We start from the raw sequence: 72,089 nt of genomic DNA, 5'->3' as shown, positions 1-72,089 counted from the left end.
AAACCCACGTACACCACATCTTCTGCAAAGGGTATCAATGTGTGGACCTTTTGGCCAAGGAAGGATCTTCTTTCTAGTAGTTATAACTTTACTTTGTATTCACACCCTCCCCTTTTTCATTTTGTACCATTTACTTTCAGATGCTTACGGTACTTCATGCCCGAGACTTTGTAACCTGAAAAATGTTAAGGTCACAAACTATTATATGAAATGTTGATGTGATGAGTGATTATTGATAAGTAAAAAAAAAATGATTTTTATGGTTGACCTAGATGAAAACCAGTAAGAATTTGTCACATCAATAGTTCTTATATATTTTTATAAAAACATCAAAAAAATTCCTCTTTACCCAAAAAAAAAAATTTAAATTAAATGATGTTTTTATATATATTTCAAAAAATAAAATCAATTTATGCATAATAAATATATAAAATAAATAAAACACGTGTACATACAACCACAATGAATATACATGTGCAACCCATAAATTATCGACAAATATTTTTTTTTATTTGAAAAGTGTTAATTACTCTTATAATTGAATATATTTATTCATTCTTAATGAGTGTCTTTTACGTACTCGGTTGAGGGGATTGGTTGAAAATTTTATTCCAAATTTATGTTGAATTCAAGTAATCTTTTAGTGCTAAATCCAAACTTTTTTTTTTTTGTGTTACACTTAAGATGTTTTATTTACATCGATGAATATAATAGTTACTTGTCGTTTGATGAATATAATAGTTACCCTACTTGTGCGTTTGGTGTAGCTTGTCATGCGAAGATGATGGAGCTGTTATCGTTAATGGACTTTCCGTAAGTATTTGGCTTTCCTTAACACTCCCCTTAAAGTTGGAGTGTATGTTCAATATACTCAATTTTTTAAGGTGAAGGCAAGCTTATAATGCCAAACGTCAATATAGCTGATGCGAACGCAATAGAAATTAAACACCTAATGGAAAATGCTATAGTTACAAATTATTTTACAATTTTTCTTATAAACTGTTGATGTGGTGGGTGATTATTGGTAAGTAAAAATGTGATGTTAGTGGTAGACTCAGATGAGAACTATTAAGAATTGATGACATTTGTAAAAATATCGTAAAATAGTTTGTACCTATAGTATTACTCATTTATCATTATCTTTCTCAACACTATCGGTCAAGTCAAATAAATAAGGAAAAAATAAAAGTCAAGCGTGTGTTTGAATCTCAAATTAATAAGGCAAAAATATACTTTTGTTCTCTACATTACATTTTGGATCAATTCTAATTTTCGTCCCTACTTTTTTGGAGTGTCTATATTGGTCCCTGAAAATTGAAAATCGTTACCATTAATTAGCCGCTACCATCATTTCAATAACGGAAATTGCTTATGTAGCAAACGATTGTACTGTTGACATGTTAGATACTGACATGGCTAATAAAATAATAATAATAAAATTTATTTCGCATTTAAAAATGCCGCATCAGCATTTCATTTATAAAAAAAACCACATAAAAAACAATAAAAACAAACTTCTAAACTTTTGATTTAAAAATATTAAATTAAATAATTTTTTTTCTTTTTATTATTGTTTTTGAAGAACATGTGTAGACATCAAAATTTTATGATGTATTTACAACCGTCCGATTGTTCATGATAAAATATTTGTGATCAAATTAATCTCCAATTGATGAGGTGGACAATCAACAAATAAAATCAAGCCACATGATGACATCAATAAGAAAGCCATATGATAATGTCAGAAGAAAAGACCTATATGGAAAGTTCTTATTAAATGGAAGACCAAATTAAATTCATAATTAACTTTCAATAAATGCTGAGAGAAAATTTTAAATTAAATATAATTTAGTTACCTATAAATAGAGGCTTCTCATATGAGAAATGGGAGAAACTTAGAGAAAAAAACCCTACTGACACTCTGCCAAAATAGAGAGTCATCTCTAAGTCCAAAAAACCACCCTTGCTCCCTCAAAATCAAGGCTCATTTCTACTTCTTCAAATCAAAGTAGAGATTTTCCTTCAATTAAGTTCGAGATCAAGCCAACGGCCCTCAACTTCAAATCAAAACTCAAGTACATCCAATCACACATCCAACTTGGAGACATCAAAGTACGATTCAAGATCACGCTTCATAGCCATTCGGATCGTAAAGTTACTTAGAGATCGAATCAAAAGAGTTTTGTTGTATTCTTTCATTGTAAAGAGTCATACAGAGGAATGTACTCATATATATATAAATCAATACAATTGATAATTTGTTACACTATTTTGTGATCGTGTGATTCTTCTTTTACGAAAATTGTGTGTACAACATGTTCTTCATGTTAAGGGATGCTTTTACACATAGCCACATGTCATCTGCTAGAGGGGTGACCTTGCTAGACCTGAGTTTGTTTTGGGGAATTGAGCCTAAAACTTGACATTGGGCCCAAAAATACCAGTGACTTTTAGTGCATTTTTAAGCCTACAAAATAAATAAAGCTCAAAATCTAAGAATCATGATGATTGTTGAAATAAATAGATAATATGTTTAGTATAATAGCTTTGATTAAGTGGTGAGTTGAAGATCATAATAATGAATGTTGAGTGATATCCAATATTAGATAATAATTAATAAATTATTATTTGCACAACAATGGGATGGTCTGAAGTAGTTCATGTCCATTGTGGCATAGTTCATGTTCAATATAATAAGATATTTCCAACCAATGAGATGGGCTCAAAATAGTCCATGTCTAGCTATGGTATAATTCATGTTCAATATAATAAGATATTTCTAGCAATTGTTTATATCCAAATAATATATGTCCAGCAGTGATTTATGTCCAAATAATATATATCAAATAAATTACGTACATATGTGGTTTATGTTTAAATAATATATGTCTAGTAGTGGTTTATATCCAAAAAATATATATCAAATAGTTTATGTCCAGCTTTGATTTATGTTCAAATAATGAGAAATGATATGTCTACAATATTTTTACAACAAATTTTAAGTGGCAAGTTATTACTGGTTGTTATTGATGGGTTAAAAAAGTAATTTCAATACTAAATTCAAATTTGAACCAATAACAACTAACCACCCATGATTTGTTGTAAAAATGTTGTGGATGTAACACTTCTCTTAAATAATATATGTCCAGCAATGAGGGATCAATTAATTAATGTATATGCTCATTAGTGAAATTATGTTTATTAAATAGTAATATAATATTAAAGCAATTTGTATCTAGGGATATAGTAATAATGAGTTAATACATACTCAATAATGTAATTTCAGAGACAAAGAAATAAAGACTTATCTTGTATGTTTATGACTCTAGCCGTATAGCATCAATGGGATGATAACATTCTAGCAACATGATAAAAAAATGAGTCTAGAGGTGGAGTATGTTATGATGAGTCCTTTAATAATGACTTCAAGGTTTAAGGGGAAAAATGGGTGCAACTAGAGGGAGATAGAGAGAGAGTATATCTAGCCATATGCAGAGATTGGTTAAGTTTATACACTTAAATTCATAATGCTCTTTTAATTCTTTGTGAGATATGAGTGGTATTGCCTTCCATGAGTTTTTTGGTATGAGATATTTGTGCCTTCTAGGAGAAGGGTTTTTTGTATGATAAGTTTATGCATTCCATAAGAATGGCTTTTAGTATTAGAAATGTATGCCTTCCATGAGAAGAGCTTTAAAATGAAATATTTGTGCCTTTTAGGAGAAAGGTTCTTGCTGATATGGCGGTTTTGGATTTTTTTTTTTTTTTTTTTTTAACAAAATTTCTTGAAGAAATTTTTTTGTTTTCTATCCTTCTTGCCAAGTACTAGTAAATTCTAGCTTTTGTAGTTGGTTCTTTTTCAGATATTGATCCATATGGTTTTAATTTGTACATTTGAATAATACAACAAACATCTAAGAGTATAATTTTACTTCAATTAACATACAATTTGTATTTATTAAATAACATACCACTTTAATTCTTACAAGTTCTAACTCAAAGAATGGAGGTCGATGCATTTATTTCAATATTAAAGGATTGGGAGGAAGAGAAAGAGAATCAAGTCAATATGTAACAGCTCTGGTAAAAAGCCTAACTAAGATTTCAACATCAAGTGTCTGATAGTGAAAAAACTTTAAGATGCAAAAATACCATTATTCTTTTCAAGTGGAAAAGAAAATCCGATTTGAATCAAATAGTTTTTCTGTATTGTGATATGTAATGCAAACTTGTCTCTGAAAGAAAACTACACTATTTCTGCTAAGATCCTTCAAAAAAACTACTACTATCAATGGACTTCATTCGTCTCTTGAGAGCGTTTGGATGTTGCCCTCAAATGGGCTGTATATCCCACTGTCGCGGGCCTTAACGATCTCTGTCTTACCATCTGACTGTATTGAGGGTCATCTAATTGACCATCTTTACTTACCCACTGTATCATCTGATGATACATGGGGAAAAACCACAATTGGATGGATGTGTGAGTGAAATATGGGATTAGACAAGTGATTACCACAAACAGTGTGAGAAGCCAATAAGAAGGGGCTGGTGCACAGGCTTCAATGAAGACCTTATAGGCTGTTGTTGATATGTTGGGGTTCACTGCTCCATATGCCAAGAGGAATATGTACCATGCTATAATGCTACCCCAGATGAAGATATGATTTTTAAGAGTATAATAGTTGACGAATAGTGCAATTTGACAATTTACGACCCATACAATGCAAGTGTACATGAGTGTTCCAAGGACATCCAATCCTGCAACTTCACCACCTTTACGGAAGGCAGGCTGCTCTATTGCATGGGAGCAAAAGAAGAAGATCAAAGTAGCGCTCAATACGCCATTGAACGCCCAGCAAAGGAATCGAAACCAGCTAAATAGGAGGTTTTGTACACCTTCTTGGTACAACAGAGGGAACTGCAAAGATTAGAATTGAGAAGTTAGCCCAATGTCATTTACTATTAGGATTTGAATGTTGAAACTTCCATTATTTTTATTTTTTATTTTTTTTGAGCTTGGTAAAAGGAAAGAATAAACTTTTTATAAATTTGTAATGACAAAAGAAAAAGCATCCCTACTCAGGATTTACCTTGAGACAAAGATCTGCAGAGACATCCTGCTCAAGCACTCCTAAGGCTATCACAGGAAGTGACGTGAAGAAGACATTATAGAGTGACAAATACCAATCATTGTAGGGAGCTTGGCCTGAGAATGATGCATACGCCTCAAAGAAGAAGAGAGTGAAGCCAAAGGCAATGTTCTTGTAAAAGAAGTAGCATATCTGTCAAGCAGCAAAGGATTATGTCATTATATATAATCCTTGGCTTCAAAACATTGCCAGTCAAGCTGCCAAGTTTGTCTTTATTAAATATTGCCTCAAGGCTCATTGATTTATTATTATGCTGTTACGCCAAAGAACATCAGAAACACAAAAGAAAAAGAAAAAGAAAAGCAAGTGACAAAGAAGGTAGAAATTCACATGCTTTTTAATAAATCCATGCTTAACTTTTTTTTCTTTTATTCCTGTTTACACATTCTTTTGTGTGAGTGACATTAAATTAACATTTTTTGTCATGGCTATCTATGGTATAGAAAACCTTTTTTTTGCCCATTCTTGTGTTTGAGTATGCGTTTGTTCGTGGAATCTACTTTTGTGTGAGTAACATTAAATTAACAATCTTTGTCATGGCTCTCTGTGGTATAGAAAGAAAATAAAAAAAGAAAAGAAAAGAAAAAACAGTAGTTTTTACTTTTTAGGAGCAATATAGAGTAAGAAATAGAATATTATATATATATATATATATATAATGAGTAAAAATTCAAATTTGCAGGCCTCTTAATATTCAAAGTTTAGAAACATAATTTGATATAAACTTTTTTGGAGTGATGTTGGTGTTAGAGTTCACCATTAACAATTAATAATGATCATTATCCGGATTCTTGACATTCACTCCTCATTACCAATAATGAATAAATAGGAAAAAGACTCTTAGTTCTGACTCAAGGCATCTGCAAATTTTAAATAATTTCCAACAAAAATTGCTTGAGAACAAAATCTTCAATATTTTTGGCATTTATTTACGTTTTTAATTTAAAATAGGGTGTGAAATTCATATTGATCTCTGACATTTCCAGGGTGATATGTTACCATTCTTGAGATCCTTCTGTAACACCAATGTCCATGCACAAGAAGCAAGCGCTGCAAATATCGGAACTGAGCAATTGCAATGTCACTTGACATAACTGCCTGCAATTTGGAAACAGATATTTGTCAAAACGGACAACTGAAAATGCAAATTGAAATAAACTTCCAGATGGAATTTAAAATAGATGCAGAATATAATCTTTGAGCAATCCTTTCAGAAAATACCTGCATTCCCTCAACACCACTAATGCCAATTCCTATATCTGCTTCTTGTAGCATTCCAACATCATTTGCTCCATCACCAATTGCTAGAGTTGTCCTACCTGTTTTAATTTTGACCAGTCTTGTAACCTGCGTTATCAACTAACACCTATTTTCAGCCTAAATTTTCTTGAATTGCTATTAACCTAAAACGTTTGGAAGATTTTGCATATTATAAACTTCAATTAATTAAAATAGGGAACTCCAAAAAATTAAGCATGTTTGGCAGCCTATGACTGCCCTAAGGATATTATGGGAATAAAAATTATGACTAAGGATTAGATATAAAGCTTTGTGCTAAACATAAAAAGTTAAAAAGAAGTAAAATACATTGATTCACACACACACACCTGAACAGAAAAAGAAGGAAAAACTTACAAGGGCTTTTTGTTTGGGAGAACAACGACAGCAAATAACTGATGCACAGCCAAGGGCAAGCTCTAAAAACAGGCCCTTGACATCATCCTCCAAAGCACAAGTGAGTGACTTCCCATCAATGATCAAAGCCAATGCCTCTGAGCTTTTGCTTAATGTGGTAAGTGATTCTTTTGCCTCCCTAATCTGCTGGAGGACATTTTCCTTAAATGCCTAAAATAAGAAAGATCCCATCAAGCTCACAAATTACAAGTGTATTAAATTCACTTACAAATGAACATTAATTTTCTATGACTGTAAACTATAACAATTTATCAGGAAAAAGAAAAAGTTCAACTATTTAGGCAGAATCCTTTTTTATCATTGGTTGTGTAATACTCCATTTTCAGCATTACACAATTGGCATTGCATATTATGCATCACAACAGCTGTTTTTAAACATTCTGTATAATTTCATATAAGTACCAATTAAGGGGTGTCCAGTTACATACGTTGCAAATGGAAAAGTTGTTGGTGTCTCTACCACATAAATTAATTCAGCTCGGCACAATCTCTCTCATAAACTAGAAGACAAGTTTGAACATGAGTGGAAAGATTAAAAGGAGTGGCTGTGGGAGCTTCGGGTCATTGATTGCAAAATTTAGAAAATGTTTTAAATAGACCATATGGTTAAAATTGGTGAGCAATATGAGTACATACTATGAAATTCAACTGAATTGGCAGATGAACATGTATATAGAGCATCAAAAAAGATTATGAGTATCCTCTTATTCTTTTTCTTTTTCTTTTTTTTTTTCTTTTTTACAGTGCTAGGACATTAAGTAAGCTATTTGATTCTTCAGACTTGGTAAGAAAAGGAACTTAAGATCTTACAATAACCACTCAAATTTCAAATTATCATAATATTCCAAGTTTCATTGTGTTTCTTCAATGTTTTATTAGAATTCAAAAGGATATCAATCAAAAACTATCACTAAAATGTTGTCAAGTCGTTGGACCTACCTTTGTTTTATAATTTCTGTACATACTTAGCATCAGAAAACATTATGTTTCTGGAGAATTTATACAATAAGAACTACTCATAAGAAACAGGTATTCTTAGAAACAAGCACCGCACCTAGAATAGCAGAGTTTACCACACATCCTCCTCAAAACTAATCTGTAGGTTGTGACTATTCTTGTAGTTGAAAATGAAAAGCACTTACCTCTAATTAACACATAAAAGTAATAAAAAATAAAAAGAGATAACACTATAAAAAATTAGGGTTTACCACTGCTACAGCAGAATTGTCCCCTACTTTCTCCAGTGCTTTAATTATTGGGGTCTCTGAGCTGATTACAATTTGCTCCATTCCTTGTCTAAGCAAACAACAGGCAAAGCTGAAAGATAAAAGATAAATAACAATTAATTAAATTCAGAAATCTTTGTTTATTGGGGTCAATATCTAATGATTCCTGGAGCCAACCACTAATCATACCCAATATTGATTGCTGTCTCCAATTTATCTCCAGTCAAAACCCATATTTTGATTCCTGCCTGTGCAAGCTTGTCAATACATTCAGGAACCTATCCAGCACAAAGAAATGTATATTAGATCTAATTTCACAATCATTTGAACATGTCATTCAGACTAATTTTGTTCAGAATAGAAATATTGAAAAGTATTTGACACAATTATATGTTAAAGAATGAATTTGGTAACTTTTGGAGGGGGGAAAATGGTCCACCTCAAGCAAACCCAACTAAGCCTTAGTTTCAAGATTTTCCATAATTACATCACAAAGAATTTCCTAAAAAATGCCATAAATTTTGTAATTTCATTTTGATCAGTTATAAAAGTCTCTTTGCTTTACTGCATTAAACTTACCCCATTCTGAAGTTTGTCTTCTACTGCAGTAGCACCAAGAAGAATCAAATCATTCTCAATCTTTTCTGCCACTTCCTCCATCATTTCGTCACGATCTGCACTCACAGAGTTCTTGGCCATAGTAAATTCTTCATTAAACTTATTATATTCTTCCTCATCCAGTTCACGATATGCAAACAGCAAGGTCCTCAAACCAGCATTGGCATACTCATTAGCATGCTCCTGAGTCTGCTCTTCAAACTCCCTTCCATTCTTCGCAAGTCTTTCAAATATGACACTGCTCAGGAATAAATTAGAGTAATATTAATAATTAGAGTTCAAATAAATTTGTAAACAGGGAAACAAGTGAAAAAGGAAATCAGCCTCACACAATGTTCAGATTATTTAAGAGCAGGAATTATAGTACTCAACTGTGTATACATGTGAAGCAGAAATGTGATTGCATTCCCCTATTTATATCGGGAAATGCATGTCAGTCTTTGAATTCTTTTTGTTTTGAAAGGGAAAAGGGGTGGGGGGGGGGGGGGGGGGGGGTTGATTATAGTGAACCATCTATGCCATTATCAAAAAGATAAAAAGACATTCTGCAAGTTAGAATGGCACAACATGCATACAAGAAGCACTGTGTTGACCAACCTCTTGCAAACTAGTGCAGGATTAACATGTTATCTCGGAGTTTGTAAGAAATAATTACTTACTGAAGTAATCTAAATATTTTTCAAGTGATGTTTCTTTTTACAAACCTGTCAGCACCTTTACAAAGTAGCAGCAGCTTTCCCTCCATGTTTCTTACAATCACAGACATCCGTTTTCTTGAGTTACTGAACTCCAAGATATTCAAAAGTTTATAAGATCTGAAAAATGAAAATATGTCACTTAAGCCATATATCTCTCAAAAGTTACATTATTACCTTGAGAAGAAGGGCACAAAAAATTTCACCATGGTATGAGTGAACTAAAATGTTTTTTGTAGCAAGTACAAGATTTTTTACAGCAGAAAAAGTAAAAGCAAAGAGGGTCTATGTGCAAGACACAAACCTTTGAACTTTCCTGCCAGAAACGAGATCTAATTCATGTATTAAGATGCTTGTTTGAGTCCTCTCGTAAAATTCAAATCCCAGTTCTCTGGCTGCGATCACAAAAGCTGCCTCATCTGGTGATTCAGCTTCATAAGAAATTCTTCCTGTTTCTTCATCAACTTCAGGTACTGCAGTATGGCAAATGGCCAGTAACAGTAGAAATTTCTGGATTACATCTGCATGAGGTTCATTAACCCAATTACCATGTGTGATCCTTTCATCGAAAAAGTTAAACCCTTTAATGGCTGCTTTGGTGGAATACTCAACCTGACCCTCTCCATTTGTCACCTCTATAGCTGAAGGCAACTCTTCTCTCCTAGACAGAGCTCTCTCAACTACTGTCACTCCACGCCCATAAGCAGTCCCTGCCATTGAACACTTAATAAACTCCATCGAGTTGCAAGTCAAAGTTCCTGTCTTATCAGAAAGTATAGTGTCAACTTGACCCAGTTCTTCATTCAAATTTGAGGTACGGGCTTTTGCTGGCTTGTCGGCTTCTTCATAATACATGTGCAGATCTTGATTGATGAAAGTACATTGAATAACTTTAGCTATTTCTAGTGAAATATACAAGGAAATGGGAATCAAATAACTATACAGCATAAGGCCAGTCAGAAAGATCAAAATTGCTGCCACTGGTGCTCTTTTTGGATCGTAGTATATTGCAGTGTCATCTGGTCTAAGGTACCATCTTTTCATTGTTCCATTTTCCAAGTCCTCCCTAGTTGAACTTCCAAAGAAAATTGACCCAATAAAAGATATCAACACAAGGATAGAAAACAAGAAGTAAACAAGCTTATCCATTCTTCTCTCAATTTTGCTTCTCTTGGAAGGAGGAGCCGTTGAATTTTGCATAACCTTTGTATCATGACCTGTAAATATTACCACCCCATAAATAAAATCCGTGTTTTTTAGTTTTGACTCCCTAAGCAGAAGCTGCTGAGGTGTAAGTGGGTACTGTTGTTCTTCAAGCTGCAAACTGCCTATAAAAGAGTACAAATTTGCATTTGGGTCTTCACTTTTTATTACAGCCTTGAAATTTTGAAAGCCTGAGTCTTCGTGCAGCTTTGAAGTTGCATCCACTGCTTGTTTTAGTTTTAAATTGGTTTCCCCATCTAGGTTCATGGTCTCAACATAGCAAATTGCTTCCTCATAACTTGAAGAAAGTAGGATGAGATCAGCAGGAAAATATCCATCCTTTTCCACCTTCACTATATCTCCAACTTCCAAATTCATCCATTTAGCATTATCGAATACCCCTTCACCACGATGCACTTTTACCTTTCTGTTGTTCACCTCAATATCCTGATAACAACACAGACTAGATTATGGACCTAGGATACAGAGATCACTAAAAATAACATTATGAGTAATAGGATTAAGAAAGGTGAACAAGATAAACATGTATGTATTGTATCAACTTTAAATCCTTTAGTATAGATGAAGTTTTTAAGTTTTTACACCTAGCAAGATATGTGTGCACGTGAATATTTATGCTGCACTCTCTCCAATCCAATTGTTTCTGATAGCTTACTGTAAAAACAGGAATCAAGCCAAGGGTGGGAGAATAACATCTAGTAAAACGTGAGCTATTCTCACTTTAAAAGTCCACCTTGTTAAAAATATGAGGATCCAAAAATGAAACCAAGTACTTACATATTTGAACTGGCCAACTCTAAAGAATCAAAGTTTTTCTATTGAAGATACTGGTAGTAAATTTATTTTTAAAAAGGAATTAAATGCATTTCTCTATTACAGATCACGTCTCTGCATCTGAACACAGACAAGTTAATTGAACCTCCCTGGGCTCCAATTTTCCACTAAACCATCAAAACAACTGAACCATTACTGAAGTGACAACTAAGTTGGAGCTTCTTCTATGAAGTATATGCTATAGGGGAAGGGCAAAAAAAACATATTCCAACAATGCCTCTATTTGCCATAGTTAACTATGTAGATGATATCATATTTCCTATTTACTCAACATATTCTAAAATATATTTAATTGTTTCAGTGTCAAATTTGAGATAGGATTACAGAGCTCCCTTCACATTTGTTCATTAAAAGATATAACTTATTCTGTAAGTTAGGGAAAATATGAAACTTAAAAGCAAGAAGGTTAGACCAAAGCAATGTATATAATTACAAACTAACCTGCCCTTTTCGCCTCAAATCTTCTATAGCCTCTTTAATCATTGCAGCTAAAATCACCAGAGCAAGAGGAAGAACACTACTTACTGGTGAAGAAGGAGACAGCGGCGTGAAACTCAAAATTGCGGAAATAAGGAAAAAGACATTGGCAGCCCGCCTGAACTGCTCAAAAATTGATTTGGGGAAGAACGTTGCAAGTGTATATTTTGTACTTGTGACATAATTGTTGCCATAAGCTAGGACCCTTCGACTTTCGGTGGTGTTGCAATATACCACCCTTGAGAAGCCGGGTCCTCCAATCAGTGAGTGTTCAGATTGAAATGATTTTGTTCCACATCTGAAGGGAAGTAAGCTGCCTAAATGCAGCTTCTTTCTTACACCACGAGCCATTTTCTAAGCTATCACCTCTAATCCCACACCCTAGAACAACTGTGAATCTTTAGAGAAAATAACTTCTGGGAATTCACCTTCCTAAGGAAGCTTATCCACCAACAAAATTTCAAAACTCGATTCCCTAAGTACTAATAATAAATCCCGCACCCTCAAAATTTAGACTCAAAACAATGACAAAACTTTAAAAAATTTATATGGAAATAAGTGTATCTCAGTGTTTATAGACCTGACTACCATCCAAGTTTATGACTTCTATAGCTACAAACAACAGATACGGGTTTCCCCAGGTAAAAACTACGCAAACAACTACCTTTAAAAATCAAAGAAAAGTGAAATTCGAACTCTAAAAACTATTCCAATTTTGGAAACTGATCCAAGAAGAGTTTGGAGTCAACAAAAGCCATGAGGAATAACAGACAAGATAAAACGCATTATATTTGGCTTTCACATTCTGGGTCAGCTCCTATTTCTCATTCTATGAATCTACATGACAGAAACCGAGTAAACTAAAAAGTGATCCGTGAAAGTTTATACGACATTGATAGATATTGATGAATTTGCAAAATATATATAGCATTGACAGATTTTTGAAATGAGAAACAGGTAAAAAGGAAAACTAAACCTGTTTTGTGAATAAAATACTTAATAGTAGAAGTTGGGTTGTGCATGTTAAAATGGGTCCATTGATTTTGTTGAGAAATCGTTCAACATTCTATTTGTGACATTCTTCGAAACTTATGGTATTGGTGGAGACAGCGAGTGTTGTTCACACGAAGGGAAGGGGCGTGGTTGAGGCCGTTGTATAACAGTTAAGTAAACAGTTGTTCATGTGGCTAAAATGAAATCACAGTCAAATGTTTAAGGTAGAACTAGACCTGGCAAAACTCAACGCGACCCGTTAAACGTTCAGAACTCGAAATTATAAAGGGAAATGACTCTTACACACACGCTTGTTTTTAACAAATATCGGGTTTTTAACTTAAATAGATGTGCGTATGTGTACAGTGTGTATAATAACCATTGCTTAATTATAAGAACCAGTACGTTTTTGGTCATGTGAAAAATTACAAGCGGGGTTTTTTTTTTAGACGCTATTCTTGTGGCATAACTTTTGTCCCAATTAACCAAGATGTGACTGGATGTAAACAGCGGAAAAAAAAAATGATGGATCCACAACTTTTGCGGCATTACAATTATGGCAAAAATATAGTGCTTCTAGAAGAATGGGAAAAAATATATTTTTTCTAATACGGTTTTGACAGTTAGTATCTCCTAAGTGTTACTTCATGTGATCATGGGAGGGATTAATATTTAGGAAAAGTCGTGTCCTTAATTTTCAATAGGTGTATGACTCAGGTATGAGCAGCTGGACACTGGACACAAGCTATGTTCTTAATATTCAATAGGTGTATGACTCGGGTATGAGGTATCTACGTTATAGGTACTGTTTCCTTCAAGAACCCATATGTAATGTAATTCGTTGAGTCCCATTATCAAGAGGTATGAGTGTGACTTCCTTATAATGGATGGGCAAGGTTGGACTTGGTGGAGTCAGGGGAGGATATCCAAACAAATAATAATAATCATTATGAAATTCCAAATAAGAATCTATTTAGTATTATTAAACAGTCAACAAAGACAAAAACACAAAATCATTTCTTAAGAAATTACTATGCAATCATTTATAAATAAATAAATAAATAAAAAGACCTTGACTTATGTCTTTGATGCATGAGTCTATTGCTAAGTAATGGCAAAATTATTTCGTTTAAAGTTTTTTAAAGAGCAGGGTTGTTTATTTTGGGTAAACTTAGTTGATTGGGCTTAATTTTTTTTACCTTTGCTATTGAAATTCTTGTTGTTGGGCTAATTTTTGGGTTTGTTAATTTTGTTTTAGATTTTAGATTTTTATAAAAAAATTTATGACCTTCAAATGATCAATGATATTGTTATGAGGGAAATTGTCATTTTATTGAACCAAATTGCTAAAAGGATAAAATACAATTAACACCCCTAAGCTTTAGGCAAATGCCAACTAGGTCCAAAAATGTCAAAACTGACAAACTTGATCCCAAATCACTGTAAGAGTGAGAAGAAAAATAAGTAATGGTTTAGAGTCCAAGTTGGGTAGGCCCTTTTGGATATACACCACTGTCAGTTTCTTTAAGACCTTCTCCCCTCTTCTCGTGTGTGTGTATGTTAAAAATATTTAGTATTCTAAAAAAAAAAAGGTCCAAGTTGGGTTTTCCAATTTAGGGACCAAATTGGTCAGTTTTGAAAAGTCTTGAACCTAGTTGACATTAGCCCAAACTCAAGAAGTGTTAACTTTATTTTACCCCATTAGCACCTATATATACTATTTAAATATATATATATATATATATATATTAGGGGGCCACCCAAGAATTGCTCCATCCCTGTGGATGGATTAAGACGAATTAATGGGTTTAGATCATCCCTTGCCTCCCTTAATTGTATTTTGATTAATTTAGGGTGCATGTTACAACAATCAATAATTTATTTTTAGCCAAATTCCAATTTTGAAATAATAATAACTCACTTAAAGATAAAAAAGCTTATGAACATGCTAGCCTATGTGAATAGGTTAATAATTATCAAATAACTTATGTGTAATTAAATATATAAACGCTATGTTAGATTGTAAAACATGTTAGGTTCTATATTGTATAAGTTTATTGGCAAACACACGTGAACACAAACTTGTCTATATATAGCTCATAGAGTCTATAGTAATGATTAGACAATACTCAAGATACTGGTATTTAGTGTCTAAGAACAGGAAAGAAGTTGATTCAAGGATTTGGATTTTTAACAGTTTTGACCGATCAAAACTTAAATTCGATTAATCGAAAGTCGTATATTAGAATCAGTTCTTCAACCCATCAACCCATCAGTTTTCTAGGGTTTCAAACCTACTTCACTAAGTATTTAAGGAAGACTCTAGGGCATGTTTTTTAGGACTTTCAGCAACTCAATTTGAGATCTAAAGGTTTGTGCCTATTGCTCTTTCAAAGTCTCTACCGGTGATCACTCACATACTCATTAAATTGGTGGATTCAAGTTGTTATCTTCAAGCTATCAAGTGTACTAGATTCAAATCTTCAATGGGACATTGAACTACATAGGCTGGAGGTTCACGTTGTAGAAGTTCACTATCAGAGACGTATGTGGGATTCAAAGCTTAGTTCAATAACTGTAGTTAGATTTACTACAAATAAGGTTATTCTAACTGTAAACCTCTATCTTATAGTGAAACTGTTCACCATGGGATCGATAAGGTCAAGTCTCCCCAGGTTCTCCTTTGGAACGATTTGTTTCATTACGTTTCTAGGGTTATCATATCTTGTCTCTTTTATATTTCCACACTTGCATGATATTTATGATTATGTGTTTAACTTAAATCCTCCATAACTAATCTAATAATCAACTTGAATTTAAAATTGGTTAAATACTGTGTTTTGTTAGGGGTCTAAAACTAATAATTGGTATCAGAGTAGGTTAACTCTTTGTAGACACTCTATTTTGCACCCATAATTTAGTCAAGGAAGATGGTTAGAATGGCCATTCATATACCCAAAATTTAGAGTAGCATTACATGCATTAATTCATTCATTGCATATCGTAAAAATAATCTTGAGGTTCTAACGGTCACAACATTATGTTTGATTTTCAAATCGAACCGTCGGAATGAAAGATATCACATGATTAAGTTTGCACGGTCTGCATGCATTTTGTTTGGGTGGAACCAACCATGCATGATTAATTTAAATTAATTTTGATTAATTAGACAATTAAAATTAATTAAATAATTTTGTGATTGGTTGTTAGTTAGTGTTAAAAATAGACTTGCTTGCATGGGAATAAAGTGAATAATCAAATAACAAAGAAATTGTGGATAATCAAGACTTTTTTGGAGAAACACGAATATCCAGAAAAGGAGATTAAGTGCAATTCCTAGCTCAAAAAAGGAGTCCAAATTGGACCAAAATTCAAACGCAGGTTCGACACCCAAGAGGGCCATTTGGCACATGAAAAGTACCGATCGTCACTTCCCAAGTGCCAATCGGCACTTCTCAAGTGCTGATTGGCCCAAATCGTCGGCTCGGTTCGAGGACTCTTGGATTGAGATAAACCTTACCCTTTTCGATTTTTTAGAGATAAGGACGCGTTCCAATTTGTATCTGATCGTTCAGCTAATTTTTCGAATAAATAGGGAGATGTCTCTCAAAATTCAGCACACTTTCTGACCCCCCCCCCCCCCCTCTTTCTGGCGCTTCTTTTCTGATTTTTCAATTCTCCATACGTTAAAAACGTTCTAGAGGCTCTTGCCTTAGAAACTTCTTTTTTGTAAGTAAAGTATTTTAGGCTTCAAAGAGTAGAATAAATTTCTTTGAATCCTAAAATATTCTTTAAATAGAAGAGCACGCTTATGCAAGAGGTATTCTATTTTTTCTTTTCTTCTCCATTAAATTTTGTTAATGATGCATGAATATGTTTAACATGTTTTATTATTTCTTGTTCTTGATATATAATTACCATGTTCTACTTGAATTTTTCTTTAACATGTTCCTAGATGATTATTTATTGTGATTCTCTTATTTAAATTTCAAAATCTGCTAATATCTATCAAAGATTTCTTTAAAAACTCAAAAACTGATCTGAATCTTTCAGATCTGATTTTCTAAACTAAAAACTTATATGAACCTTTCAGATCTAATTTTCTAAACTAAAAACTAATTTGAAATTTTTAGATTTGATTTCTCTAAACTAAAAACTTATCTGAATTTTTTAGATTTGAATTTTTTCTAATTCAAAAACTGATCTGATTTTTCTAAAAAAACTTATCTGAATTTTTCAGAACTGATTTTCTAAACTCAAAACTGATCTGTATTTTCATTAAATATAGATCTAATTTTTTCTAAAAGCACAAAACTAATTTGTATTTTCATTAAATACAGATATGATTTTTTTTTTTTTTTTAAGTTTTCTTTGTTACAAAATTGCTGATATTGAAATTTAAAAGAAGGGATTGAAAGTTAGGTTGTAGTTTTTAATATGCGATGCATGCATAATGAATTTATCTTATGAATGTGGATCCTCTTTCAAAATGTTTTTTTTTTTTTTTTTTCATAAAAAACAGATCTAATCTTTCTTGACAAAATCACTTCTTTTAACTTTACACATAAACAGATCTAATCCTTTTCAACAAAAATCTTATTCTTTCTTTTACATAAAAACATATCTGATTTTTTCTTTACAAATCCAATTTTTTTTATTCACAAAAATCAATCTGAATTTTCTTGAAAAATAGGATACATCCATAAGGCAAATTTATTTGAATTAATTTTGGTCAAGTGTCTATCATGCGTGTTCAACATATCATGCAAAAAAGGGTATATTAGTCATTAGAGTCTAGAAGACCAAACTTTGTCTGGGCGGAATGGGTGCCTAACACCTTCCCATTCTATAACCTTGCCCCCGAGCTTAAGATTTTTGGATAGGTAGATTATTGTTTTGTCTTTTTAGTTTTTGGTAGATTGTAACTAGGACCAAAAGTTTTGTATTCTTTTGCATAGATTGTAACTAGGACCCAAAGCCTTGTAAGGTTTAATTTACCAAAATTGTACTTGTCTTTATTCAATAAATGACATTCAAAATATTTTGATCATGTAATTTGTATTTATTTTTCTTATTTTTTTTGTATAAAAAATAAGAGACGACTCCACACCACTACTCAAAAGAGAGGTACCCTTACAAGCACCCAAATCTCTTTTTTGAGAGCACCCCAATTACGGCAGTTTCTCACACTCTTGTTTAGGTAGTTTTACCTTGAGTTGATCCTTGGCCTCTGTTGTCATGGATTGTTGTCATTCTTCGGTTATCCCACTCCATTTTGATGGGAACAATTATGCCTATTGGAAGGTGAAAATGAAGGCTTTCTTAAAGTCTTTAGATGAGAAAGTGTGGGACTCTATAGAAACTAGTTGGACTAAACCCATTACTCCTATAGTTGAATGGATTGATGCTCAAAAGGAAGCTGCTAGTCACAATAGTAAAGCTATGAATGCGATATTCAATGCTGTTTATTTAGAGGAGTACAAGAAAATTTCAAATGTTAAAGTACCTCACACTGTATAGACCATCTCCCAAATAGTGCATGAAGGGACTAAGGCTGTTAAAATTAACAAACTCTAACAATTAACTACCAAATTTTAAAATGCTAGCTGATGAGTCTTTTGATGAATTTTATGCATAATTAAATGACATTGTTAATTCAACTTTTAATTTGGGTAAAGTCTATGATCATCCCAAGGTAGTTAGGAAGATTTTAAGATCCTTAACTTTGAATTTTAGACCCAAAGTTACAGCTATCACTGGGAGTAAAGATGTTGACTTTATACTAGTAGCGGAACTTGTAGGATCTCTCCAAAATTATGAGTCAAATCTCCCTAGGCTAATAAGAGTAAATCTATGGCCTTAAAACAATTGATGAGATTGATGAGGACCTTCTTGACAATGACATCTCAACCACTGAAATTGCTTACCTAGCCAAACAATTCAAAACTTTTTTAAAGAACAATAACAAAAGGGCAAAGGGTAAAAATTTTAGTGAAAACAAGAATGTTAAGAAAGTTGAACAACCAAAGAGAGAAGTAATGAAAATTTTAAACTAAGCAAAGAACTCAAACTTCTAACAATTCTTTGGGACAACAATGTTATGGTTTTCAAGGATATGGACACATCAAGATTGAGGGTCCTATCTACTTGAGGTCAAAGGGAAAAGTTATGACGGTTAACCTCAGTGATGATGATACTACTGATCAAGAATCAGATAATGATCATGAAGAGAATTTCATGGCTTTTATTGCCATTGCTGAAATTGATAATATTGTTGTTGAAGATGTTGCAAATTTGAAAGAAGCTCACAATTAGTTGTGCAAAATTGCTACAAAAGATGCCATGTCTATTGTTCTATCGTCAAAGAAAATTGACACTCTTGAATGTGAAAGAAGAATCTTTTGATTAAATTGTTTGACACCACTGAGTTGTTGAATGCTATAAAAACTAATAACTCTACCTTACTTGATCAAGTTAAAGAACTTGAAAATGAGTTGAGTTTTGTTAGGGAACAACTAGGAACGTCATCCAGTTCTAATTTTGAAGATATGTTGAGTGTTCAAAAATCTTTCTCTGATAAAAAACTAGTCTAGGATATGTTGAGGGTGGTTATTCTTCAAATAATACTTTCATCAAATTTGTTAACTCTTCTGTTGAGTTTATTCCTAAACATGAGAAAGAAAGTTTAAAATGAAGAAAAACCTATGACTAGAAAGATAAGAGTTTATTTGAAGGAATCCAAGCCTAAATGGTCTACCAATCTTCATCAAAGAAACTAAACAAACCTCACACTCCTTGGTTTTGCCACTACTATGGTGGTGTAGGGCATACTCGCCCTAACTATTTCAAGTTACATGCAAGCAAGCAAGCAACTAATCAAAAAGTGTCTGTGCCAAAAGCACAAGATCCTGTGACACTTATTCATGAGCTCGTAAAGGCTTTAAGCTTTTTTTGCTAATTCTGGAGTTGAACTTCTCTTTACTCATTTTGCTAAGAATCTATCTAAGAACTCCTCCTCTTCACCTACAGTTAAAAAGGTGTGGATGCAAAAAGCTCATCATATTTGAGCTTCTTCTTTTGGTCCTTGATCTTTTGTCCTTCTATCTTTTGAACCTTTTTCTTTGTTGCTTTAGGAGTGTGTTTGCATTTCATTCATGCATTTGTTTTTGCTGCTTTAGTTTGATTTTTTTTTTTTTTTTTTTTTTAAGGAAAAGCAAAATTCCAAAAAAAAAAAAAAAAATTGTGTTTGTATTGCATACCTTTGAATATGTAATTAAAGTTGGCCATTGAAACCGTACGTTCGTGACTGTGTACCTTTTTAGCTTTGATAAGCATTTTTGTGCACTTCACTGGTTTGTGATCTTTTATGCTAAATATGTGTGATATGCTCTTAGATTTGATCAAATGCTCTTGATTCTAAAATCAATATTTTGATCGTAATGACTAAAAAACCCTAGGAAAAATGCATAAATAACCATCTTATCACTAATGTAGAGCAATCTTTGTCATTTTATGTATGATATATTGTTCGTAGGGGTAGGAAGTAGCAAAGTGCAAGGCATTCTTTTTTGTTGTTATTCAAATGTTAATGTTTGGCGTTGATTCCTAGTAGGCAATTTTATTTTAACAAAATGTTAAAGATCACATTAGTGGTGCCTTATTGATGTCCTTTTTCTCTCTTTAAATTGGGAAAGCTTGGGCAGGTCAAGTTGGTGATGGGCTGGCTTGAAGGTATTTTGTTATCCCCAATAAGATGATTTAGAAATTGGAAAAAGGTGATGATAAATTAAGGAGTAATGGATGGGAGAGTTGTGAGATGGCTGTGTGAGATTTTGGATGGTAGTAGAATATGTTTAAAATAAATACCTTATAGAAATTATATATGTATCAAAAATTAAATTATATATAAATAATTTAAATATATATAAAATAAAAGCTATATATACAAATATCTGGGGAGATTGGGCAAAACCCTTTCCTTTACGTGTTTGGTTGGAGGACTTTCCTCCTTTTATTCTGAGTTTTGTATCCAAAGATTTGCATGATTGAATAAATTATCCCCGGATTGGGGGATTTCTCAAAAAAAAAAAAAAAAAAAACTCTTCCGGGCAAATAACACTTGTGTGGGACAGAGTGAGGTAGAGTGAGTTGGTGGGGACGGAAAATTTTAATCATCCCTAAATTTTACTAGTGTATCCACGTGGATTAAATAAATCATTATATAAATAAGAACTTTCATTAATATCATTAAAATTAATTAATAAATATCTTATGTTACTTGACAAAAAAAACGTATCATATAAAACTGAGTTTTTCGTTTTTTTTTTTTTTTTTAAAACGAAAATAAATAACAGAACTTCAAAAAATTTCTCAATAATTTAGATAATAAAATTTTAGTTTAAGTAATATTTTAAAATATCTGAAACTTTAATACGTGATAGAATTTCACAGAGGGTGAAGCATTAAATAGTTTTAAGATACTTATTGTGACTCACTTTAGAGGTTTTGGGGGTATTTTGCTCATTTTAGTGGTTTTTGAGCATAATTGATGATTTTAAAGATATTTGGGATATTTTGGTCATTTTATAGGTTTCATGGGTATTTTGCTCATTAGATATTTTAGTAATTTAAGTGGGTTTTTAGCATATTTGGTGATTTTAGAGATCTCAGGGGTATTTCGGTCATTTTAGAGGTTTCATGGGAATATTGCTAATTTTAGAAATTTTGAGGTTATTTTGGTCATTTTAGTGGTTTTTGAGCATATTTGGTGATTTTAGAGATATCAGAGATATTTTCGTCATTTTAGAGGTTTAATGGGTATTTTTCTTATTTTAGAGATTTTGGCGATATTTTGCTCATTTTAGTTGTTTTTTAGCATATTTGGTGATTTTAGAGATATTGGGGTATTTTTGTCATTTTAGAGGTTTCATGGGTATTTTGCTCATTTTAGAGATTTTAGGGATAATTTTGGATGTCCAAGGGTATATTGATAATTTTGAAAGTGTAGAGGTATTTGGGTATTTAAGGGTATTTTGGTAATTTTGGAGGTCAAGAGAGTATTCAAGTAATTTTAGAGGTATTTGGGTCATATTAGGTTAAATAGATGAGTTAATAATTAAATGGGTTTGGCGGGTAATGGGTAATTAATTTATATATAAATGGGTCATAAATGGATAAATGGGTAATTACACACCCAACTCATTTATGATCCAATCCGCCCATTTGTCACCCCTAATTGTGAGGTACATAGTAAAAAATTGTACAACAATTTTATGCTTAAAAAGATAAAGGAGCAAATTAACATATCATCTGCGTAGCATAAGGAGAAGGCATCTATTTTATGCAACCATAAAATAGAGGATATAACAATTATTATAAAGTATATAATGTATATTGACAGTTTAAATTTTTATATTTATTTTATAATGTGATAGTTATAATGTGGGAGGCGGGATTTGAATTATGGACTTCTATGTGAGAAACACTGAAACATGTTAGTTAAGCTACAAAGATCTTAATAGATAGATTAACTTTTTAGTTCTTGCCTTCCCTAAACTTCCATTCAAGTTTTTTTTTTTTTTTTTTTTTTTTCAAGCCAGATTAGTTTAATTTGAAATATTATATCTTTTGTAAGTTTTTGATTTTTACTTTTATAAACTAAGACATATTATAAATACAAAAGGAAAAAGTTGGGATAGCATTCTTTGACGGGATGGAAGCAAAGATCGGTACAACATACAGAAACATCATAAAAACATTCAGCAAAAAATGTTTGTCCTTTTGGCAATAAATCAATTCTTTTTATGTACTCCTAATTAAATTCAAATATATTATTATATTGATCAATGAAATGCATACATTGTTTTCTTTTCCAATGATAATTAAATTCAATGCATCCATGTGTTTGGATTTAATTGAAAAACCTAATAAAACACAAACATAATTAATTGATTACACTTGCAAATTGGGGGAGGTTTATGCATAAAAAATTATGAGATGATTATACTTTCCTTCTTTAGGGTTTAAAGAAAATAACACTCCCCAATTCCATTAATATTAGTAACAGAATATTCTAAAATTTTAAAATATTCTCTTTACCAAAGTTTAACTATGGTAAGTAAAAAAAATTATAAATTTAGATTAAAAATGCATAGTTTATCAAGCACCAAAAGAATTGCAATGGCAAATTTCTCCACAACCCATTGAAAAAAAAAAATGCAAAAGTCATACTAAATATTTTGAGGACAAAATTTGGCTACAAACTTAGTTGTATCCTAAAAATACAATTGCACTTAATATCTTTTTATTAGATGTGAGTTTTGACAAATTCACTATTTGATTATATTTTCTTCTTATATCCTCAATGCTTGCAAAATTTTCAAAAGATCAAAGATCAATAATTATGTTATCAGTCAAATATTTTAATTTCAAGTGTTTGTAATAAAAAATTATGCAGAAAAATTAAGCTTATTGTTGAATAGTTAATAATATCCGATTAGCACAAAATTTGATATGTGTGTTAAGAATATAAAAATATACAATCCAACTATTAAATTTTCAAAATATGTAGTCATGTAAAATGTTTTAGTGGGAGTTGTAGTTTTAGTTTTAAGTTTATAGTCAAACTTTGTCCTATATTTTAAAGTATTTTTTTTAATTAAAACAATAGATTTTAGAATTATGGAACAAGAAATAAAGAAAATTTAATTCATCTTCCTTAATAGGAATTCAGACAGTGAATTCCATTTTTATCACCTCACTTTAATACAATTTGATCAAACTAGTGTTAAGAGGGGAAAATATTTTTACCCTTTAAGTTTATGCTGGAGTATTATTCCTCCAAACCGGGAGAGGAATGTAATTCCCAAAATTTAAGAAGCAACTCAATAAATAAATATAAAATATTGGATTAAGATCCTGTGCACACTTTCAAGGTTTGACATTGAAATGCAATGTTAATCCTTGAATCAAACTTATTTTTTTTTAGTTTCAAAACCAAAAAAAAAAAAAAAAAAACTTATTTTTTTAAAACATTTTAGCTTTTTAGCTTTTCAATCTTACATTTAAGTGTAATTGATCCACATCCTAAAACCTTCTCTATTTCCAATAGTAAAAACTAAAAAATAAAAAAACAAAATAAAAATTCACCCAAAGCGAACAGCAACGGCTAGAACCCAAATTTAATCCAAACCCTTCTTTACATCACCACCCTTCCTCAACTTCAAATTTGCTATTCAGATTCCTATTCGAACTCCAATTCCTTGAGCCTGACGGAAACAACAACCGACCTTGGGTTTAAGGCAATACAAAGTCTTCTTTATAACATCACAACATAGTATATATAATCCTCGTTGAGTTTTGGTTTGCTTTCCTCAGAAAGTTGCTAAAAAAAAACGTACGTAGTACTTCAATTCGGAGAACAAAGGGTAATTACAAGTATTTGGTTGTGTTTTTGGGAGAGGAAGAAGGTACCACTTATCATCATCAACAATCTCAACTACACGTCGTCACAATGACAGAGACTCAGGTTCTCAAGTTTCGGCTTCCCAAGCAAGCCAGAAACAGATGTGGGTATGGCTTTTCTTGGTCATCAAGATTCCAAGGCACTCATCATCAACGACAGTAAAGTTGGTGTCTTTGGAAAAGATTCTGGGGTTCCAAACAGAAAGAGGCTGATAATCAAGTTTCGTATTCCAAATCCTACGGCAAAAACAGAAACAACCACGGTGCCTCTGAAGAACAATCATCAAGATTTCAAGCCCATCAACAAAAACTCCGGTTATCGTGAGAGGGTTAGGAAACTGCTGACAGAGGTCTTTTCGAGAGTTTCTTCTGAAACTGATGAGAGCATATCACCAGCAATAGACCCAGTTCAAGTGGCTGCTTCAGTAGAGTCTGCTATGTTTGAAAGGATTGGGTGGTCTAATACCATCAAGAAAGCTTATTATCAATCAATCTTGTTCAATCTCAAAGACCCAAAGAACCCAGATTTGAGAAGGAAGGTGCTTCTTGGAGAGATCAAGCCGGAGAGTCTTGTAACCATGAGTGCCGAGGAGATGGCCAGTCACAAGAGGCAGAGTGAGAACATTCAGATACAGTTGAAAAGGTTGAAAAGATGTGTGCATGATGCTGATGAGGAAGAAAAGGCCACCACTGACATGTTCCAGTGTAGCCAGTGTCGTGAGCGCAAGTGTACTTATTACCAAATGCAGACCCGGAGTGCTGATGAACCAATGACAACGTATGTAACTTGTGTCAAATGCAACAAACGTTGGAAGGTCTAACTGACTTAGGCCTCTGGAATTAATTGATTCTTAGGAACATTACTACTAGGAATTAGTTCTATAATTTGTCCACGTTCTTCATGATTCATGAGATGTAACTACCTTTTGTGAAATATATGATAAGATGTTCTTTCTCGTATATAAAGTTTTCTTTTTTATGTTCTCTTCTGATATGGTGTTCTAGTTAAACAGTTTGATTTTTTTTTTTTTTTTTCTTCTTCTTCTTCTAGTTGATTAGTTTCTCTCAAGTATTTCATAGCAGTATACGATTCATTAAATTTAAATTAGCACATTTGTTTGTGCTTTAGTAGTTAATGTTTCCTGTCAGAGTAATTTTAATTTGCTGAAACTTTGAAAGAATACTGTTTTAAATTTTTTTTTTTTTTTTTTTTGAAAGTTACAGTTCTTCAGCGATGGATATCTAAATAAGTGAGCAACTTTTATAAATATATATATATATATATATATATATACACACACACTAATTTTGATTTTTGAGTAGCTACTATATACTATGAATATATTGGATATTACGGAGACAAATTTATTAACATTTGGGTTTAAAGCAGTCATTAATTGATCATTAGTATAACTAAGAGAACTGTAAATATATATTAATCATAGTAAATATTTCCAGTTGTTTTAAATTTTTAAATATTTCCTGTAGCCTTGGCACCAAAAAAAAAAAAAAAAACATATTTCCTGTAGAATTGTTAAAGATGTACGGAAGAGTTAGAATCAATGTTGTTCAGGCTGATTTTAGCCTTCTTTGATTGTTTAATATAAGCACACGTCTATTTCTCAAAAAAGAAAAAGAAAAAAAGAATCAATTAATGCAAGTCTACCATAAATCCATAACTCTTTTTATAAGATCCATTATAGACTTACTTGATAGTCCTGCTGAGTATTGTTCAAGCTTACTTCTTAAAAAGCCCAAAGCCCAATAATTTCATGGATGATCACCTATATGCGTTGGACTTTTTTGTGCAGTCTCTTTACATGCAATGAACCTTTCATTAACCTCAACCACTTTAGGTCATGTACTAAGTTTTATCACTCCATGGATTGGGCTTCATGATCCATATAATTCTTCATTACTTTTCAAACCCAAAAAAAGAAAAAAAAAATCACTTAGAAAGGAAAATGACGTTTACCTTTATAAGATACGGTATAGATTTCTAGTTCATTAACCTATTTTTTCCCTTATAGTAAAATGGCTTGTTGTAAAAATTGACTAAATAATTAATTATTTAGTGAAAAGGAACAAGCATAATCATTGCAAAAGCTTTCAAATACTAAAATTTTTACAATTTGTTATTTGTTCTCACAGAGCCTATCCTGGAAGCAAAGATAAATACAATATACATAAATATCATAAAAAAAAATTTAGCAAAATTTGTTTATCCTTTTGCCAATAAATAAATCTTTTTAATGTACTCCTATTATTAGAGATAAATACAATGGTAATGCTTCATCTCCTCCAGACCATTTCTAAACTGAGACACCATTTATTGTTTGATGTGCTTTACTTATAGAAGCCATTAGCACATTCACCCCTAGTGGTTAACAAAAATTAATGTTTTGTTTGTTTTGGCCGAAAATGTTTTCCAGGAAAAATTCTATGTATTTTTTGGTGTTTGGTACAATGAAAGCATAAGTTACTCGAAACACTTCTGTGGCCAACTAAAATTAAGTTCAATATAACAGAAAATGTTTTCCAGAACGTTACATACTCAATAAACCATCACAATTATACTCCACACTAAAAAATTTTCCCATCTTCTGTGAGCAAAATGTGTGTCCTTTTGGAAATAAATAAATCTTTTAACGTACTTCTACTAGAGATGGATAGAATTGTAATACTTCGTCTTTTTCATCAAATGCAGAGCCAGACCATTTCCAAACTAAGACATCATCTATTGTTTGATGTGCTTTACTTATAGAAATCATTACCACGTTCATCCCTTTAAGACTAAAAAGACCAATAAGTGGTTAACGAAAATTAATGTTATGCTTGTTTTGGCGGAAAATGTTTTCCAAGAAAAATTCAATGTATGTTTTGGTGTTTGGTACAACGAAAGCATAAGTTACAAGAAAACATTTTTGTGATCAACTAAAAATAAGCTCAATATAACGTTTGAAAACATTTTTCAAACGTTACATACTCAACAAACCATCACAATTGTACTCCACACTAAAAATTTTTCCTTTCTCATTTTCAAAGTGACATCCAAACAAAGGGAAACCAGTATGTTTTCAACTACAATTATATATATCCAAAAATGAATCATTTCTATGAAAATTTATTTTTTTAATCAAAACAAACCAAGTGTAAATAACACAAAGGAAGAACATACATAAATTTGTGTCTTTAAGTTTAATTAAAAAAATCCTAATGAAACACAATTGCAGAGGGGTGGGCAGGTACCCATTAAAAATTTAAAAGAACTAGTAAATTAGTATTAAATCTTGGATTAAAATCTGGTGCAATACTTTTAGGCATAGAGATTAAAAGTCAATCTCAACTCTTGAATTAATTGATTTTTTTTTTTTACCTTTTTAATTTTTCCCCTTTTTTTTAATCTCAATTAAAAAAAAATTAAATGCAATTGTACTGTGTGATCCAAATCCTCAAAAGTTAAAAACATCTCTATTTCCAATATTAAAAAGTAAATAAACAAAAGAAAAATTCAATAAAATTAAAATTCACCTCCCAGCCCAAACCAAACAGCAAACATGCTTTAGTATTTATTCGGGAATTACTTCAAACTCGAAAACCAAATACCCAATAGCCCCAACGGCTATAACACATCACCGCCCTGCTTCCTCAACTTCAAATTTGCTAATCCGAATCCAAATCCAACTCGAATTCCTTGAATTTCAAGGCAATCTTTATTAAAAACATAGTCTCTTTTACAATCACAACATAATAATACTTCTTAGAGTTTCTGAAATTATAAAAAAGTTGCTAAAACGCACTACTTCTATCTGGAGAATTAAAGGTTGTGTTCTTGGAAGAGATCAAACCGGAGACTCTTGTAACCATTATCAACAATCTCACTACACGTTTTCTTGCGACAATGACAGAGACAAAGGTTTTAAGGTTTCGGCTTTCCAAGCCAGAAACAGAAACAGAAACAGAAACCACACCTATGGCTATGGGTATGACTTTTCTTGATCATCAATATTCCAAGGTACCCATTATCAATGACAGTAAAGTCGGTGTCTTTGGAAAAGATTCTGGGGTTCCAAACAGAAAGAGGCTGATAATCAAGTTTCGTATTCCTAATACTAAGGCTTTGAAGAACAATCATCAAGATTCCAAGCCCATCAACAAAAACTCTGGTTATCGTGAGAGGGTTAGGAAACTGCTGACAGAGTCTTTTTCCAGAGTTTCTTCTGAAACTGATGAGAGAATATCACCATCAATAGACCCAGTTCAACTGGCTGCTACAGTAGAGTCTGTTATGTTTGAAAGGATTGGGTGGTCTAATCCCATCAAGAAGACAAAGTATCAGTCAATATTGTTCAATCTGAAGGACCCAAAGAACCCAGATTTGAGGAGAAAGGTGCTTCTTGGAGAGATCAAGCCGGAGAGTCTTGTAACCATGAGTGCCGAGGAGATGGCCAGTCACAAGAGGCAGAGTGAGAACATTCAGATACAGTTGAAAAGGTTGAAAAGATGTGTGCATGATGCTGATGAGGAAGAAAAGGCCACCACTGACATGTTCCAGTGTAGCCGGTGTCGCGAGCGCAAGTGTACTTATTACCAAATGCAGACCCGGAGTGCCGATGAACCCATGACAACATATGTAACTTGTGTCAAATGCAACAAACGCTGGAAGGTCTAACTTTCTTAGGCCTCTGGAATTAATTGATTCTGAGGAACGCTACTGTTGGAAAAAGATTATTTGTCTAGGAATAGGAATTAGCTCCATTATTTGTTCACAATGATTGGTGATATGCTTATGTACCTACGTTTTTAGTCTTATATGTTAATATTTTCTTTCTCATATATAAAGTTTTCTTTTTTATTTTCTCTTCTGATATGGTGTTCTAAATTTCTAATTAAACTGTTCGGATTTTTATTTTTCTGGTTAATTAGTTTCTCTTTGGTATTTCATAGGGTTCAGCACTATGATTCATCATATTAGTATATCAATCAATATCACATTTTGTATCTGAACCTTACAAACATACATATGGTACTTTAAATTAACCAAAAATTTGTATTTATTAAATAAAATATAACATTAATGGAAGCCTACCCATTTGACTTCAATACCAAAGGGAGGCGCAAAAGTGAAACTAGTATTGACAACTCTGCCAAATAGCCTACCTAAGATTTTAGTTTTAAACATCTGATTGTCAAAGTACATCAAGGACAGAGGTAAAAGGCACTATTATTCTTATACATGGAAAAGAGAATCTGATTTGAATCAAATATATTTGTGTCATGATGCATTAATATTACAACAATGACCATAAAATTAAATATGGTCAAAATTTTAGTTATGGAGCTTACAGAAACAAAATCTCCTAACCAAAAACTGGGAGGACATGAGTGTATCAGTTAACTAGATATAATCATCTTTGACACATTTGTTGTCAAGCAGTGCAACTGAAAGACCCATCTCCACGTGATTTATATACATCGAAAAGAAACTCGTCTGTGAAACAAATTAATCTACACCAACTTATGCTAAGAATTTTCACAAAAATTAAAATAATTTCATCAATGACCCTCAGGCTTCTCTTCAAAGCGCTTAGATGTTGCCTCAAAACGGGCTGTAAATCCTACTGTTGTAGGCCTTAATGATCTCTGCCGCACCATATCACAGTATTCAGGATCGTTTGATTGACCATCATTTCTTATCCATTGTATCATCTGATGATACATGGGGAAAAACCGCAGTTGGATGGATGCATAAGTGAAATATGGGATGAGAGAAGAGGTTAGCACAAACAGAGTGAGGAGCCAAAAGAAGGGGGCTGGTGCACAGGCTTCTACAAAGACCTGATAGGCAGTTGTTGATATGGTGGGATCCATTGCTCCATATGCCAAAAGGAATATATACCAGAATATAATGCCACCCCAAATGAAGAGATGTTGTATATATGTGAAATAGTTGATGGATAGTGCCATTTGACAGTTCACCACCCACACAACACATGTGTACATAGTGGTTCCAAGGATTTCCAAACCAACAACTTCACCACCTTTCCGAAAGGCCTGATGCTCCATTGCACGGATGCAAAAGAAAAAGATCAAAGTAGCACTCAATACCCCATTAAATGACCAGCCAAGGATTCGAATCCAGCTAAATAGGGCATTTTGTACACCTTCTTGGTACAGCAGAGGGAACTGTAAGGATTAGCAACAAGATGTCATCCCAAGACCATTTACTATTAGGATTCAAAATTTGAAAAGCTTCAATAAAATTTTATCAATTTTAAATGGCAAAAGAAAAACCATATAGGATTTACCTTGAGACAAAGCTTTGCAGTGACATCCTGGTCAAACACTCCTAAGGCTATCACAGGAAGTGATGTGAAGAAGACGTTATATAGTGACAGATACCAATCATTGTATGCAACTTGGCCTGAGAATGATGCATATGCCTCAAAGAAAAAGAGGGTGAAGCCAAAAGCAATGTTCTTGTAAAAGAAATAGCATATCTGCCAAACAGCAAAAGGATTATGTCAATCATCAACCTTTTTGGATTATTAGTGCAACATTAATTCTAACATTTCCAAGATGATATGTTACCATTGTCGAAATCCTTCTGTAACACCAATGTCCATGCACAAGAAGCAAGCGCTCCAAATATCGGAACTGAGCAATCGCAATGTCACTTGACATGACTGCCTGGAATTTGTAAAGTATGTGTCAAAAAGTGCAACTGAAAATCCATGTTAGTGAAAATCCCAGATGAAGAATATAAGCTTTCAGTAGTCCGTTCTGCATTTACCTGCATTCCCTCAACACCACTGATACCAATTCCAATGTCTGCTTCTTGAAGCATTCCGACATCATTTGCTCCATCACCAATTGCTAGAGTTGTTGTACCTGTTTTAACTTTGACCAGTCTTGTAACCTGCATTATCAAGTAAAATATTAAATGGTTATCAGACTAAATTTTCCCTAGAAACCTATTCCTTCAAGAATGTTTGTGTGCTTTTACATTTATTCATATTTGTACATTTAACTTGTGGAATAATAAACAAGGTCAATCAATTGATATAAAATATTTTCATTATTATTGTCAGATAAATATAATTGGGAAATCCCTTTTTTTCCTTTTTTCTCTCAATGGGTGGGCAGAACCAATAAATCTAGTATTCTTGGCAGCCTTTGACTATCCTGTGCAATAGTAAGGGAATGAGCATTATGAGCCATGATTCTCAACTCAATTGGGTTAGCTGTGATTTTGATTATACTTTCTGTTTGTCGAACCATACCATAAAATATATGAAATTGACACCATACAACATTTTATAAACAAATGTTTGCTAAACATAAAAGAGAGAGAAGAAAAACTTACAAGTGCTTTTTGTTTGGGAGAAGAACGACAGCAAATAACAGATGCACAGCCAAGTGCAAGTTCTAGAAAAATGTCCTTGACATCATCCTCTAAAGCACAAAAGAGTGACTTCCCATCAATGATCAAAGCTAATGCTTCTGAGTTTTCACTTGATGTGGTAAGCAATTTTTTCCCCTCATTAATTTGGCGGAGGACATTTGCCTTAAAAGCCTAGGAAGCAAGATTCAGTCAACCTTATAAGTCACAACTCATAGCCCAAGAATTGGTAAGAAGTCCACCAAAAAATAAAACCAAACAAAAAAAATCTAGTAATATGGCTGATGATCTCTGATATAGAGCATTCAAGAAAGAAGTATTATCTTTTTCTTTTTTGGTGCTAGAATAGTAACCATGTCTAAGCTATTTAATTCCTGAGAATTGATAAGAAAATAACTCAATGTCTTATAATCACTCCTCAAACTTCAAATTTAATAAGATTTCATTTTGTTTCTTCCATGTTTTATCAAATATCAAAAGGAAATTAATGAAGAACTTGCACCAAAACATCATGAATTCATTGGATCTACTTTTCAGTAATTTTGAAAATGCGTTGCATAGGAAAACATCACGTTTTTGGAGTTTTTATACAACATGAATTGCTCATAATAAACAGGTTTTCCTTAAAATTATTAGAGTTATTACATTTATCATGCAAACAGGTTTTCTTGGAAACAAGCATCCCACCTAGAAAGACGGTTTAAGATACATGTTCTGCAGAACTATTCATAGGTTGCGATCATAATTGAACTTGAAAATGGCAAGTACTAGATAATATAGGAATTATGATCAGCTCATTATCATTACATTCTTATATAATTGTTACTACCATCCTGTCTCTATTAATTAATAAACTCTGAACAACACAAAAGGAAATAGTAACTATATAAAAATAAAAATAAAAGACACAATAAATATAAAGAAGAAAAATACAACTCTAGATATGCAAATAATTTTTTTACATTCTCCTATAGATCAAAGAAGGTAATAGAAGTCACATTCATATTATGTTATTAATGGACTCAATAAAATAAATAGAATAAAAATATATTGGTTTATATTAAAACAAATATATAATTTACAAAAATAAAATATAAATATACATAATAAAAATATAAATAGATATAACAGCATATAAAATCAGGTTTACCACAGCAATAGCAGACTTGTCCCCAACTTTCTCCAGCGCTTTGCTTTCTGGTGTCTCTGAGCTGATTACAATTTGCTTCATTCCTTGTCTTAGCAAACTACAAGCAAAGCTGCAAAAGTAAAAGATAAAAATTAAATGACTAATTTTTTTTTTTTTTTTTTTTTAAAGTCAGAAATGTTTGTTTATCTCAACATCCACTGATGCTCAAAGGCATTCACTAAACATACCCAATATTGATTGCAGTCTCCATTTTATCTCCAGTCAAAACCCATATCTTGATTCCAGCCTGTGCAAGCTTGTCAATGCACTCAGGAACCTATCCAACACCAACAAAGTAATATTTAATCTCAATTCAAGAACATTTAACATGCCATGAAAATGAACAATTTATTGTGTTAAGAATAGCAATCACATTGAGTTTAAGCATTTGAAATAAGTTTATTTCATAGCTCAATCTATCAACTTTTAGGATTAAAAAATTAGAAGAATATTTTGACTTCTCTGCACTAGTTTTTGCTGATGAACCAATTTTTTTTCCACTAAAAACACCAAAATTGAGTAAAATTTCCTACAAAATTATAGGTAGTGAGTTATTTTCCAGTGGGTTTTTAGTCTCTTCATTGCTTTAATGACTTAAACCTACCCCATTTTGAAGCTTGTCTTCAACTGCAGTTGCACCAAGAAGAATCAAATCCCTCTCAATCTTTTCAGCCACTTCCTCAATCATTTCCTCACGATCTGCGCTCAACGAGTTCTTGGCCTCAGTAAATTCCACATTGAATTCATTGTATTCTTCCTCATCCAGTTCACGATATGCAAGTAACAATGTCCTCAAACCAGCATCAGCATACTCATTAACGTGCTCCTTAGTCTGCTCTTCAAATTCCCTTCCATTCTTCTCAAGTCTTTCAAACATGACACTGCATGGGAAACAAACTAAAATTATATAATGTGTTGAAGTTCAAATAAAAAAAGGAGCACTAAGTAAAATGAAATTAGCCTCACAATATTTTTTTCAGACTTATTTAGGAATTGAAAATTGTGGGGTACAACTGCGCAGCATCATGTAATCAAATTGAGCTAGCCATCCCTTAGTTATGATGGGAATTGCATCCCTTTTTCATTTTGGTGGGGTTTTTTGGGGAGGGGGGCTACTTTACCATCTATTGCCATTGTCTACTGCCAATTAGCTTTGGCTCAAATGACACTCCCTCCCCCACAAAAATAGAGTGGAGGATAAGGTTGTAGGTTTAAGAGTCACTGAGTACCGGTAACTTCAAAAAAGGATTCTGCAAGTAATACTGTATTGACACAACATATATACAAGATTCACTTTGTTGACCAATCTCTTGCAGGATTAATAGCTCTTTATAAAAGAGTTGAAAGATCATATAACTTCAAATAATATCATAAACTTTCAAGTGATGTTACGAACCTGTCAGCGCCTTTACAAAGTAGTAGTAGCTTTCCCTCCTCACTTCTCAGAATCACAGACATCCGCTTTCTTGAGCTGCTAAACTCCAAGATGTTCAAAAGTTTATATGATCTGTGAGAATAAAATATGCCCTTTAAGCCATATACCTCTGACAAGTTGTAGTACTATCTTAGCATAAGATATCAGAGATATCATCATGCTAATAACAGCTAAAATTGAATTGCTGGACCAAAATGTGCGTCATAGGAGGACAGGATTGCCTACCAAAATAAAATTCAAACTATAGAGGACATCTAAATGCAAGAGACTGACCTTTCAACTTTCCTGCCAGATATGGGATCCAATTCGTGCAGTGAAATGCTCGTTTGAGTCCTCTCGTAAAATTCAAACCCCAGCTCTCTTGCAGCAATCACAAAAGCAGCCTCGTCTGGTGATTCAGCTTCATAAGAAATTCTTCCTGTTTCTTCATCAACTTCAGGTAATGCCGTATGGCAGATGGCCAGTAACCGTAGGAATTTCTGGATTACATCAGCGCGAGGTTCATTAACCCAATTACCATTAGTGATCCTTTCATCTATAAAGTTAAACCCCTTAATGGATGGCCTTGCTTTAGTCCAATCCTCAACCTGATGCTCTTCATCTGCCACCTCTTGTGAAAAAGCTGACCCTTTTCTCCAAGACAGAGCTCTCTCAACTTCTGTAATTCCACGCCCATAACTAGTCCCACCAATAGAACACTTAATAAATTCCATTGAGTTTGAAGTCAAAGTTCCTGTCTTATCAGAAAGTATAGTGTCAACTTGGCCAAGCTCTTCATTCAAATTTGAGGTACGGGCATTTGCTGGCTTGTCACCTTCTTCATAGTACATTTGCAGATCATGATTGATAAAAGTACTTTGAAGAACTTTGACTATTTCTATTGAAACATATAAGGAAATGGGAATCAGGTAACTATACAACATAAGGGCAGTCAAGAAGTGCAAAATTGCTGCTGCTGGTGCTTTCTTTGGATTATAGTATATTGTAGTGTCATCTGGTCTAAGGTACCATCTTGTCATCCTTCCATCTTCCAGGTCCTCACTAGTTGAAATCCCAAAAAAAATTGACCCAATAAAAGACATCAACACTAGGATAAAAAACAAAAAGTAGACAATCTTATCCATCCTTTTCTCAATTTTGCTTCTCTTGGACCGAGGAGCAGTAGAATTTTGCATAACCTTTGTATCATGACCAGTAAAGATTACCGCCCCATAAATAAAATCTGTGTTTCGAAGTTTTGAACCCCTAAGCAGTAGCTGCTGAGGTGAAAGAGGGGATTGTTGTTCCTCAAGCTCGAAACCACCTACAAAAGAGTACAAATTTGCATTTGGGTCTTCACATTTTATTATAGCCTTGAAATTTTGGAAGCTTGAGTCTTCATGCAAGTTTGAAGTAGCATCCAATGCTTGTTTCAGTTTCAAATTGGTTTCTCCATCTAGGTTCATGGTCTCAACATAGCAAACTGCTTCCTCATAACTTGAAGAAAATAAGATGAGATCAGCAGGAAAAAATTCATCCTTTTCCACCTTCACTATATCTCCAACTTTCAAATCCGTCCATTTAGCATTATCGAATTCACCATCACCACGATGCACTTTAACCTTTCTGTTGTTCACCTCAATATCCTGACAACATTATTGTAGACCAGATTATGAACCCAGAAAGGAAATATCATAAAATAGCATAGAAAAATCAGAATATCAGAAATTAAAAGAAGCAAGAGAATGAAAGGGATTTCTAACACCAACTTCTATTTTTGAAATGAAGACAAAATACTAATCTTATAATTTATTGGAAAAAGAAAATTTAATAAAGATCTGATTTGGCACTGCAGGTATCAGTTTTCCATAGCAAAGTAGAGACAAACAAGAATAAATCCACTGATTCCAAAAACCCATTTTGTTGAAGTAAAGTTACCAAAATAAACAGTCACAAAGCAATGAATTTTCCATCAAGAAAAAGGCTGTACAGCCAAATAATCCAAATCAAACCTTGACTATGGATCTTCTTTCAAGATATATCCTTTAAAAGAACAAATATAACATTCCCAGCAACTTCTTTTCAACTTTTCAGGACCAAATATTTAAAACTTTTCCAAAAATAATTCAATGAATCAGGTTGTGATTAAAATCTGAGGAACACAAATGACCAGAAAGTTGCATCCAAGATAGCATTGATGTTTTAAGGTTACCTGCTTTTTTCGCCTCCAATCTTCCAGAACCTCTTTCCCCATTGTAAATCCAATCACCACAACAAGAGGAAGAACGTTACTAACAGCCGAGTATGGAGAGAGTGGTGTGAATGACATTATGGCACAGAGGAGGAAATATAAATTTGCAACCCGCCTGAATTGCTCAAACAATGCTTTGGGAAAGAATGTGATGAGGGTATATTTGCTAGTTCTGACATAATTGCTGCCATAATTGAGGACACTGGCCTCCAAGCAGTCAGGTTCATTGCAATAGACAACCCTTGAGAAGCCAGGACCTCCAATCAGTGAGTGTTCACCTTTAAATGATGCTTTTCCACATGAAAAGGCATGGATTCTGCTAAAGTGCTGCTTCTTTCTTCTACCACCAGCCATTTTCTGCAACTATCACCTCTAACTTAAATGCTTCAAACACAATAAATGGATCTACTTTGACACACCAACTGAAATTATTGCTGAGAATCTTTTCAGAAATAAGCTCCTATACCCAACAGCCTTTAGAGTCAGATTCACAAAGACCAGCTTTGAAAAGAACAAATCTAGAAAGGCACCCCTGCAGAACTCAATCCCCCAGAAGACAAAATTATAAAAAGAAGCACAGAAATTTCAGCTACCAAATTCAGAAAGACCAAGGTGAACCAACCCAAAAATTTTAACTAACTTTCAAAAAAAAAAATATATTGAAGCCAAAATGTATATGTGTTGAAGTAAAATTCCCAGACTTAAGAAACTTAAATCTCAAACTGCTAATGAAATATCAGAACCAATCCCAGTTTATATTTGGTGATTCTATTTTTTGGTAACTATATCTGGAGATAAAATGAAACAGGACTAGGACAGAGCAATCTGTTTTGCACTCATTTTGGTCTTTCTGAGGGTTAAAAGCTAAGTCAAGACTACTACCCAACTTTGACTTTTAGGTAGCGGCAAGCCGGCAACAGACTTTAAACGTGTTATGGCTCTCCTTCATCTGATCCTAGTGTACAGTACTCAACTACTTCGTCAATAACTATTTTTTCTTTAAAAAAGAAAAACAAAAACAAAATAGAAAGACAAAAACTAAACCAACCCAATTCAAAATAAACTTGGAAACTTCCAACAAGCTTTTCATCAACTGGTAAAAACTTATATGGTAATAAATAATATACGTGTGGACTGCTATATTAATCAAATACTAAAAAGGAATTTGGAGTGCTGGCCAAGTCTTTCTAGAAGGTCAATGAAAAAGCTGTATGAAGAAGCAAGGAATAATAGAATGATTACCCAGATAGAAAGTGCAATCTTGCATGAACAAGAACAAGTCAGAAAAATACTACATAGCTAGCTGGCATTCTGGGACTGATTTTCTGTGTCTATAACTCCTGAATATTCACATGAATAATAATTGAACTGAATATAGGTGGTGCTAATTGTGAAACAAAGTTATGTCAGAGAAAGACATTGACGTGTAGTAGATTTAAATGACAGTTATGAGAGAGTTTATTCCAAAGAGAATAAAAAAATTACTCTCTGATTAATTAAGTAAAGGTAGAGATCGAGTGCGTGGAAGAAGGGTCAAACAAGACTCTTCACATGCTTTAATTGTTTGTTTAATGGCTTAATTGTTAATAGGGTATCTTTAACAACAAGGGTGCTTCTGCTATTTTAATTTTATAGATAAAAATAAGTTCTTGGATATTTTTTCCCATGATGAGAGCTCTGCTGATGCTACAATTTTGGCCATATCTGATAATTTTCTTGCATTTGAGAAGTATGGTATTCCACTTGCAGTCACTATCTGACAAAAAGTCAAGCAATAGTAGTATCTCTTTTTTTTTCTTTTTCTTTTTATCTAGTTATCTATATTATATGTTTAGCAAAAAAAATGTTATCTACATATTATATGTAATAAGATACTGAAATTTGGATAGATCGTAGTATCGTACTGCATTTGCATGTACATAGCTTATGTAAGCATTTTATATATATATATATATATATATATATTATCTTTTTTAGATGAAACACACTTTGGTTTTTTTTTTTTTTTTTTTAAATGAAAACAACATTTTATTATTATAAGACTTTCATTACTAGGAAATATAGAAAATTAGGAGAAGAAAATGTTAAGAGGGTATAAAATAAAAGGGTAAATTATGTTTTTAAATATCGTAATTTAGGAGGTGTATCAAATTGAACTTGTCAAAATTTGTGTTGGATCTCCAAATCTTGACTTTGATTTTTATGGGTTCAAAATATTTACCAAATTTGCTAGCTTAACTCATTTCGCAAAAAGTGATCTTTCCCTTTTTTAGTCAAAGAATGAAACATCCGAGTTGCATTGTAAGAATTTACTCATGAAATGTTGATAAACTCAACCATGTTTGTGAAAACTCCGGACAAATCAAAGATTGGTGTCAAATTTTGGGTACGCCGAACTTTGTTTAACTTTGAAGTTTCAGTTTGAAATATGGACCAACAGATAGGAAATTACTTTTCTAGTTGTTCGTTAAAATTAATCTGATTTAGCTTCAGACATGTATATTTTAGTTCATCTAGATTTCATCTATTGGGGGATACAAAGCCAAGTTTTTTTATGAGAAGAATACAAGGCCAAGTTTGAACCAGGATCTTATTATTATTATTTCACATTGTATGATATTAAAGCATTTACTTTATATTGATTCAGATTCCAGAGCCGGTGGAATACAATTTGAGGACTGAGGTGATAACTTTAATGGGCCTTTTTATATTTAAATAACTCTTATATAATATTTCAGCAAAAAAAAAAAAAAACTCTTATATAATATTTAGTTTATTTACCCTCTTCTCAAAAAATAAAGTTTACTATCCATAATTTAGGTAATGTTTATCTAATAATTATTTTATTTATATCTATAATTCTTACGTTTTAATCTGACTAATTCTCTCAAGCAATGAAAGGGTTACTACAAATTTCATTATATAAGTCTTACAACTAATGTGTTACCAACCAGGAAAAAAATATTACAACATTCATTTAATATATTGTTTATTCTCAAAAAAATAAAAAATAAAAATAGCATTATTATGGATTAATAGCAATCCAACCAAATCACCAAAAATGAATGAAAAATGCTAAAATTACTACAAAAATGTTACACATTGTAACGAATCTATATATATATATATATATATATATTTCAATTGGATTTTCAATTTTGCGTCATATGTCCCATCTAATTTTTAATTTTTGTAACAAGTGAATTATTGGGTGCAAAAATCAAAGAATCTAAATTCAATTAAATTTTAAACCATCCATATATATATATATATATATATATATATAGACAGAGAGAGAGAGAGAGATAGGTTCAAGTTACACTTGGTGGTAACTTTTGTAAAGTTACACCTTGTGTAACTCTTATAAAGTTACACATTTTTTACACCGTAGATTCATGGTGGTCCTATATCAAATCTATATCACATCCTCCAAATCCAATATAAGGATATAAAGCTTGGTGGTCCTAAGTATATTTTATTTTGTGTTTGTGTTAACTGTTATGATCCCACTTGTATGTGCATATTGCGTGGATGTAACTCTTTGTGTCTACAAGAGAGGGAGAGATTTTTCTTGATCCAGCAATTATTACTTTGAAGAAGAAGAAGACACTTTAAAGAAAACAGTGCTGCTTCCCCATTTTTAACCCCACGTTTGAAATTGGTTCAAATTAATACAAGGAGAGAGAGAAAATGTTAGTATTAATTATGAATGAGATGAAAACCAATAGCATTTAATGATAATTTTTTTAGCTGTTAGATCTCTTATGAATTTATGGAGTAAAAAATGTGTAACTTTACAAGAGTTATACCAGGTATAACTTGAACCCATCTCATATATATATATAAGACAAAACTTATATACAGTACCTTAGGTTCTGTTCCTTAGGTTCCTCTCTTAAAATTCTATCATATAGCTACTTAACTTAAAAAATACACTTCCATCTATTAGAAAAAAGCCACGTAGCAGAATTTTAAGAAAGAAACCTAAAAAACAATATCTAAGTACTATACATAAATCTTGCTCATATATATATAAAATGAGAAATCATTACGTATTTTAAAAATGTATAGTTTAAAAAAAGTGTAAGTTAATACCATGTATAATTTGAATCTCTTCTTAAAAAAAGTTATAATTTGAATCATATAATTGTAATTGTTTTTACTCATGCATATGCACAGAGCTACAACTAGTGATTAGTGGCACTTCAATAATATAATAAATGATTTTTTGAATTACTTCTTTTAATTGGCGACAGATTAATTTATAAGATCTATATAATCAAATTTGTAGTATTTTTAACTTCAGAAAATACTAAAACTACAAACTATTTTACAAATTGCTGATATAGTGAATAGTTATTAGTAAATAAAAAAAATGATGTTAGTAATAAGAACTTGTCATATCAATAATTTGTAAAATTGTTATAAAATATTTTGTGGCTTTATTATTACTCTTTTAACCTCTTTCAATTCTTTGGGTCTTCTTAAGGTGGGAGTAAAAATGTAAGGCTCAAATTTTTTTTTTTTTTTTTTTTTAAAGAACCATTTATTGCGCCCCACTCTCAACAACTTAGAGATAGGGAGCCCTAGACCATGGTCTAAATGGTCTAAGCCTAAGGTTGACCCTGTTGTGATTTTAATTAGCCAAAAGATAAAAGACATGGGGAGTTTTGTATTTCAATAGCATTACTCACTTATCTAGTTATTTTTATGAGAAAAAAATTTGAACACTCTCAGTTACTTGTTATTCACAATTAAATTATGGGGGAAAAAAACTCAAGTTTTTTTTAAAAAAAATAGTACTTTTATCAATTTTTAACAAATAAGAATTTTTTTTTTTTTTTTTGAAAAGCTAATTAATTATCCAAACGCATAGAGTATGAACACGTGGCACACATTCTGACACTAATTGTCTGGTGGACCAAGACTTGCTCCATCTTACGTTTTCATGTCATGAAAATATATCATTGTCATAATTAAGTCCATAATGTTAATACTCTTTACTCTTTAGTGCCAATCTATAAATTTTTTTTTAAGGATATATTTGAGTCTTTTTAATGTAGTTGTCCAAAACTCTTTTAGCACTGGATTACTTTTTGAGTGTGTGAAATCCAAATTTGTTGCAATAACTAGGGTTATTGCAATGGTCAATAGTAAACAAATGATTTAGATTTAAAAAAAAAAATATATATATATATATATATATATTACTTTTCATCTCAGGTCTTGGGATCAGAAATTTTTTTAACCTCTCAACATTTTACTTTTTTTTTTTTTTTTTTACATTTTTTAACTTTTACTTCTCACACCAATGTAGTGATTGTATGGTGCAATTATTTCAAGACTCAAATATGGATGTGTAGTTCCTTGTCTCATACACACAAGATAATTGCTAATTATAGGAAAGATTTCTTACTCTGGACTTTGGAGTGGTTCAAAAATATTGGCTTTCAAGTTTTAAAATCAGAATTCGGTTGATCTCATGAGAGTTTAAGAACTACTAAAGAAATCCCTTAAAATTGAGATTTATACTTATGTGCTGCACTTTCATATCCCTCTTTTACTTGAATTTTAAAAACAACAAAGCCTGCGTATAGTTGATCTAGACTTCAAGTCAAGGTTTGGAGATCCAACACCGACTTTTTCTTTCCATCTTCTGCCTATCAACAAACATTGTTTTACCTAACTTTTTTTCCCTCACTTTTACTCTTGCATAAAAATGCACAATATGGTAAGCATGCAGAAAAACCAAAACCATTTTATCAAGTAGAATGGATTCATCGACGTGTTTCTTCTTGATCCTTATTCTTCTTCTTGATCCTTTTTTTTCTCTTTTTTTTTTTTTTTTTTTTTTTTTTTTTTTTTTTTTAGAGTTGGTCCCACTAAATATTTGAGTTAGTGCAATGATGTTCTTAAAAGAAATATGTTTTACACTCTATAAGTTAAGAGGTGTAACAAATTGAACCATATCATTTCAAAACTAATAAATTAAACATTGGTGTTCCAAAAAGTAACAATGCATACCCTATAGTTTCAAAAATAACAAATTAAATCCCGAGATTTCAAAAGGTAACATATTAAACTTCAACCTATTGTGTTGGAGGTTTAATTTGCTACTTTTTAAAACTCTCAAGATTATCATAACTAAAATGTTAGTATCGCAACTCAGCCCTTCCAAATAAAAAATTCTGATTCTGGCTTGTATATATATTCACACTTTTTCTTTGCTTTCCTTATATTTCTTGGGTTTTACTATTGTATGCCCTTAAGGTATCTATTAATAAACTAGTACTAGTTTATTAAAACGTGGCTATATGTCAAAAAAACGTGGCTATAGCCTATAGCCGCGTTTTTTTAGGCCACGCTTTCTAGTGTGGCCTAAAACCTGTGACTATAGGACTCACGGTCCTATGGCCACACTTTTTAACCGCGGCCCAAGGTTGTGATCTTGGGCTGCGTTTTAAACGCGGCCCAAGGTTTAACCTTAGGCCACGTTTAAAACGCGGCTATATACCCTTAAATTTTTTTAAAAAAAAAAAACCTTTGATTACCAAAAATTAATTTTCGGTAATCAAAAGTTTTTTTTTTAAATTAAAATTAAAATTTTTAAAATTAATACTTTCAAACTTTAAAATTTCAATTTTAAATAAATAAAGAAATTCAAAACAAAAATACAAACCCAGCAAATTCAAATTCAAACAAAAACCCAGAAAATTTCAAAATTAATCAACCACCAATAAAATCAGAACAGAAATGCCAAACAGTAATTCTAAGCAAAAGGGTATTTTTTTTATCTGTACACACCAAGTGAAGACCTCTCCAAGGGAGGTGAGAGCAACAGAATGAACCCCACCAAGAGCAACGACGAGTGGAACAGCCCACAAGAAAGACCCACTTCCCCTAATGGATTTGTGGAGGAGACACGGCGGCCCGGTGTCGCGATCGACGCAGATCGCGACGCTGCGTCAGCGCTGGCGACCGGCGTCGATCGCGACGCTCGGTGTGGGTTGGAGTCTCGGCGTCGCCGTTGAGCTTCATCGGCGACGGCTGAGCTCAATGGCGACGGTGTTTGTGGTTTGTGTTTTTTTTTTTTTTTTTTTTTTTACCGAAATGGCTCTGGGTTGAAATGTTTTGTGGCTTTGGGTTTCTTTTTGGTGTGCTATTCCTATTTAATGGCCCCAGTTAAGGAAAAGAAAAAAAAAAAAGTTTGTCAAAAAATAAAGTACGGAGGTCCTTAGGCCGCGTTTTTAGCTAAAAAAACGCGGCCTAAGAACCCGTCTATGGCCACGCTTCTAAAACGCGGCCACAGTTAAGGAAAAGAAAAAAAAAATTTGCCAAAAATAAAACACGGAGGTCCTTAGGCCGCGTTTTTCGCTCAAAAAAACACGGCCTAAGGTCCCTTCTATGGCCACGTTTAAAAAACGCGGCCTAAGATCCTGTCTATGGCCTCATTTTTAAAACGCGGCCACAGTTAAGGAAAAGAAAAAAAAAATTTGCCAAAAATAAAACACGGAGGTCCTTAGGCCGCGTTTTTAGCTCAAAAAAACGCGGCCTAAGGTCCCGTCTATGGCCACGTTTAAAAAACGCGGCCTAAGAACCTGTCTATGGCCCCGTTTTTATGAAACGCGGCTTCAGTCCATCTTGGGCCGCGTTTTTTATAGCCACAGCTTAAAAAACGCGGCCCAAGACCCCCGCGTTTTGTAGTGAGTTTAGGAATTTTTTTTGAGAAAAATGTAAAAATGATACTTTTTTTTCATTTTTCAGAAAAACGTTTCCTAAAATAGATGATTAATATATGTCCTAAAAATGGCATATATTAACCGGACTCATTTTTTCTTTTTTTTCTTTTTTTGATTAGTTAAAATTTTGCTATCGTAATCCTTACTTGGTATTTACCACTAGCAATAAAAAGAATCGGAGCAAAAGGCATTGAAATGGTGGCTTGGTCAATAGAATGAGGACTTAAGCATTCACAATTTCAAGAAGAGAAGGTGAAAAAGGACTTTATCGACACAAGTCAGTGTCACAATCTCAACATAGTAAGTAAGATTGGAAAGACAGGAAGGGTAGGTTACCGAGTCCGATATTAAATAGAGGATCGATCAAGACTGCGCCTGTGAGATTGCAAATACTGTTTTTTTCTTTTTTGGATATTATAGATGTGGTTGGTAGTGGTATACGTTTCTTTTTTTCTTTTTCTTTTTTGGTATACTTATTCAGAATAATAGGTAGATGCCAATTAGTTTAATTGAAGTCTTTTACCCTCCAAACAAATAATTAAAGTTTGAGTTCTACCTACCAAAAATAAAAAGAATTATTAGTGTTTTGTTTTAGGCTAATTATTATGGAATGCATGTCATAAATAATATTTGATAGGTAGGTGGTGAAAGAGGGGTACCATTTTTTTTTTTTTTTAACCTATGACGTCCGCTCCTAATGATAGCTATTTATCATCAGACCAGGACACTAATCGGTTTTTGGTGTAGGCGAAAATTGAACCCTAAATCTCTTATTCAAACAATCAGAAATTTTACCAGTTGAACTAACTAAAATCCACTAAAAGAGGGGAAGTAGAGATAGAATTCGAACTACAAAATGATATATAACATCATTTTAGCTGGACTATATCATCAAATACTGCATCTACAAAATATATATATATATATATATTCATTTTCCATGGTCCCCCATAACAATTAAAATGATTGTTTTTATTAGATTAAAGTATACTTTGATTCTTAAAGTATGGTGTTATTTTCATTTTTCCTCTTTATACTTCAAAATTTTATTCTGGCCTTCCATATTTGATTCATTTTTCTATATTGATACTACTATCTCTTTCCGTTAGTAATCCAATGACATTTTGCATTATATGGGTGACATGTCTTAATATATGATACTACACCTTTTTTTCTCTTTAAGCATCATATGGGACTATACTTTTATTTAGAAGTGCATGAGATGACACTTATTTGACACTTAATGATCAATTTACCAACAAAAATTGATGATAAGGCCAATATGAAAACGAAAGCAAAAGTGAAGAAAGCCTTTACATTATTTAGTACAAAAATGCTGTAAAATTCTTTTGTAAGAAATTTTTTTTCACTTTTTCTTATAATCTGGTAGTAGGTAAAACTTATTTTTCCTAATTGATTTGTTGGAAGAATCAAAAATTTATCCCAGAAAGAACAAAGAAAAGAAGACCTCGCACACAGGAAAGAAGAAATGTCAAATTGAACGATTCAAGGTGGCTTTGAAATTTTGGTCTTTGGTTGGCTGGCTGGGCTTCCTTGGTTTGCGACGTTGACATAGCCAAATTCATGGGGCTCTCGCCCGAATGTTCTTTTTTAGCATAATAATTAATATGGTGGAATTCAACCAAATCATTTCAAGACTCAGTCACTCAAGTCCTTAGTTTAAAATTCAACAACATAAAACTGGGTATTGATTTTGTTCTTTTTTCTTTTTCTCATTTTTAATGAGTTTAATAATTTTCGCAGCCTAAATAAAATTGTGGTCAAACGAAAAATTAATTCTTATCTACGAAAGTCTTAACATCTATAATATAAATGGATCAAATCCAAGAGCTCCAATTTTTTTTTTTTTTTTTGGTGATAAGTAATTAAGTTTGTTGCATAATCACAACTAATTCCTAATCTAGATTTTAATAATTATAAAGACGGCATATGTCAACTCAATGTTGGTCTGTATGCATGATAATAAAACTGGGGCATGAACAAAACGTATTTGTTTTGACACTAACTTCACCATTTTGCCCACCAATCTATTATGTGAAATCGTGTCCATGAAAATACTTGGAATATATTTTTCTTCTAAAATAGATTACAAGACCCATATTTGGTGGCGGTGATAGTTCATGCATATAGAGTAGGGGCGACTCCACGTTGAAGGCACGATAGTCACAAGACCATCCTAGATTTGTTTAGGCACAATAAAATTAAACTTTCATCCCCTTAACAATATATTAGATCCTTTCAAATAAAAAGAAAAGGTCCAAGAAAAAATTTATTAATTCAACTAAAATTTGAAGGAGATGTAACTTGTATTGATAATGAAACTATCATGCCATGATTTTAAAATATGAAAACTCGTAAAAGGAAATTGTAAAATTTTATGTATTTGCTTTTTTTTTTTTTTTTTGTCAATATATGAAGTTTTTTTTATTATATTTTGTATAAATTAAGTTCTTTAATAATTGCTCTGGACAAAATTTCTGGAACCGCCACTAGTAGAGAAAGATGAATAGTATTTTAAATTAATTATAAATTAAAGAAGCATTCATGCTTGCTTGATTCAGTCAAGCTTTGTCAATTTAATTATACTATCAGTCATCAAGTTTTGTCCATGTTTTCCTGTTTTACACGCAATGAACTTTTCGTGCTCCTATTGAATTTCTGATAAAAACTCACTAACCAAAAAGAAATATATATATATATATTCACATTTGCAATTTATCTTAACAAACCCTGCATAATTTGTTAAAAAAATATGATACCCTGATGGAGATAATTATTATTTTAATTTGGATTAGACCATGCTAACAAAACTGATGAATCTATTCTTTTAAAATGAGAGCTTTCATTTTCAACCATAAATATTTATTAGGGAGATAGGTATGCCATACCGGTTAATTAGTGGGCTGCGAGTTGCGTGGGGTTGATGGATTTAACAAGTTTTAAGTTTTGTTAATTTGCATCAATTGACTGTCATAGAGATATTATCTAGGGATTATACAATAATAATGGTCCATTATTGGTGTGTGTGTGTGTGTGTTGTTCTTCATAAGAACTGAGATTGTCATAATCATGTTATCTATACTTGTATAGTTGTGTTACTTGTGTAGTACGTCTCTTTGTCTTTGGTTCAGCTTTAAGTTTTTAATTATGATTAATTCAATTTTGAGACAAAACCCTAATAATGAAGGAGTGAATAATGACACATCTGTAAGTGTTGGTGAGTTGGTCACAAAGTTTTCTCAAAATAAATACTCTTTCTTTTTAATAATTCAATAATTACATACTCATCTTAAAAGTATTAGTATTGATTAACCTCTAAGAGTCTTATAGCTTAACCTCTAAGAGTCTTATAACTTAACAGCCTTAACTGGTTGGTACTTCCAGGTGTTTTCAACTTTTTATGAGAAAATAAAAATAAAAATAAAAATAATCTTTTTGAAAAAAATTATATACTTTCCATAAAAAGAACATCAAAATTTTCCTAAATTTTTCCATTACCAAATACTCTAGAAAAAAAAATAATATTATAGGCACAAACTATTTTACAATATTTTTACAAACTGTTGATATGAATTTAGTAATTTTCAAATAATCATTGATAAACATAAATGTGATGTTAATAGTAGACCCATATTAAAATTAATAAAAATTTACCACATCAATAATTTGTAAAAATGTTGTAAAATAGTTTGTAACTACAACATTATTAAAAAAAAAAAAAAGTCACTTTCAAAGTAGAATAATAAACATGCATCCTTATTTGCTGCTTATGCAACGGAAGCTTTCGGTGGAAACATACATGCGTCACTGAATGCGTCTATTGAGATCAGTATTACTAATTAATTAAAAAAATGAAAGTCGGAGCAAATGAATGAATGAATGATGTGTTGTAGTTTGTAGCTTGTAATTTATACTTAATTTGTATGTGACATAAATTCAAACACACAGGCATGCTAACTACGAACACGTGTTTCTTTTTATTTCACGATAAAGCTTGGAATATGACAGGATAACCACCCCGTCCCAGGAAATTATACCGTCGGTAGACCATGTCACTTGTTCTGTGTCTATTATTTCATTAAAAATTTTTCACTTATTTAAAATTGTTGAGTCAATAATTAATTTCTGTTTTAAAAAAATTTTTAATTCAACAATTTTAAACGGATGCGAATCTTTTAGTAAAATAATAAATCATATCACTTGTCTACAACGTGAACTTCATAATTTCTCCGGTCCCAGTGACATTACCTTAAAAATTCATTATTTTCAATTGCAATAAATGAATCTCCGCTAATTCGAGTTTTCATGCTTGTCAATCAGTTTTAAATTTTTGATATATGTTTTCTTAGATTTTCTTAGTATTAAAACTTTTAATACTAAGATAATCTAAGAAAACATATATCAGAAATGGATATGAAACCATCAAGTTTTTGTTTTTTATATAAATACGATAAACTTTCAATTCTATCGTATCATGTATGAATCCTAAATATTTTATTAGACGTTTTTAACTGAGCTAACTGGAAATTCTAGAATTATTATAATAATAGCTTGTTAAAAAAAAAATGTCATTATACCAAACCAAGTCTGTTGCTGCTTTTCTTTTCTTTTCTTTTCTTTTCTTTTTTTTGGGATAAGACATGGATCAGTCGGCAAAAAGGCTACCCAGATGCCGATTGTACAAGTACAACCCCTTAACCTCGGTATAATTATAAATTTATAATAATAATGAGGAAAGTGCTAAACTCACAATATTTTCACAACAAATTATAGATGGTTATTTGTTCAAATTTGAACCTATCACTAAAATTATTTTTTTTCTCCAACAATAACAACCAGTAATAACTTGTCACCCATAATTTGTTGTAAAAATATTATGGACATATCATTTCTCTAATAATAATAATAATAATAATAATAATAATAATAATCACTTTCCTCAAGTATTTTATATTCTATTTACAATTGTCTAGTGCCACTAAGGACAACATCGGATCTACATATTCAATCTAACAAAAGAAATGAGGTGGGAAGCATTTCCATAAGTTGCATATTCTCGAATTTATATATATCACTTGCATGTAGTTTGGACTATTTTCATTGATTATTCGTGGTTTAAAATATGTTAATTTATCCATCTTTTATTACTTTAATTATAAAATTGTTGCTCGCGTCATTGCTTACCATTAAAAAAACAAAAACAAAAAAACAGAGAAATCAGGAATTTTTTTTAAATGGTATTTATATAAAATTGTGAAAGTTGCTTATGTTCTGGCTCAAAAACACTATAGAAAAGTTGTCATAAAAACAATAAGATATTCCACTAAAATTTTAGACAACACAACACACAATATACATCAATTCTTGCAAAACTGTGTCAACGATTCAACAAACATACCAAGTTACCAACCATATACAACGAACCTTACAAAAACAATTACAAAGGAAACTTTGTATTAAAAAAAATGGCAAAAGAGAAAGCCCTCACTATGAGAGAAGAGATCAACATCCGAAACAAACACTCAGCTCATTTCAATCCCATTCCAAAATAACCTAAAAATCACATTTTCTATTTATTTCACACTAAAGAAATCACATTTTTCTTGATGGATTCAAAACCACCAGTGTTCAATAATGACAGCGAGCAAGCTGTGCCAAAATTTAATCACCAAAGTCAAGCCCAAGTTGGCTCATTTTTCCTTGGTTTGTTGGTATTTGTGGTTTTCGTACAGCCTTGTATTCAAGAAAAAAAATCGTTGAAGTTTATTCATTTAGCAAATGAGCCACTCAAGCCCAAGTTTAAGCTCTATAATTATTCATAAGTCAAGTGCAAACATAAAATTGTGCTTATCAACAAACTCACAAGTCTAAGGCTGATTGAAGTATATATAATATTATATGTCTGTGTATAATTGTTTAAAATATATATATATACACTTGAGATTATACTTACATATAAAAAAGTTCATAAGATATAAAATTATTATTTTATTGTAAATATATATATAACCAAAAAAGAAATTGGTGAATCTAATTTTCATCAACTCATAGACAAAAATCATTATAACTCAAATAATATAATTTAACTATCATTTAATTATTAATTATTATTATATAGTTTTAAAGTGGTAAAATACTTTAGTTGTAATGATTCTTTTATATGGAAAATAAACAAGTTAATCAACTAGCTCATGAACAAGCTTAAACTAACTTGACAATAAAATGAACCAAGCTTGAACATGTGATCTCATTTAGCTTAGCTCATATTTGAAATAAAATTAAATGAACAATCTTGAACTTTTAACACTCAATTCAACTTGGCTCATTTATTGCCCTACTGAAAATGGTGTGAGTGTGTTCCTCAACCTCCCCCTCTCATAACCCTTAGCCTACTGAAGGGAATAAATACGAAATTCTCAAATCCGTGAGATGCAAAAATAGAGAAAAATATGCTTTAAAGAAAACAATCACACAAGATAATATTTACATGGTTCGGCAATTTGCCTACTTCCACGGAGTTGCATAAATTTCACTATTCACAGGGAAAATTACAAGATGTGGTAGTACATTTTTCTCTGTCATAATCTCCAAAACAACAATTTTTCTATCTTGTGTACAAGATTCACAATGGGCTACAAAACGGGCAAAAAAAAAATTTCCATGGACTATGCCGTAAAATATCTCCTATTAAAAATTGTAGCAATATTATTTCGGATCGGGTTATAATCCGAATCAAACACAACTAGGTTCCAAAAACCCAACACCTACCACTCTCGAAACCCTCAACCTCCACCTCCACCTCCACCATCTAAGCTAATCTCAAACTCACCACTAAAATCTATGGCCTCTTATCGCTTTGCGTTCTATTCCTGGCTTCACAAATGAGTAAAGTGACTTTTAAAACAAACGGGTTGGTAACATAAAGCAAGCCCAAATCAATTGTGGGTACACTATCATTATCCCTAAATTTAACCATTGTTTTTGAAAACCAATAATGGAGCACAAACGAAAGGTTAAGATGGGCATTAGGAAGTAAAACCTCTTACAGGAAAGGAGCATTAGATAAAGAACAGCAGAGATTCAATGCATGAGAGGATAGAAAAATGGAAATGAAAAAATTGACATCAGTGTAAGACTTTCGTATGTGCGATCCCTTTATGCTTGTGCAGCATATTTGCATCTACTTCACAACTTAGTTTTCAGTTTCGCTAACTTCCGAACTCTTCTAGTTCCACCCATTATTCTGAAAATGTAGCTCGATTGCCTCTTCCCCACAGGCCCAATCCCCTCGACACTACTTGTAGCCTAGGAAAAAAAAAATGTGTGCATTTTCATGAGCCACGTTAAAGCAATCTTGCAATGGCAGCTGCTCATCAAAAACAATCCAGTCCAGAATCTTAAACCTAAACTCTTTAGGCATCTCTCCCATTTTTCCAGCCACTAAAAATCATTGGACCCGGTGTGTAAGACTTGAGGAAGGGGTACACCAGCATTGGGAATGACTCGCAGCTAGAGAGAGAGATGACCAAATTCTTATTATAAACATGTTAATGATATTACACCACTACAACAACAATTTTCTTGGTAATACGTACGCATCATTAGGCACTTGAGTAGATTAGTGACCTCTCGAAGCAAGTAAATCTATTGATAGGTAAATTGTACAATGGTGTTTCAAAAAGATCAATCTTCGCACTAAAGTGTAAACAAATTTCATGCAATGTTCGGACAACATAATTATGAAGCTTGTATCTCAATTCAGCAACAAAATTTTGATTTCAAAGCGAAGCTTCAGAAGCAGTGCAATATTACAAAGCATCCCCATCAACTTAGCTACAGGATATGGCAGGCTGCTCTCAAAGCTATTGTACAAAACTCTATTCAGAATGACTTTCCAATTTACTGCTTTTTCTATGCAAATTTCTAATCTGATATTTTTCCACAGATAGTATGATTCTGAATGTAAGGAAACAGAAGCTTCATGTCAATCCCTCTTTTTCCGTTTCTCTCTCTTAGCTTCTCTATGTTCTCTATCACTATCATATCGAGATCTGCCCGGAGAATCCCTGCTTCTATGCTTATGATGTTTTGAGTGTCTTCTGCTGCTACCACTTTTCTCTCGAGAGGATTCTTTCTTTCTCCCTTTTGACCTAGAACGGTAACGATCTCGATGATCACTGGATGAATCACTATCTGAATCACCACTTCTACGCCGATGTCGCCTAGACTGCTTTCTGCTCCTTTCATCTTCTGATGATGAATTGCTGTTCCAATTTTTGTGACGGCTTGAGGGTGTTTTAGCTTTGCTATCCTCATGGACCCTCTTTTCTAAATCAACTTTATCAAGGTTATTCTCAGTAGAACCAGTTTCCATATATATGCCAACACTTTTGGCCAACTTACCATGAATGACTTCATTCTTCTCAGACCTGCCCTCTATAGCAATCTTCCGGTTGTGAGGCACCTCATGATTTAAAGTCTCACTAAAAACGGTGGAAGAAGGGTTATTTTTAACAGGAAGGATATTGGAATCTCCCACATTGGTATTAGCAGCTTCTTTTTGTGAAGCAGAGGTCTTGGCCATATTTGTTGACTGGGGCAGATCAGGGGGAACCTCTAAGCCTAGTTCTTTACCCAAGGATTCCAAAAAGTCACCTGCAATTAAACGGTTTAATGTTGTAGTAGCCGCTTCAATCTTTTTTTCTGGATTTTCAACTTTGTTAAGACTGGTGGTTTCCCCTTCATCATCTGAATCATCAGAGAAAATAGCCTGCACAAAGAAGATGGTTAGAATTGCTACAAATAAAAAGTAACCACATATCGTACACATGGAATATGCCCAAGAACAAATGAAACACTGGAAATGGGCTATTTGTCATATAATGAATGACAGCAGAACCAGGGAGACAAACACAATTGTTGAACACCTACTGAACTAATCTTCAGGTCAACATGAACATATGTTGAATTTATCAAAAGATATACTAGTTGCTTTGGAAGTTGGCATTGGACAGAATATCATGCTGGTCAAAAGTGAGCAGTACTAAAAGTAAGGACTGTATCCATAATTTTTTTTTATGGACTGTAAGTTGACTAAACTTTGAGCAGAGAAGATAAGCTAGTCATGGCTGAACTACAAGAGCTACCCACCAAGAGAAAATATTTTTATTATCTTGGTCTAATCATCCATTGGGATTAAAATTAGAGCTGTGCTTTCATGCAACCATGGGAAAAAAAATGAAGGCAATTTCTATTGCAATAATTAAAGTGTGTATCTACTATTGGCAGGAAACATAATGTGAAGTCATCCTTTTACCCTACTTGTGGATAGAGGGAGAGGAGAGGGTAAGGGTACTCCTCTACCCCCTATCTCCCTCTATTCCAAACATACCATAAAGGGTAGTGTTGGTAAAAGCAAGGGGCTCACTTAAGCGCAAAGCGCAAGCGCGCGCCTAATTGAAGTGAAGCGCACATTTTTTAAAAATTATTTAAAAATTATTATTAATGAGAAATGCAACAATCAAATTATCATAAAAATTGAAATAAAACTTTTTATATAATTCATATAACATTTAGATATGCCCTACTTTTGCAATTTTAGCACAAAAATTGCAAGTCAAGTCATTTTATTTTTTTGGATAAGCTAGATATCAGTACTTCCATGTAATATCCTTTCTTAAATCTCCTATATCTATAATGCCCTATGACTAATTAGTAATATTAGTTAATAATTTAATTACTTAATGACTATAACTCTGGAAGAATTAGTTTGCTATGTTCAAAATCAACCACTAAAGTAAGTAAACAATTACCACATATATTATATCATACTTTTTTTTTCCATGAATGAGCTAAGAATATGACATTGCAACATGGTAATTGGTACCAAGGAGCTAGGTGGGTTACTATTTCAAGGAGAAAAAATAAAAATAGAGAAGATCTGGGAGGTTGTGGGTTGGGTTTTAGGACAAGTTATACTCAAAAAAAATAAAAAAATTTGATAAGTAATTTACACTAAAAATATACAAAATCAATGGTTTATATCAATAATGTCAAGATCCTATAGCTTTAATTCAGTTTTGGTTTTTTTTTTTTTTTTTTTTGAAAAATATAAAAAAGCTCCAAAAAGTGTGCTTTGAGCTTTTTCAAAAAGCTCAAAAAAGCGCGCTTAAAGCATGCTTCTTTGAATGAGCTTAGCTTTTAAGGCAAAAAGCACTGGAGCCTTGGGGCTTCGAGCTTTGAGCTTAAGTGCGCTTTTAACAACACTGATAAAGGGAGTAAAGGATTCAGGTATTCACACGCTCCCCCCCTACCCCCAATACACACCCACACAGATGGACAAGGAAGCTCATTCCAAACTGACGAGTCCATGGAGACAAGTAAAATTGTGTAAATTCAGGTATGACAGATATAGCAATTCAGAATTTGCATAATAAAGACCCTAGTGTATGTGATATCATCATAATGAATATCATAAACCAAATCCATCGAGCAAATTTATCCCACTACCATCAGGTGCATGCAATCAATCTCTAATAAAGATACATAGAAAGATTGGCAAAGTTATTGTGCAACAATGCACTCTATTACAAGCTAACTATAATGTAGATAGGTGCACGAAGAAAGAAAAGTATGACCGGTATGACCGGGTATCTCCATAGAAAGTTGAGCTAAAAGTTAAATTAATAGAATTATAATCATCCAATATCAGATCCAAGCTGATGTTCTCAACATTTAAGAACCAAATAAAGGGCCTCAGGCTAGAGCCTCTTTCATAGCTAACCAGTTAAAATAAAATATTACAGATAAATTACCAATTTCTTTGGCTAACAAGTTAAGCTTTTTTTTTTACACCCCTTTTTAGCTGAATTGATATGTTTAGAATTAATGCTTGCAGAGGATGATAAGCACCAATGGTGTAATTAAGCCGAACTGCCTCAAAAACCAAGTAAGATGGTCGCAACTTTTGGTCATTTCCTAAAAAAGTTAAATTAGCCATTATCCATGCACTCTATTACAAGCTAACTATAATATAGATAGGTGCACGAAGAAAGAAAAGTATGACCGGTATGACCGGGTATCTCCATAGAAAGTTGAGCTAAAAGTTAAATTAATAGAATTATAATCATCCAATATCAGATCCAAGCTGATGTTCTCAACATTTAAGAACCAAATAAAGGGCCTCAGGCTAGAGCCTCTTTCATAGCTAACCAGTTAAAATAAAATATTACAGATAAATTACCAATTTCTTTGATAAGCACCAATGGTGTAATTAAGCTGAACTGCCTCAAAAACCAAGTAAGATGGTCGCAACTTTTGGTCATTTCCTAAAAAAGTTAAATTAGCCATTATCCATGTTTAGAACATCCCCACCAAACACCCCCCCCCCCAAAAAAAAAAGCCAAAAAAAAAAAAACTAACAATGGTCTTCTTGTTGTTGCTTAAGGTCTTCTTGCAGTTTTAGTTATTAGTTGTCATGTGACATTTTGGGATTTTGACAGAGAGATGGAAGAAAGAAAGAGGAATAAGCACAATCCCCAGATATCCCTGATCTTTTTACTTCTAATTGGGAGAAAATTCCACTATTCACTATTATAAGACTTGTAAAAATGGCAAATTGAAATGGGTAATCTATAAAACTCCTCTATAACTTCTAGTGCTTGGATTTAAATTGCTTTTTATAAAAATTTTGTTATGTTATAAAAGTTCTCACCAAATCAACAGAAAAATTAGTTGGAGAGAGATTGTAATCCAACAGTCTGTTACATTAAAATAGTTTTCACCAAATCAACAGAAAATTTAGTTGGAGAAAGATTTTAAGCAAACTTATATAACATCAAGTAATAAACAGGCCATATTTTTTAAATGGGTTGCCCAAAATACTTTAAAAATTAAATAACAAGTACAATAAGACAGAACTAAAAGTACCTTGTACAGGTCAACTGGCCTCTCAACATTTTCGACTTCTACCTCAACTTCATTTTCCTTGTTAGCCACATCTTGGCTTATTCCTTGAACATCAGATTGAAGCATGGAGAAGTCTCTATTTGCAATTATAGTCTCTTCCACTTTTGTTTCTTTGGCCGAATCTGATGTAAAAATAAGAGTATCAATCTTGCTCCTCATCCGTGGAGCTGGTGCTGGCTGCAAATGGAAAAAGTATGTTGAGTTGATGTAATATTCAGAGAAGCAAAACTTATGACAGTGGCAATAATGCCCCTTCAGTGACGAGGAAACGTGGTATGTACTCTCATATGGAACTTCCATTCAAAAAGTGAAACAAGAATGAATATCCCAAAGAGAAATTTGAATTTAGTGAATCACAAGCCCCCCTCTATACAAGCGAGAGAGAGAGAGAGAGAGAGAGAGAGAACCAACAAAAACAAAACTACAATAGCTGGGGAAAAAGAGAAGAAAGGCAGGGGGGCTGAGGAAGAAAAAAACTCAATTTAGTTAGGAAACTTATCCATATTCCTGTGCCACCCCCTGCAAGAATCCAACTTATCTAGAAAGAAAAATAATGCCTCCCAATATAGCTGAACAAGAAATCTAAATAGACCAAAATAATATAGCAGCTCTGCAATGTTATTTTGGCTTCTTTGTGCCTTTTATGCATGAAGTAGTCCTTTTTTAATAAAATTATTCTTACTTATAATAAATAAATAAATAAGACAAAAAAGAAAAAGTTGTAGCCATGCTGAAACAGAAAAGAATAAATCTTTCCAGTAAACAGAAAGAAAGGGGAGATTTTTGGAGAAACAGGTGTTCCAGAAGAAAAAAGAAAAAAAAAAAAAAAGGGAGGGGGCAGGGTTTGGGGAGTAAAAAGAAAAGCTTTGAATAAGGCAGATCAGGAAACAGAACTGTAGGGAGGAAAACAGAATAAACTACCTTCCCCATATAAGGATCAATGAGATCAAAGCGCTTGCACAGGACAGGTGCAGGACGCCATTGAAATTCTTCTCGTTTCGGAAACATTTTCTTCGTAATCAGATCTTCAGCTTCAGTACCTTTAGCTTGCTGTTTCCAATGAAAAATTGAATCAGACACTAAAAAATTTTAAATAAATAAAATAAAATAAATCTAATATTTTACAACCTGAAACATACCTCTACTCCGCCAGAAGTGAACTGCATTCCTCCAGTTGCTGAAAAGTGCTTGCTTTCTTTACCCCACTGTCCTTTCTGTATTGCTTCAGCTGCGGCCTCAAAGTCTAATCTCTCACGAGCACGTGATGCTTCAGACATATTACTAGATCCACTAGAATCTGTAGAGCGAAGCCCTCCTTGGTACTTTTCCTTGAGAAACCGCTCAAATCTTTCTTGCTTTGCAGGATCATCTTTGAAAGGCTTCACAGCTTCATGCAACCCACTCTAAATTCCAGTGTTAGGAAAGGAAAAAATCAGCACTCTCCACTCTAAAGTCCATTATAAGGCAGTGGTCTAAAAAAATGAAAAAAGGGGAAGATATCCAATATGAATTGGAGTTGAATAAAAAGGAAGATGCAACTCACAGATGATGCAGGTTCAGTAAATGTATCTGAAAGATTGAATTGGAGTTGAATGCCTTCTGCAGAAGCAACAGATGAACTCAAATCTTTAATGCTTCTTTCCAAAGGCCTTTCCCCTAAGATTTTACCACGGCTCTCTGCTGTCATCTTCCGCATACTTGAAGACAGCTTCACATCCACTTGCTGCCTGCTTTGATCGGTACGCTTCTGTCGCTCCTCCCACAGCTTCCTTGCATAATAATCATGGCCATTTCCTCCAGTAAGAAAATTAAATAATGGATTCGACTGATTCTTTTCTTTGGAGAGATCCTCATATAATTTACCACATCGAGCTACTAAAGTTGCAACCCCTTCAATTAAGAGTTTCAGATTATTATCCTCTGGAGGAGGGACCTCTGGTGGAGGAGAATCAGCAAGCCTGTAGTTTGTCTCAAGAGGACCAGGAAATTTGTGGCAGGGTACAAAATCTTTTGGAATCACAGGAGGATCAAACCTGAAGAATTTTTCAAAATGACTCAGTTACAATCCTGGAGGAAGGGATAAACAAAGAGAAATGTGTGAAAGTAACTACATTTTTTTGAAAAGAGAATATCACGTTTAAATTAAAAATCACCACAAACTAAGAATAAATAATAACACTTCAGATATTTATTACTAATGAAAGACATTCTATCCAGTTGTATACATTATAACACTACAGTTTTTGCCAATGGGCTCTCTTTCATGGCCATTTCAAGGTCCAGAATTAACCTGTTATTATCAGAAATTTGTGGGACTTGAGATTCTATCAATCCACAAATAATGAAATTAAAATAATAAGAAGAGAAAAACAACTACTACTACTACCGTTCCAACTGGTAGTCAGAATTTGATGCAACTCTAAAGCCAGGCAGAACACCTGTTTCCTTTGCAAGCAACTTTGGTTTACTGTCTGTCATCAACCTTGATGGCTCTTCAACTTCTTGAACATAAGTATCCACAAAGTCAAAACCTGAAAAGCAAATTTCTTAGTCAGATAAACTAGATTGTGTGCATTAGTATAATCTAAAAGTGAAATTAATGAAGGACTGGACATGTAACTAGAAGAACTGTTTGCCCCATCACAGACAGGCAACTTTCAGAAGCAGCACTTTTCCTAATTTTGGAAAATAATAATAATAATAAAATTTCAAAAGGAAAAAGAAAGCAACAAAAAAAAAGTAAATAAATAAACAAAGCAGCCAGCATCCTGAGCAATACTTCAAAACCTGATTGATCAACAACATCAGATACCATACAACATTACACAATTATCTTATGTGAAATATTATCGCATATAAAACATGAAAGTTAAAACCTTTTTCTCTTTTGTAACTGGTAAAAATTCCTAATTTGGAGACAAGTCCCAATGAAATGAGCAGAAACATTAAAAGCGAGAAGAGATTATCTTAATTATGACAGGGAAAGATAGCACTGAGGAAGCATGGACACAGTCACGGGTACTAGTACAAGTACGGGTATGACACTGCAACATGAGCAATTTTTGAAAAATCATAACATGACACAGCCAGTAAATGAAGTATCTGTACTTCTTAGAGCTTATTGGTGACATCATAGAATATTTCTATTATTGTGTACATAAGAAAAAAGAATGCAAAATGGCCAAAGCGGATACAGCAGCTGTGCTAAGCCCAACAAACATGAGACAAACACAGGGCAGAGAATGTGAGAAATATTGCATGTCCAATCAGCCCATTAGGAGGGAAAGAAAAATTAGTGATCCCTAGTGGAAAATTATCATGATTTCCAGCCAACCAATCAGCAAAATGGTTTCCTTCTCAATGAATGTGAGAAATTTTCATGTCCAATCCTAACCTCAACAAGTTTTCAGTTTTCAGTACTTCCTCTATTTGGGTCAGACAGGTATGGGGTTTAGAAAGTTTACTAATTACTGTTTTCCAATCGGACTCTAAAACAACCTTTTCGTACCCACATGCCCCACTAAAAAAGAGCTTCGCAATAAAAGTAGCCAGGTCACTTTGACCTCAAATTTTGACTTCAGAATACAGTTTCAGATCTCCATGCAACTCATTTTGAAGTTTTTCAAAATTGAAATGCAAATTGGCCTGATCAAGAGAAAGGTCAATGGTACTGCAGTTTCCTTGTCCAACAGTTGATTCATGCAGATTATAACAAAGAACATTCTGATTATTACTTATAGGGCTACCCAGTTCAAAACTAAGACGGATTGACATTCTGATATGTTGGATCAACGGGTCAGGTACAGGTTTCAAAACATTGCATAAACCTCTGTAAAACTGAGTGACTATTAGCTAAACAAACAATTTATAAAGCTAATCTAAAAGCAAAGAAAAACTAACCAGCAGCATAGACATCCTCATCTTCAGCATCAAATTCTTCAAGTGCTCCAATGCCAAAACCAGGAGCAACATTTCCTGCTGATGAATTCAATTTAATAGGTCAAATAAACGTCAAAACAAGAAATCCATGAAAGCAAAACAGAAGAATCAAAGACAGACACAGCTGTAAGTACCATAGCCAACAAGGACATGTTTAACCAATTAATCAGATGATAGATCTTACACTTGAAACCAAAAAGGTTATCTTTCGTTGAGTACGCTTTTCTATTTCCCGTCTCCCTTTTCCCAGACATGCGTGATCTTTTCTTTTCTGAGTACATTATACGAAAAATCAATTAAAAAGAGAAACAGAAATAAAAAATAAAAAATAAAAAAAAAAAAACTGAAAAGCAGTGAAGATACAGTTGCACTGCAGCTATCAAAGAGTTGGCAGCAACCTAATATGTTTTAAGAAATTACATACCCCTAAACTCGGGAGCATGCTTATAAGGATCAAAACCTAAACCATACAAGTCCTGCTTTGGATTGCGCACATAAACCTGAAGTAAGAAAAAGTTGTCAGAGACATTTTTTACTGCCACTGAGAGGGAATTTTTTGAGGATCCATTTAGAACTGATAATAGCTAATGAATCCATAAACTAAACAACAATGATGATAAAACCAATGATTGTTAATTATAACATAATTTTTTACTTTCTGCCTGGAAAATCAGGTAAATATATTCAAGTTCTGGCTGAGAATTGAACCCAGCTAAGTGGCACAAGACAACATAAACAGATGTTAGCTGCCGAGCCAGCAGGGCATTGTCAAAAAACAGATCAGACATAGACAAATTGGAAAAAAGAATGAGATTTTTTTCTGCAGATAACAAGAATATAATTAAGACAACTGTTTCCCAACTCTTAAATATAAAGTAAAGAAATATGCACCCCCACCTCTCAGCCCAAAACCCAAAGCTCTTATACATGATAGTTGATACCACCACAGTTTGAGACAACGGAAATATATTCTATACCCAAGAGTTCAACTCCAACATGATTATTTTAAAATACACAAGGAGAAAATTATTAATCCAAATGACAGCAAATAGAAAAGTAATCATATCAAGTCTCTGACTCTCCAGAAGGTAATGGAATTTCAATGCATATCAGTCTATGTTAATTAGCACAGACATTATTAACCATGGCATTGCAACAGAACATGATACTAAACCTTTGATGTAATCATTTGCCAAGATATACATGGAAAATTAAAAAATCTTGAGCAAAATAAATTGAAACCAAAGTCATCAAATGTTATCTCCAGGTGAAAAATGGTTAAATTTTTCAATATTAGTGTTTGTTTTTTGAATTAAAATTTAAAAAGAAAAGGTAATACAAAGTTATTAGTCAGTCCAGATAATCACAATCCAATTACCATAAACAACATTCTTAACTAAAACAGTTATTCTAGGATGACCTTGCAATTCATTGAAAAACCAATCATAGAATACTAAAGCAGGGCTATGGTCCAGGAAATAATTCTAAACGCATGCAGCAGAACCTCTTTGGGGCTCCAAAAACTTAATAGTGTTGGAAAGTCAACCCACAAATTTTTTTTTTTTTTAAATCATACCAAAAATAAAACAATAAATGGACATAAGTTTGAGCAAATCTATGGCATAATTTATGGAGAAGAAAAAAAATCAAAAAGAGTTACCCATCACACATCATCCAATTTGATCTATATAACTTATAAGGGTTCAAAGGTAGAATCAAGAACTAAAAAGACCGTGGGAAGATTTCTCACAGGTGTACTTTGATAAGACTGGACATCATCATTAGTAGGCTGCTCAGTAATACTTTCAAGGTTGCCCTGAACAGACTCAGACTCAGCTAGCTGTGCTTTTGCATCATCAGAAGAAAATGCCAAGAAAGCCTTACGAGCTTCTCTACGAGCATCTATAAGTAAATAACAAAGACATGGAGTGAGATACATTTGTGCCGAAATCTACTTAAACTAGGAAAAATTGCAATCAACAAAATAGAAGCAGAATCAGATGTTATTTCCCATGATCAACACATTGTAATTTAGAAAAAACTGAATCAATGTCTACTTGGCATCTGTTATGCATGAACGTTCAGCCAATAACAGCAAAGCAAACGAAACAGGCAGTATACTAACTGAATTCTGTAAGACACATAAAGGCAGGCTGTATGTACGTCAACCCACATATTAATTTCTAATTTCTAAGCCCCAGGCTCAAGCAGAAATATAGGAATCAAGACACATGCTACGAAGGAAGCCTAACATCAGATGAAATGAATAAAAAAGTAATAATTAAATAAATCTTGAAATAAATACCATATAGTGAATTAGGGCGTGAATCCTTAATAGAGTGACCATGTCGCCATCCCATCTTCAGCAGCAATTTTACACCTAATCAAAAAAAGCAAACTATAAGATACAGGATTTGTATCAAAAACACCATTAGCACACATTATTCCACATTAACTGAAACAAACCAATAGACTCTGTGGCTGGAAGAACTAATTCGTCAGGGATAGGTCCAGGAATCGCTGATGGCCTGCAATACATGACAAACATAATATAAACAAACCAGAAAAACCTTTCACGAAGCTGTCTTCATGAAATAAACATGCATCAAGAAATATATAACAATTACTTGGAACTTTCAAAAGACAACTAAAGGAAAAGAAAAAAAAGTCCATTTACTAAATCATTTATCATCATGTTTACTATTTATATGTGTTCACCGGAGCATGGGAACAAAAAAAAAATTGGAGTGCAACGCTTCATAAAGGTACACTTCTTTTTGGAATGATTTCATTTGGTTCTGAAGTGAAGATCTATAATGTGTTTTCTCAGTCACAAAAATATAGCAAATTTTGATTTATCAATCTTCTTCCCAGAGTTTATGCAAATTAACAGAAAATAGTTCTTTTTATAAAGAAAAGTAACTTTATCATAAAAAGGAGGAAGCTCATATACAACCAGTAGTTCAGGTCTCAAAAAATTTTTAATTAAAAAATAAGTATAATAAAAAATTAAAAATTATTATACAAACATACATACATACATACATACATATATATAAATATATATATATATATATTTGTGTGTGTGCGCTGAATGTATACTGCCTAAAGCAGTCAACCCATCATACAAAGTTCTCAAAAATTTTAAAACTAAAATAAATAAAAACCAATCATACAAAGATCTCAAAGACTAAAAAATAAAGGGGAAATTACACTTTTCCACCCAAAATTATACCCCATTTTACACTTTGCCCCCTTAACTATTGAAATGCACAATTGAACCCCCCCCCCCCCCCCCCCCAAAAAAATCTCTTGCCAACGAACAAAGGAGTAGAAGATGGCCCAAACAATAGAGTATAAGATAATCAACTGACTACTAATTTTGCACATACAACACCAATCAATACTAAAAAAAAAAAAATTAAGAATAAAAAATCATTTTCCAAAGATTATTTACAATTAAAATCTTTCCTCTTATGTGCTAAAAAGATGCAATCAAAGATCTGGGGGGCTGTTCCTTATTGTTTGAAAATAAAGGAATATGCATAACTCAAAGGCAAAGAACATTAGATAATTGAACTTAAGTCAAAGCTTATGGGAATGCTATTTGAGTGGCGAAAAGGTAATTCACCTTCTTTCGATTTAGATTCTGATCTTTTAGCCTTTTTGGAGAGATTGTATCTTGGTTAATTTTTGTTTTATTTCTTCTTTTAGAGTGTCTATAGGATACTCCCTTGTGTACTTGGGCCTCGTCCTGTTTTTCTTTATCAATGAATTTCTTATCTTACCGATCAAAAGAAATCTTTCCTAACATAGTTGTCCAAGTGAAGAAAGCAAACTTCCAAAACGCCTTAGCACCCCATGTACTCTTCCAAGAGAAATATATACCAGTAGACCCTCTCAACAACCCAGCAGAGAGAAGGAATAGTAAGATATTAAAACACCAAGGACATGACACAAGAGTTAAAGACATTACTTTTAACTCTCTGGCGATTTGCTTGATAGTTGTACTTTCCATGCACCATAGCTTTTTATGTTTAGCTGTTTCCTTAGCACACTGCCTGTGTGCTTTGGTTCCTTAGTATGATTTCTATATTTTTCAATGAAGTTTTATTACTTCAAAAAAACAAGTTCTGGTTGTTAACAACACTCCTAATAAGATTTTAGAATTCCAAAAGTCTATTTATTTTCACAAAAATATTGGAATTTTAAACCCACCTCAATTGCTAATTCCTATTGACTTTATAAGAAATATAATCTCATAAACAAGTTATCATGTTTACTCTATAAAAATAAAATAAAATAAAAATATGCCTTTTCTATGTGATAGCTTTGGGCAAAAGAGAGCTTGGACCACATCAAAAATACAATTTGGCTCATGCAAGCTCAAGAGGTTTTTTTTTCATGTGAAATACATGAGATGGCCGAGCAAATTGTGTCTGTAAAATACAATAACATTGGTGAACAGGAGATATTATTATTACTTGAAAAGGCATACCTAGTACAACAACCTGACTCACTTGATTTGACATATTCCATTCCTCTGGTAACAACACCACCTAAGTTACAAATTTAATTTAGACTTTAAACTCACAATTAAAGAATGAGATTAAGACTTGATAGCCGAAAGCATTCAAACAAGGCCATGGGCAAAATGGCATCTCCACTCCTCCTAACTGTAGCATTATGGGTGAGGTCGTGGGTTCCAAATCCAATGAGTGCATGAGTAATTACCGGCCAACGGAAAAAAGGGCTAAAATCATCACTCTAGAAAAAAAACTTTTCCTAAGATGTTTTCACCCTAACTAGATCATCTATATTATAAAACAATGTAGCACATTATGTGTAATTAGTTTTATCCAACTAACAAAGGTTTTATTTATTGGTCATACATATTCAAAATTACAAGTCCCATCAGAATTTATCTTAACCCCTGGTATCACAAGTTTCAAACTCTTGCAAGTCAACATGATTAACAAATAGATAAGCATCAATTGAAAATTTGATTCCATGATATGAATTATCACCAAAAACATATAATTAACATCTAACCTTTGCTGTTGTTCCTTCTCAGCTTGTTTACGAGCAAGTTCTCCCGCTGTAAATCCAAATGTATCAAACTGCATTGATGTCCCCAAAGATTGACCTTCCAAATCCTAAAATGTGAAAACAATGTGAGTTAAAAAGCTTTCAGTCTTTTATTATTATTTTTTTTTTTATAAGTGATTCTGAGTCTTATAATAAATCCATAGTCTCAACAAATTAACTTCCTGAATGCTATGACCACATTCACTGTAAAAGAATTGCTAATTAGATGTGTCTAACCATGGATTGCATATCATCAATTATAAATTTAAGTCTTTCAATGTGTCAATGAAAGTGCTCTATTCACAACACACAGATACCACAGGAGAATAAGAAAAATGAGCACCAATCATCAAATCGCTGTTTTAAAAAGGACCAGTGGCTGAACTGGTCATTCATGAACCAGCCCCAACTCTGGTATGGTTATACCTTATTAACCATTTTTAATTAAAAACTGAATTGAACCATAGGACCAACCATTTGAAGATCAACCATGAGTCAAACTGGTCATTGAACCAACCAGTTCGTTATAATCAACCTAAATGAAAAAAATTGTTTAGTACATCATTAGCAAGTTCCAAACCTTAGAAAATTGATATGCAACAACGTTACATAGGCCAACTCAATGTTTGTGCCATGTCTCACACTGACAATACATACACATTTGTTAACAAATCAACAACCAAAAATTATTACATACAAAAATAAAAAATTGTACAAAGGGATAGCTGCAATTTGTTCTTTTTCATCTATGTTGGATTTTGCTGAGTTATGAAACTTTAGAAGTAAGTATACTTTTGTTTTCTTGCGTATGCCTTGAGTATACTAGGGTAACGAACTTTTTTTTCTCATGCATACTACATTAACACGCCCTTTTTGGCTTTTGCACTCATTCAATACATGTTCATTATTTATCCATACATACATATGTCTGTGTGTGTGCGTGTGTGTATAATTTGTATATGCTACAATTTAAACCCAAACTTTTTTTTATTGGTAAGTTATACACAGGGATCTTGAATCCATGATCTCACCATCCACATTACACTTACAAGGGAAGGAGATGCAATTTGAGCAAGACTCATTGGTAACTTGAACTCAAACTTTTATAGTCATTTTTCCTCTTAACATTCTTTTTGATAATTCAATAGTTGGGGATGGGAAAATTTGAACCCTAAACATCTCCATTGGAAACACGAAGAGATGCTAGTAGAGCTACATAAAAATAAAAAATAAAAAAAATAAAAATCCAGTTTTTAGAATCATGCCTCTTTTTTTTTTTTTTGGTAGGGAGGGGGCCGCCGGGGGGGGGGGGGGGTGGAGGGGGTGGGTTTCAGTCGTCAACCATTTCTTCTTCTTCTTCTTCTTCTTCTTCTTTGTTTATAAGATGAACTTAGTTATGCAAAAATTAGAATATATCTACTAATCCCCCCCCCCCCAAAAAAAAAGGAACAAATAGAACATGGGATACCTATCTTCATGTACAAAAAGGAAGAGCCATTTTATGATCAAACTGGCAGTTCAAAAGATGGATTGATATTTTCTCTTGTTTGATAGAGTAGAAAAGCAGAAAGAAGGAAAAAATGAGGGATGATTATTTTCTATCCAGGCCCATCATTTTTAATCTCCCCAAAATGGGAAGAAAATAGAAGAGAAAATTTCTTACATAGGTGATTTGACAATCTTTTTTCTTATAGGTAGTGATTTGAAAATCTTATTCCTATAGTATACTAAAATCGATTCAATACAAAATGCTTTTTTTCTCTCCACTTTTCTATCCCTCGTACCAAACTCTATAATGAAGACATGTATGTGTGTGTGTGTATATCTATTCCTTCATTTTTTTTCCATACTCCTTACATTTTCTCTCTCTCACGTCTCTATCCTCCCTATCAAACAAAGCCTAATTGAAACATTACTATGCAAAATAAATAAATAAAAATTTATCTTGACAAATCCAAAATGAAACATACAGCTCTCTCATCTTCATCTAAAAAGTTCAAAATGCTTTGTTGCTTGACTTCAGCTCTATTCTTACGGGATGATACAAACTTCTGTGGAGCCCACCCTGCACATTTGTTTCACACAGTTCAGATGTTAACTAATACTCAGAGTCTCAAAGTTAAGAAGAAGAAAAAAATGACTGTCCTTATTCAGAAGGTAAAAATATACCCTCTTTCGATCCCACAGTATTATAATAACCAGCAGAAAAACCTCCAGTAAATGCTCCATGAAATCTTCTCCTCCCTTCTTCATCTGTAACCTAAATATTAAAACAAATCAAGATAATAGTGGGCCAGCATTAGTAAAGCCGCGTCACCTCCATTTGTTGTAAAATCATAACAAGAACCATTTGGATAATCTTTTTACTACTATTTAAAGCAATGTAATAACCTTCGAATTAGATTTAGATTCTATATGACCAAGTATATGCAATTCAAAATCCAACGCTTGATTCAAGGTCCTACAAGAGTTTGATTATTCAGCATTGCATTTTATATAGAAGTAGGCAGAACCTCCTGGGCATGAGGATAAACTGCTTAGCCCGACAGGGGTGAAAAGCCCCTGGATTACCCGGTAACCGGTTCTGGTGGGTGGTATCAATTGCCCGTACAAGTTTGATTAACAGTGAGGATTGTTGCATTTTTTCTTCTAAATTGCTCCCTTTTGAGAAATCAGATTTTGCCTCTAATACTATGTAAAAACACAAATAAGCAATCCTAATTCTATAAGAAATCAAAACAATGCAAGAACATCATGATTCTGCACCATCAAAAACAAGCCTAACCCACTACTTATAAACTGAGCATAATTACACCATGCAAAATAGAACTCAATCCAATTCACAACACATTTCAGTGTTACCCATGAAAATCACTAAAATCACTTATAGCTGAATCTCAAAAAACTCTTTTTAAGCAATTCATCAAATTTTTCTTCCATATTTTCAAGAGGTAAACAGTTTTTCATATTCAAATGGAAAATAAATTGGTTTCTTCTCACTTTCCTAGGAACCAAACAAAGAGGAAGGACCAAAAAAAAGGAGTTAGTACCTCTTGTTTCCAAACAGGGAGGGTTCGGAGTTGACCGGAGGCTTCGGCCACGGCTTTCTTCTTTCGGCTTGTGATCTCTTCCTCGCGCTCTATCGGTGTTCCGAAGAACACGAAATCGTCTTCGTCCAAATCCATTTCTTCTATTTCTTTATCACAATTTTGAAGTTGAAAAAATTAAGAATATGAGAATTTCGATGGGGTTGATTTAAACCCTAACGATCGAACTTTGGGTTTATAGGGTTTGCGTGGTGAGTATTTGATGATTGCAGAACAGAGCAAAGAGGGAGAGAGTCATGGAGTAGGGAAGGGGAGTGATAGGGTTACATGCATAGAGAAGTCAGAAGTGCTTAGCTCAACCTTTGATTTTGATTGGGCGCTATTTTTCTTTTTTCCTTTTTCATTCTTTGGATAAAATACTATTTTATTAAAAAAATTGTTTCTCACCTTTTTTTTTTTTTTTTTTTTTTTAATCTCTTTACTGGCCCAAAATGGTCATATACTATTGTTTGGCCTAATATTTAGCAATATACTAACGTTTGTGAAATATTTAGTAATTTATCACTTTTTTGAAAGAATTTGGGAAACTCGAGTTTGTCATGCAACTCAAATTCTAAAAACTCAAGTTCTTTGAAAAAATAGTTTTTAAATTTGCCATGCTATTTTTTATGGAACTCGAGTTACATCAAAAAATTTCCATGGAACTCAAGTTTGTGAAACTTGATTTACATGGCAAACTCGAGTTTCACAAACTCGAGTTTAAAAAATTAGTAGATCCCTAATTATTTCGCAAACAATAGTAAATCCATACATATTTTGCCAAACAGTGATACTTGGCCATTTTGACCCTCTTAACTATTCTAAAGTTCGTTTCTCATCCCTATTGAAAATGTTATTTTTTTTGTCGTTAAACTTTACCAAATGTATGTATTTAGGTCTTAAACAATTGAAGAAGAAAAAAAAATCTTTTTTATCTATATTTTTGTCTCTAACCTATTAAAAAAAACTTTTTATAAATTTTAAAATGAATTTTTTAAAGTTTAAAGGCAAAAAACAAATTTTTAGTAAAATTTAGAGACCAAAATAATACTTTACCTTTTTTTTATTAAGGGGTGTTGGGTTTAAACCACGAACACTACACTATAAAGGGCATTATTGCTTATTACAATTGGGATTCTACCCCAATTGTCAAGCTTCCTACTAGTACATTTTCCTTTTAATATTCTTCATACTCCTTTAGCCATAATCCAAAGGTTTCTTGCACTTGGACCAAAACCTCACCAGATTTCCCTCTTTTTCAATCCAACTTACTCCCCACGTTTTTACTTTTTTATTCAAGAAACTTAAATTTCTAAGAGTCTCACATCACTTAGAGACTCATCCCTAGCTCCCCAACATCTAGTATAAATACCCCCCCTCCACCATCTATTCAAAATAGTCTAAAAATCCTCAAAGCTTCCTAATAAACTAAGATTTCTCCTCTCTCTCCATTTGTTCCTAGACTCCCTACTCTCTAGAGTAAGTAGTAAGAAGGTGTCTTTAGTGTCTTGGACCTCCTATTCTCAATTCACTATAAGGGATAATTTGGACCTCTAAGTCTCAGGCTACCAACTTTGTATTAATGAATCCACTTCTACAAATAAATTATTGCTTGGAGTGCTTAAGAGTGCTAATGCATGCCAATAAGATTTCTAAACTTTTTTTTTTTTAATTATGCCCTACCTATTTAGGATTAAAGTATATCTTTTATTTATAGTTCTTCAAATGTTAGATCTAGGTTGCTCTTAGCTTTTTGTATGATTTGGGTTTTTCAATTCAAATAACATGTTCACATGCTCTTAGATTAGGGTTTATCACATCACACACATATTCACCAGATCTTTCAATCCTTTTAATGTCAACTTTATGCATGGCTAGAATAGAGTTTCATCATGCTCTTACTTGTTTCAATCTTTGCAATCATATGTTATTTGATGATATAAACTCTTGAATGATGTGATACAATTATTATCCACTAAAGTCTAAAAAATTGGTTTTACTAGTAGGTTGGGTGTCTAACACCTTTCCAATCCTGTAACCTAACCTCTGAACTTAGATAAAGGCTTAATAGATTATGTTCTTTCTTGTAATTTTCTCTTTATTGATTGTAACTATGAAACAAAGTTTTGTATTTTTATTTTAGATTGTATTTAGGACCAAAACAATGTAATTTGTTGTTACTATCAAAGAAATGTACAATTTAAATTCATCAACAAATATGCACTTTTCAATTCATCTAGTTTTTTTTTTTTTTTTTTTTTTTTTTTTTTTTTTTTTTTTTCCAATTAAATAAGTGATGATTCCATATAAAACTCTTAATTTAGGGGGATGATAACATCAGTAGAACCTCCACTCTTGAGAGACAATAACACAATTCTACCCATTCGCGTAGGTTATGCCAAAAACGTTAATTTGAAGGTTTGAGGCTAGGCGTGAGGACTCTCACACCTGCCCCAACATCTCTTTAGGTCATTTTTGAAGTTCTTAGAAGTGACTTTAGTCATTTTAAATATTGATATACATAGGATACATTAGAAAATCATTCTAATAATTGTTAGGAATGTTATCAAACAACCAAGCATAAGAATGTTACATTATTGGAATGTGATGGTAATGTAACTAAAACAAACATCAGAATGTTAACATTCCTAAAACATGATTCTATGAGTCAACAATTCCATGAAATGGTATAGATCATGGGGTAATCTTTTAGGTGGAATTTGGTTTGGGAGAATGTATATTACTCCTAACATCCAGATTTCAAGGAATGTGTTACCTAACAATTTGGATACTAGGGAATGTAACTATTTATATATTTGGCTTAGTTAGAGAAAAATTAAATTATAGAAAAAACCAATTTTAGTTTATGCTAATTATAGACAAATAAAAAGTATGCATGCATAAAATAATTACATATATACCAGACTTGCAAATGGCAATGTCTTTATGAATTTAAGCAAATTTATAAGTGAAGGATGTTATAATTCTTATAGATAAGACATATGATGTCGTGATTTTCTTTAAAAACAAGAATTTAAATAATTCTTTTTGTATTATACATGTCATTTAGAAATGTTAGACGCCATGAATTACCGTTTATCTTTTATTTTTCATTATTTATTTGTAAAAATAAAATAAAATAAAATAAAACACTTGATAGTGTCTTTACAAATCTAAGGATATTTTTGGGAAGAATAAACAATTCTTATAAGGTTCATAGGAATAAAGAAAACATAAAAATCTCATATTTTTAGGAATCTTATTAGATTTGTAATCAAAACAAACATAGGGGTAAGTAGATTTGGCAAAACCAAAATGGCCTAGAGATCTAGCATTATAAGTGAACCAAACACTCCTTGTATATACTTTTGAATTTGTGAAAAACTAACTACTTTGTCACAAAATAACCCCCCCCCCCCCCCAAACAAATGGAGAACATCATTAATAGGGTTAAAAATACAAAGTTTGGGCCTAGGCCTCTACTAATACCCTAATCGTCACAACTAATTTATAAAACAGGAGGGCAATCCACTATGGGAGATCTAAACAAGTAAAATCTAACTCTAAATGAATATTTTAGTGATTATCAACATGATTATTCTATTGCTGAGGTTACAA

General features: G+C 32.6%; 5 protein-coding genes across 6 annotated transcripts; 2 read left to right on the top strand and 3 right to left on the bottom strand.

Annotated features, from left to right (window-relative positions):
* Positions 1–4,077: 4,077 nt before the first annotated feature.
* On the bottom strand, positions 4,078–12,946 carry LOC126701708 (putative phospholipid-transporting ATPase 9). Its single transcript, XM_050400017.1, has 11 exons — positions 11,884–12,946; positions 9,689–11,034; positions 9,394–9,504; positions 8,651–8,927; positions 8,261–8,349; positions 8,054–8,162; positions 6,786–6,995; positions 6,372–6,497; positions 6,150–6,248; positions 5,091–5,282; positions 4,078–4,918 (listed from the first exon to the last, which is right to left on the bottom strand). The coding sequence occupies exons 1-11, from the start codon at positions 12,268–12,270 to the stop codon at positions 4,289–4,291; spliced, it is 3,576 nt and encodes a 1,191-aa protein (XP_050255974.1). The 5' UTR covers positions 12,271–12,946; the 3' UTR covers positions 4,078–4,288.
* Positions 12,947–24,485: 11,539 nt separating this feature from the next.
* Positions 24,486–25,196, top strand: LOC126704098 (transcription elongation factor TFIIS-like). The gene has a single exon (XM_050403130.1). It carries the CDS (start codon positions 24,486–24,488, stop codon positions 25,194–25,196), a length of 711 nt encoding a protein of 236 aa, XP_050259087.1.
* Positions 25,197–28,276: 3,080 nt separating this feature from the next.
* On the top strand, positions 28,277–29,047 carry LOC126704097 (transcription elongation factor TFIIS-like). The gene has a single exon (XM_050403129.1). The coding sequence runs from the start codon at positions 28,277–28,279 to the stop codon at positions 29,045–29,047; it is 771 nt and encodes a 256-aa protein (XP_050259086.1).
* Positions 29,048–29,583: 536 nt separating this feature from the next.
* LOC126703206 (putative phospholipid-transporting ATPase 9) lies at positions 29,584–38,100 on the bottom strand. 2 transcript variants are annotated; one of them, XM_050402162.1, is made up of 12 exons: positions 37,874–38,100; positions 36,593–37,163; positions 34,675–36,026; positions 34,363–34,473; positions 33,571–33,847; positions 33,155–33,243; positions 32,928–33,036; positions 31,742–31,951; positions 31,169–31,294; positions 30,967–31,065; positions 30,684–30,875; positions 29,584–30,561 (listed from the first exon to the last, which is right to left on the bottom strand). In XM_050402162.1, the coding sequence occupies exons 2-12, from the start codon at positions 36,983–36,985 to the stop codon at positions 29,932–29,934; spliced, it is 3,588 nt and encodes a 1,195-aa protein (XP_050258119.1). In that variant the 5' UTR covers positions 36,986–37,163; positions 37,874–38,100; the 3' UTR covers positions 29,584–29,931. The 2 variants fall into 2 exon arrangements, with proteins under 2 accessions (XP_050258119.1, XP_050258118.1); XM_050402161.1 differs by lacking the exon at positions 37,874–38,100 and having other exon boundaries at positions 36,593–37,705.
* Positions 38,101–52,013: 13,913 nt separating this feature from the next.
* LOC126701390 (G patch domain-containing protein TGH) lies at positions 52,014–68,793 on the bottom strand. The gene is made up of 16 exons (XM_050399468.1): positions 68,436–68,793; positions 67,555–67,645; positions 67,356–67,450; positions 65,350–65,453; positions 62,764–62,825; positions 62,603–62,677; positions 62,048–62,199; positions 60,722–60,797; positions 60,482–60,568; positions 60,259–60,336; positions 58,745–58,889; positions 57,902–58,391; positions 57,498–57,761; positions 57,280–57,408; positions 56,320–56,535; positions 52,014–53,161 (listed from the first exon to the last, which is right to left on the bottom strand). Exons 1-16 carry the CDS (start codon positions 68,568–68,570, stop codon positions 52,376–52,378), a joined length of 2,985 nt encoding a protein of 994 aa, XP_050255425.1. The 5' UTR covers positions 68,571–68,793; the 3' UTR covers positions 52,014–52,375.
* Positions 68,794–72,089: the final 3,296 nt, after the last annotated feature.

This window comes from Quercus robur, chromosome 10 (genome assembly GCF_932294415.1).
Source record: "Quercus robur chromosome 10, dhQueRobu3.1, whole genome shotgun sequence".
Taxonomy (NCBI): Eukaryota; Viridiplantae; Streptophyta; class Magnoliopsida; order Fagales; family Fagaceae; genus Quercus; species Quercus robur.
This window is presented reverse-complemented; position numbering and strand designations above follow the sequence as displayed.

Bases quoted from the DNA above. Each gene is read 5' to 3' on its own strand.
- LOC126704097 (XM_050403129.1), top strand. From the start codon at position 28,277: ATGACAGAGACAAAGGTTTTAAGGTTTCGGCTTTCCAAGCCAGAAACA.
- LOC126704098 (XM_050403130.1), top strand. From the start codon at position 24,486: ATGGCTTTTCTTGGTCATCAAGATTCCAAGGCACTCATCATCAACGAC.
- LOC126703206 (XM_050402162.1), bottom strand. From the start codon at position 36,985: ATGGCTGGTGGTAGAAGAAAGAAGCAGCACTTTAGCAGAATCCATGCC. The intron at 33,037-33,154 runs GTATGTTTAGTG...TTACTTTTGCAG, and splicing joins GAGACTGCAATCAATATTGG to CTTTGCTTGTAGTTTGCTAA. The intron at 31,295-31,741 runs GTAAGTTTTTCT...TTGATAATGCAG, and splicing joins CTCCCAAACAAAAAGCACTT to GTTACAAGACTGGTCAAAGT.
- LOC126701390 (XM_050399468.1), bottom strand. From the start codon at position 68,570: ATGGATTTGGACGAAGACGATTTCGTGTTCTTCGGAACACCGATAGAG. The intron at 62,826-65,349 runs GTTAGATGTTAA...CATGTATTGCAG, and splicing joins GAGAAGGAACAACAGCAAAG to GCCATCAGCGATTCCTGGAC. The intron at 53,162-56,319 runs GTACTTTTAGTT...TTCTTTGTGCAG, and splicing joins GGCCAGTTGACCTGTACAAG to GCTATTTTCTCTGATGATTC.
- LOC126701708 (XM_050400017.1), bottom strand. From the start codon at position 12,270: ATGGCTCGTGGTGTAAGAAAGAAGCTGCATTTAGGCAGCTTACTTCCC. The intron at 9,505-9,688 runs GTTTGTGTCTTG...TTCATTTTTCAG, and splicing joins TCTGGCAGGAAAGTTCAAAG to ATCTTATAAACTTTTGAATA. The intron at 5,283-6,149 runs GTAACATATCAC...GCTGCTTGACAG, and splicing joins ACAGAAGGATCTCAAGAATG to ATATGCTACTTCTTTTACAA.